At 39.1% G+C, this 72,089-nt stretch overlaps 1 protein-coding gene across 2 annotated transcripts; it reads right to left on the bottom strand.

The window, feature by feature from the left end:
* Positions 1-17,379: 17,379 nt before the first annotated feature.
* Positions 17,380-68,314, bottom strand: Cwc22 (CWC22 spliceosome associated protein homolog). 2 transcript variants are annotated; one of them, XM_045147973.1, is made up of 21 exons: positions 68,280-68,314; positions 56,886-56,989; positions 54,681-54,812; positions 52,191-52,258; positions 50,994-51,104; positions 48,060-48,293; positions 46,425-46,553; positions 44,280-44,448; positions 43,888-43,941; positions 41,261-41,396; positions 40,746-40,952; positions 40,600-40,662; positions 36,785-36,889; positions 35,509-35,590; positions 31,425-31,485; positions 28,837-28,914; positions 27,923-28,075; positions 25,836-25,963; positions 24,387-24,488; positions 24,066-24,289; positions 17,380-18,193 (listed from the first exon to the last, which is right to left on the bottom strand). In XM_045147973.1, the coding sequence occupies exons 3-21, from the start codon at positions 54,705-54,707 to the stop codon at positions 17,607-17,609; spliced, it is 2,718 nt and encodes a 905-aa protein (XP_045003908.1). In that variant the 5' UTR covers positions 54,708-54,812; positions 56,886-56,989; positions 68,280-68,314; the 3' UTR covers positions 17,380-17,606. The 2 variants fall into 2 exon arrangements, with proteins under 2 accessions (XP_045003908.1, XP_045003907.1); XM_045147972.1 differs by lacking the exon at positions 68,280-68,314 and adding an exon at positions 67,660-67,996.
* Between the last annotated feature and the right edge of the window lie 3,775 nt (positions 68,315-72,089).

Genomic DNA, 72,089 nt, shown 5'->3' with positions numbered 1-72,089 from the left:
AGGGCTTTTAATTACCCTTTGGAATTTATACAGATTCTTAAGCTGAATTACTGCAGTTTTTAATTATATTTAATGACAAATTAATTACATATGTTGGACTGGTGAAATATAGTAACACTACTAAGATTTAAGCTTGTTTCAAACAGAGTCTGTGACAAATATAAGATTGATGAAATTTTTGATTTTATGTGTCTGCAGAAAGAGGAAATTAGAGTACAGCTCACTGTTTCAATAACCTCTGAGGCAGGTAGACTTTAGGTGGAGAGCTTTCTTAGGTTTTGAAGCAGTTGTGATAACCAATGATAAACTCTAAAGAAAAAAGAAAATGACATTTTCAAAGTACAAATTTTTATTTATTTATTTATTGTTATTGACAACTTCCACGATTGTAAACAATATCCCATGGTAATTCCCTCCCTCCCCCCACTTCCCCCTTTGAAACTCAACTCTCCATCATATCCCCTCCCCCTCTCAATCAGTCCCTCTTTTATTTTGATGTCATGGTCTTTTGACCTGATAACATATCACAATTGTTAAAATCACTCAAGGGAAACAAAGAGAAAAAGTTTAAAATACTCTTATTTGAATTTGCTTAAGTTTTTGATATAAAAGAATAATGTACATTGTAAAAAGCTGAATAATGTTTTGTTTTTGAAATTTAAAGCTTAGCTGCAAATTTTTAGTTGAACTCTCAAAAAACAAGCTGTCAGAGGCTGGAAAGATGGCTTAGCAGTTAAGGCACTTGCCTGCAATGGCAAAGGACCTCAGTTTGATTCCCCAGAACCCACGTAGGCCAGGTGCACAAGGTAGTGCAAGCATCTGGAGTTCGTTTGCAGTGGCTGGAAGCCCTGGCTTGATTATTCTCTCTCTCTCTCTCTCTCTCTCTCTCTCTCTCTCTCTCTCTTTCGTTCTCTCTCTTTCACTGTCCCGACCCCTCTCTCTCTCTCCCTCTTTCCTTCTCTCAAAATAAATAACTAAATAAGCTGTCATGTGGCATTTTGTTGGTTTTCAGCTATATTTGTTGAGGTATGAATCCACACGTAAAGGTTATGTGCAGATATTCAGCATAAAATATAATCCATCTTGAATAAAGCGCACACATGTGTGTAACCCACACCCACATAGATATACATCACTTCTGTCATTCCAGCAAGTCCCCTTGTGCTGAAATCTCAACCCCATAGGGTTACAATCTTGACTGCTATTCCCATTGATTAGATTTGACTGTTCCAGAAATATAATATTCCCTCACTGTCAGTGTCTGAGTTCTTTCATTGAGCATGCAGTTTAAAAATGCTTTTATTGGCCAGGTGTGGTGGTACACTCCTTTAATCCCAGCACTTTGGAGGCAGAGGTAGGAGGATTGCCATGAGTTCGAGGCCACCCTGAGACTACATAGTGAATTAAAGGTCAGCCTGAGCTATAGTGAAACACTACCTCGAGAAAAAAAAAAAAATGTTTTTGTTCTGTTTATGTGTCTTGTTTACTTTTTTGAAGGATGGTCTCCCTTTGTAGCCGAGGTTGACCTGGAATTTGTGCTTCTGATTCTGTCTCCTGAGTGCTGGAGAAGGTGGAATAATAGTTTTCTATTGTTACTACATTTGTTTACTCATTTTGCCATTGGGATGGCTCCCTTGGGTGGATTCTAATTGTTTTTTGCTTGTTTGTTTGTTTATTTGTTTGCTATAAGACATGGAGCTGCTAAGGACATTTTTGTATAAGGTTTTGGTGAGTAATATGTTTCAATCACTTTTGGATTAAATATCAAGGTATGGAATTGCTAAGCCATAATGTAAGTGTGCATTAAACTGTTCAGTAAAAGTTCCAAAGACTTCTCCAAAGCAGTGGTACCATCTCATCTTTTGCCTGACTGTGGAAGCTTTGGTTGTTCCACTCTTTGCCAGGACTTCATTTAAGCCATTTTAGGGTTGTGTATCTTCCTGAGTGCTCTTGTCTGCTCTCCTAAGGGTCATCTGACCTCGTGCAACACGTTGAGAAGCATTTCTCTTTCCTGTGTTGTAGGAAACTATAGGAAATTTATATTCTGCTATTCATGATAGGTTTGATTGACAAGAATAAAGCTACTGAGATTCTCCATATCCTTATATGCTAGTTTTTATAATTTATGTATAGTCAGAATTTGTCTGTTCACCTAAATTGTAAATTAATGGCATAAATTATGTATATATCTTCTTTGCACTTTTAGTACCTGTAGAATTTGTAATGCTATCTTCTCTATCATGCTGAATATTGGCAATTTTAACCCTATTTGTCCTTATTAGATATTTATCAACCTTTTCAAGAAATTAATTTTTAACTTATTCATTTTTACTTTTGTCAATTTTCTTTTTTATTGATTTCAACGTTACTTACCTTACACTAAGTTATTTTTCTCTGGTTCTTCTGATTGCTACCTTATTCTCTTCCTCCTCCTCTTCCTCTTTTTATTAGTGTTGTGTGTGAAGTCTAGGGCCTTGCTTGTGCTAGAAAAGAGCTCTATCACTGAACTAACTCCTCATGCATATTTTGGACTTTCAGCCTGGAAGAATGTACAGCTTTATATAGCTTTTTGATATTTCACAATACTGTTCATATTTATGATTATTTCCTAGTGTAATGTGCTTATCATGGATATTTAAATATTGTATTTATAAGAGAGGGAGAAATAGGCAGATAAGAGAGGGAATGGGCATGCCAGGGCCTCCAACCTCTGCAAATGAACTTTAGATGCATGCACCACTTTGTGCATCCTGATTTATGTGGGTACTGGGGATTTGAACCTGGGTCCTTTGGCTTTGCTAGCAAGCATCTTAACTGTTAAGCCATCTCTCCAGCCCTCATGGAGGTTTTAAATTTCCTGTTTGCTTTGTGTAATATTACCACCATGTTGGATCTCATTCAAATAACTCCTTCCTTCTTTGGAGATGAGTCACACTGGCTTGCTCCTTTGTCTGTCTCATATTTCTTCAAGGTAAATGCGAACACTATGTCTAAAAGAACAGACAGAGTGGCAAATGCAGCCTGCCTCCAGAGAGGGCTACTCTTTCTCCAGTAGAGCTGGCTGACAGGGCTGAGTCAAGCTGTCTGCAGTTAAGATGAGAAGAAAGTGTTGCTGCTTTAGCTATAGCTCATTGCAAACGCCAAAGGCTTGAGGGTGGAATTAGGATACTCCCTATGGCATAGCTTGAGGTTTGAGTAATTGAAGCTCTTTTCTAAATGCTCCTTCCCTGCCTCCAGCCTTCAGCATGTTTGACGTACCTGCTCTTCACAGTGTGATCTACTGCTCCAAGTCCTTGCCTCAGACCCATGAGGCCTTAAAAACCTGCAGGCTTTCTTGCAGCCTTGTGGTTTACTGTCAGATTCTGCAGGGCCAGCTCCCTCAGGGGAGTGAGGCCATCTGTATCAGCTCACCTACGCTGACCCAGCTACAAAAGTGCCTCTTTCCCAGGCCCATGGTGCGTTGAAGAGTTTATCTACCCCTTCCTTCAAGCTCATGCAAGTTTTAGCCTGCGCTTCTTCAGAATAAATATTTCCATCTTTTCTGCCCTTTCCACAATTTTTCCAGTGATGTTCCTTCATGGATGGGGCCCTGTGGGTTTCCCTGTCATGATGCTGGCCTTTATTTCATCTCTAAAGTGTGCCAAAGAGCATTTTCCTCTTACTTGCTTTTGTAACATCTTCCTCCTCACCCAGCTGTTATTAAAAAAAAAAAAAGTGCTAAGGATTTCTCCTCTCACTTTCTGAACTTCAGTTCATTTGTGCTTTTGTATTCGTGGCTCTCTTTAAAAAAATATTTTATTTCTTTGCAAAGAGAGGGAGAGAGAGAATGGGCATGCAAGGGCCTCTGGTCACTGCAAACGAACTCCGGCCACATGTAGCCCTTGTGCACTGACTTTACGTGGCCCTGCATGCTTGAGCCCATAGCAGCAAGCCTGAGAAGTAAGCATATTTAACTGCTGAGCCTTCTCTCCAGCCCCCAACTCTCTGTTGTTGAACCAAAAGTATGGAAGCTATAGCTTATCCAGCTTATATTTGGTAGGAGATGAACAATGTTTACTTGTGACTCTGTATGCAACACCTTAAGCAGAATAAAGAATCAAAATTTCCATTATAAGACCATTTCTTAAATCCACTCATACTAAGTTCTTTTAAAAATATTGTTGTTTATTTGGGAAAGAGAAAGAGAGAAAGACTGTATGACCTTTCTAGGACCTCTTGCTACCGCACACACACTCCAAATGCATGTGCCATTTTATGCGTCTAGCTTTACGTGGGTAGCAGGGAATTGAAACCTGGAATGGCAAGCTTTACAAGCAAGTGCCTTTAACCTCCGAGCCATCTCTCCGGGTTTTTATATTACACTGTTGAGATAATTTTATGCTACTTCTTCTGTCTCCAGGCAGGAGTGTGGTTTTGTTTAACATGTATGGTTCCAGGGCCTTCAATCTTTTCTTGATGAAGCTACTTTCATTATAGTAAATGCTCCATGATTACCCCAGAGATTATGTCTAGCATAAGAGAACCTTACTCTAAGCAAGTTCTTTACCTGTTATACCTCTCCTCATTGTTCCCTCTTCCCACTCTGCATCCTGGCTCCTCTTTTCCAGTCTACTCCCTAGTTTGCTAAGGGATAATTCTGCCTTATCACATCTTCTTCCAGATACCTCAGCCTCACTTGAACTATAGCTTCTGAATCTGAAATATCAAGCCTTGGCATCTTTGCTCTGTGGTTTGACTAGGTCATCTCCCACAGAGAACAATATGGCCCCCTGTCCACTAACTTAAAAGCAGAAAGATGCACTACATAATGGAAAGTGATGGAGAGGAAGTGAAAGAGAAACGAATCAGTTATATGTCAAAACATCGCTGCATTAACTTATTTTTGCTCTTTTCAGATTCAAGTACTTGGACCAGCAGACAATGCAAGAGCAGAGCTAGCCTTTTCACCACTATTGCTAGAAGCTGTTTACAGATGGTGCTGTTGAATCTCTCTCAGAAGCTCATTTTGCTATTTGGTTTGCCTACTGTGTTAGTCATTCACTGTCTCCCCCTCCCTACACTGCTAGTTAGTAATACGCATCACAGGAACAGTAGCTGAGATAGTAGCTGCCATGGTACAGCTACTGGTAATTGATTTAACAGGATTCTCCTAACATTTCTCCTAAATTATTATAAAACACAAGTGAAGACCAGTATCAAAGTTGACGGCAGTCCTACAACACTGCTAAAGGATGTTGATGACCTTTCCTGGCCTTTCCTCATTAAGCTGCAATTATAGCATAAGACAAAGTCATAGGATCACTAGGTATGAAGGCTGGAAACCGGAGATGCTCTATGTCCTCAAATAGGAAAGAAACTAGTCTTTCAAAGGCTTAGTAGGAATTTTACAACAAGCCTTGGCATCTTTGCTCTGTGGTTTGACTAGGTCATCTCCCACAGAGAACAATATGGCCCCCTGTCCATAATAAATTTGTGTCTCATTGGTAAGAAATATGTTCATTGGGAACAAAAAATATGCACTATCAAAGAGCACATTTGAGTAGGACTTTCTAAACAGATAGAAACATTTTCTACCATGGCTTGTGACAACAACCTTTACATATACATACTATTTGGGGGGCTTTGAAAAGGGATGAAAAGGAATGAAATGAAGCAACTAACAATGGCACCAGCAAGAACACAGGCATTTAAGATAATTTAACAATTTGTGAAGCTAATGCCATAAAACTGAACAGGATAAAAGACTAGAACAAGGGGCTGGAGTTGAGGCACTTGCCTGCAAAGCCAAAAGACCCAAGTTTGATTCTCCAGGACTCATGTATGCCAGATACACATGGTGGCACAAGTGTCTGGAGTTTGTTTGCAGAGGCTGAAGCCCCTGGCATGCCCATTCTCCCTCAAGCGCGTGCACACTCTCTCTCTCAAATAAATAAACAAAAATAAACTTTTTTAAAGGACTAGAACAAGGAGAAACCTGCATCAGCATTAGTACATTTATTACAGTGTAATAGTGAATGACATTTTACTTGGGATTCTCACTGTATCTGTTAGCTAGGGTGTCTTAGTTCTGAGAGTTAGCTAGTGGGTCCTTCTAATCCATGCCAAACAGGTCCAGGTTCACTTGTGTGTCTGGAACTTGAGAGGCTAGCTTGTCTAATATTGGGGGATTCACTTGTGGGCAATTGGTGTAAGACTACTTACAGAGATGGCCACAATCTGTGTTTATTCATAAAAATAGCCAGGTTCATTTTGTTTGTATTATGTGTTACTTTAAGTTTTACTTCTTTAACATTGATGATTATTAGTGTTGCAGTCAATTTCATGGTACTGGACAAACACTGGGCCAAAAGCAGCTTTCGGGAGGAAAGGATTCAAGCTTACAGATTCCAGGGGAACCCCATCAATGATGGAAGAAGCTAGATCACTAACATAGATCTAAGCAGAGAGATGCCATCAACAGCCAGCCTCACAAAAACATCTCCAGTAGATCTATATTTACTCTCACTTGGAGTCAGAAGGATAGAGTGTGGACTAATTATGATTACAAAAGCATAGTAAGTCCAGGATAGCTGTCCTTACCATCCCAGAGACCCCCACCTGGTCATCAATAGTAATCTGAGCCAACACTGATGCCCTTAGAGTATGTGGTACACAGCAGCCCAAGCAGCTTGGTAGAAACAGAGTCAATTGACTCTCTCAATAGGAACTTCATCTTCAGACACGATTCATTAGGACTCACCCATTACTGGGGCTCTCCCCTCCTTCCAGACCTGTCTCCTTCTGGCTTGCAAGATGGTCTTCCACTGTGCACACTAGCTTCTCCATAAGGCCTGTGGTAATGTTCATCCACTCAGCTCCCTTCCTGCTTTGTGAACCTTTAGATAAGACCTCATGTTTCTTGCTCCAAATTGAGCTACTACTGGGGAAAGGATTCTGAATGGCCCAACTTCTTTAGGTCAGCTGCTCACTCCAAAAGGAATTACAGTGGCCAGGGGAACTGGTCCTTGGTGTGCTGTGCCAGGGAGTTTGTCCATGGCCCGGTTTACCAGAACCATTTGCTTGGGAAGAATAATTATCCTTAGACAGAAGGGCAGATGCTCAGTACAGCCATCAAGTTCATGGTGGCTTTTCCTGGGAAGACAAACATCTCTTCACTGCATATAGGCGTTACGGATGTTGTGTGTGTGTGTGTGTCGGGGGTGGGGGGGAGTCTCTTGGGTCTTGTCTTCCTGAAGGAATGAATGCAATCTAGACACATGGGCAGCTTGAGCAGAAGTTTATTTAACAAAGCAGATGAAGCAAAGCTAAACAAAACCAGCATGCCAAAGAGATTGAGTTGGCAACCTCCAAGCCAGGGAGGAGTGAGGAACAGCTTTGTAGATTTAAAGAAGTTATTGTAAATATGTATGAGATAGGTGGCATATGGATGAGGCAAGGTGACCTTTTCTCTGTCCCTTATCATGTTGGACCTGATCTTCCTTTTAGGGTATTTCCTCCGTGATCTCCATAACAGGAGACATGAGGCCTTCTAAGGATGTGAGTCCTTTGTTAGTGCATAGGTGTGGGTAAATGCCCATGTGCTTAGTTTCTCATATAGTGGAAACAATCTCACTGCAGCTTTAAGGGTGTTTAACCACCAAGGGACCTTTTGTTCATCAGCAGTTACCAAGATGCAACTCGTTTTCCATAGTTATATCTAACACCTTGTCTGGAACAGTCTGGGTGGTCTCCTTTCTGGAATAAATGGAGACTTTCTTACAAACCATCTTTACTCTCAGTTGAGCCTGTCCTGATTAGATGTAAGAATGTGTAAAGGGGCAATAGTTTCATGTAGGAAACTTCATGGGATCCAATCAGAGCCTGTTGAGACTGACTTTGTTGTTTTGCTCAGAGCCCTCCTCCCCCTCACCCCTTGGTAGGGTCTCTCTATAAATGAGACTGACCTGAAACTCACTCTTTAATCCCAGGCTGGCCTTAAACTATGGTGCTCCTACCTCAGCCTCCTTAGTAATGAGATTAAAGGTATGTGCCACCACATCCAGCTTGGAATCCTCCTTTTATCTGGTGAGAATAACCATCTCATACCCAGTTGCAAGACCTCTGACTTTTCTTTCCCAGTGTTCTGGACCCTGCTGTTTTTTTTTTTTTAAACTTTAAACAAATTATTTATTTATTTGAAGCAGGGGTAGATACAGTGGGCATGCCAGGACCTCTAACCACTACAAGGACCACACTTCAGGTGCATCTGGCTATACATGGGTGTTAGGGAGCTGAACCATATTCCTTAGGCTTTAACCTCTGAACCATGTCTCCAGTCTGACTCTGCTATTTTTTTTTTAATTTAACTTAATTTTATTTATTTATATTTTGGTTTTTTGAGGTAGGGTTTCACTCTAGCACAGGCTGACCTGGAATTCACTATGCAGTCTCAGGGTAGCCTTGAACTCACAGCAATCCTTCTACCTCTGCCTCCAAAGTGCTAGGATTAAAAGCATACACCACCATGCCCAGTTTAGTTTTTATATTGATTTTCACTTTTTTTATGAGACAAAGAGAAAAAAATTGGCATGCCAGGGCCTCCAGGCACTGACATTGAACCCCAGATGCGTGTGCATATGTGCAACCTTGCACTTGTGTCACCTTGTGAGTCTGATGTAGGTGGGATCTGAAGAAATGAACATGGGCCCTTAAGCCTCACAGGCAAGCACCTTAACCGCTAAACCATCTGGCCAGCCCTGACCCTGCTGTTTTAACATTTGACTTTTCCATAACAGCAGTTAAAAGATGGAATTCCACTCAAGTGTAGCTTGATGAACCAATAAGTTTGCTGGAGTTATTCAAAGGAGCATGGGTGGCTCGAGGTGGCTGCATTACTGAAGAGCCCGCGCCAACATGGGCTATGACTCTGGAAAGCTGCATCCCTGGAGCTTCCTGTTCAACTTGAAGGCAGCTCCACTGAACAGTCTCCTCTTCTCCATTAATTGTTTGCTGCTTGTGTAACCTTTGGGAGGGGCCTTGTGAATATTATAATAGTCTGAGATAACTGAATCTTGAAAGTTTCATGAAATTTATGAGTCAGAGGAGCCTCTGTCTTCTTTCTAGAGGAAATATTACAATTCAGAGGGACTAGCTATCTAACAACATGTATTGGCCACAAAACAGTTTTAGGGAGAGGGGCTCAACCAGCAATACAATTCGTATTAACACCAAAGATAACCCAGCAGTTCTTATCTCCAGGATGGAAGTCCAAGAAGTAGATTAAATTCTTGTTACCCAATCTTTGTCTTATAATGCATGAAATAAGCCTACTCACCATAACAACCATTTAACTGTCACCAAAGTACTTGATCAAAATTAAAGTGTTTTCCAGGTATGCAGACTCTGTTCAGTGTAGACCGTTGACTTTGGGTGGTAATGATGCATCAGTATTAAGTCCCTAATTACAACAAATATGAGAGGCTTCTTGTCTGTGCAAAGTCAGAAGGTACAGGGGAAAAAATTCTCTGTACTTCTGCTCAATGTTGCTGGGAACCTCAAACTACTCTAGAAAGCAGTTTAAGCTGGGTGTGGTGGTGCACACTTGTGATCCCAGCCTTCATAAGGCTGAAGCAGGAAGACTAAGAATTGAGGATAACCTGGGTTACAATTTGAGACTTGTAGAACTTAGCTTCTTGTTGCTGAGACAAATACTATACCAGGAGCAACTTATAGCAGGAAAGGGTTTATTTCAGGCTTATAGTTTCTAGGGGAAGCTTCATCATAGAGGAGGGAGCTGGCTCACTTCTTACACTTTCAGAGCAAAGAACAGCAAGCACAGGTGGTTCTGAACACACCCTAGGCAAGACAAAGCAAGGCCCATCCACAGTGACACATCTCCTCCAGCAGGGCTCCACTGCCTCGGAAGTGGGAAGCTGGAACACAATCACTTGAGACTATGGGGGACATTTGTATTCAAACCACCACGGTCACTTTCAAAGTAAAAATGTCTATCAAGACATTGAAAAATTAGATAAAAACAAGGCGTTTGGGCTTTGGATGACCTACTTTTGTCATGTAGGATAAAAACATAATTTAATAGTCACAGCTATTTTTCCCCACTCGTGAGATAAGTATTATAGTAAATAGCTACAGTGAGAAATCAGACCCTGTAAGGGACAATTATATTAATAGGTTAATCATGCCTCCATTTGCACAAAACCTATTAAAATGTCAAGCAGGCAGTCTTCCCTAGAATGAGATGAGAGTCTTATTGAGCAAAAACAGTTGGGATATTTCTGTCTACTGCTCCAGATTTAAAACAAATCTTGTCCTCCCAATAAGAGGGCAGTGTAAATCAACACAGCTTAGCAGTAATATGAGAACAAGTGTCATCATGGATACTAGTGTCCCCTAGACACTAGATAGCAGGGGCAGTGAACCAGAAAAGCCTTGTCCCCATCCTACCATCCCGGACATATATGGCAAAGTCCACAGACATACTGACACCAGAACTGGGACATCTGTGCTCCTGACTTAGCAGGCAGGCAAGGACAGTGCTCAACATGCTGACAAAACAGAATTTTAACTAATCCAAGATGTCAATAGCACTGAAGCTAGGTCTATACTGTGACACAGAAGAAAAAGGAATGTTTAAAACTTCCACCCCAAGTGAATGGTACAACCTGCTGGAGTAGAAGAGGGATAAGACAAATTAAAACAAGGAATCTGACTGAACACTGTCTAAGTGCCAATCCTAAGACCTTTGCCCAGAGTGTCAGCCCTTTTAGGGAGTGCTAGAAAAGGAAAAGCCATTGCTATGTTCTGTCAGAGAAACAAGGAGTTAAGGTGTTGAGTCTTCAAAACTCACTGAGGAAAATAGAAGGATATTTCAGACAGTGAGGATGAGAGGGGCAGACCTCAGTGGTAGAAGGAGAAGCATCCTTTGGAGGCACTAAATAACCAGCCAGGCCTCAGCAAGGCTGGCATTGCAAGCAATTACAAGGAAAAAGCTCTTTCACCTGTCCAGTGATAATGTGGCCAATGAGTCCAGACTATCCTGTTTTAGCTGGATAGATACCTAAGATATACCTTACCTTCCAGCTGTTCCTATTCAAAGTCAGACATTAAAATGTTTGTCACATAGTCATGCTCAAGGATGACAGAACCAGGAACAAACATCAAAGAGAGACAGGGTGAATTTGAACTCTGTTGAAGTTAAAAAAACAGGCTAGGAACTACTGTGCTCTGATATTCATGGAGTCATTAGACTTCAGTGTGTAAGGAAGTGAGAGGGGTGAAATAATCGCATCTGAATCTAGCTAGGTGATATGAAGTGAGCTCTTTTTACTATTCTAATGTTATTCAAAAAAAGAAATCTTGATCATCTTTTGCTGTCCCTCATAAGCACTTAGGTTCATGTGAGAGCAGGTCCTTGTTTATTCATGGCCACCTCAGCTTCTAGAACATACCCTTAAACTTAGCAACATAGCAGACACCCGTTGAGCAGTCTAAGTTAAAGCCAGGCATGGTGGTGCACACCTTTAATCCCAGCACTTGAGAGACAGAGGGAGGAGGATGGCTGTGAATTTGAGGCCAGCCTGAGACTACATAATGAATTGCGGGTCATCCTGAGCTACAGTGAGATCCTACGTTGAAAATTAAAAAAAAAAAAAAGTGAAAAGGCACAAAACCACATGCATTTGAGAAGAAAGATAGGGACCTTGCTGAACCTTTCCAGAAGCAATATTGATAGACTGTACTTTGGAAGTAAGAGAGTAGCAGTGAAAACTCAAATGTGGTAGATTGGCAGCACAGAAAAGGTGCAGATCTGAGGGAAAAGAAAATTGTTTGTGGGAATCAGGAATTACAGGGCCAATGGAGAAATGATAGGAATTTTAGGACAATGTTGCTGGAAAGGGTTGAAGTTAGCTTCTTAAGAAAGTATGGCATAGTGTGTCTCTCCACAAGAGCAGAAACCTTTGGGTAAGTAATGCCATTCCAAAATTTAAAAAATAGGGGCTGGAAAGGTAGCTTAGTGGTTAGGGCATTTGCCTGTGAAGCCAAAGGACTCTCTGTCTTTCTGAATGCCTCTTCGTCTCTATCTGAAATAAATAAATAAAAATAATATATTTTTTAAAAAATTAAAAATATAAAGCCAGGCATGGTGGCCCATGCCTTTAATCCCAGCACTCGGGAGGCAGAGGTAGGAGGATTGCTGTGAGTTCAAGGCAATCCTGAGACTACATAGTGAATTCCAGGTCAGCCTGGGCTAGAGTGAGACTGTGCCTTGGAAAACCAAAAAAAAAAAAAAAAAATTTAAAAATATAATTAAAAATATAAATCAAATTTAAGGTATATAGTGTGTTCTCAAACTGGCTACACAAAAGCTAGTTTACCTGTGGATAATTTTGTTTGAACTACATAATTTTTACCTATTTTCAACTGTTTTTGAGACAAGGTCTCATGTGTAGCCCAGGCTGGCATAAATCTTTGGATCACTCGGCCTCAACATATTGAATGCTGGGATTATAAGCATATGCCAGCACAGCCAATTATTAGGCCCATTTCAAACTTAAAGTTCATTGTCACATTTTAAAATTAGAAACGAGGGCTGGAGAGATGGCTTAGCGGTTAAGGCGCTTGCATGTGAAGCCTAAGGACTCCTGTCCGAATGTTTCAGATCCCACGTATAGCCAGACATCCAAGTGATTCAAGCACGCAATGTCGCACATGCCCACAAGGGGGCACACGCATCTGGAGTTCGTTCACAGGGGCTGAGAGGCCCTAGCTGCCCATTCTCTCTACCTCTTTCTCCCTCTCTCTGTGTCTAAATAAATATACAACTAATTCACTAAAAAAATAAATAAACATAAAAATTAGAAATGACATAAAAGTTCTGATTGATTCTCATGGGTGCCAGACACAGACAACCTCAAGCTTTCAGTCCTGCAGGCTGGACGGGATGAGTTGAGCAAGCTGCTGCCTGAGGACGGCTGACATTTACCACCCCGAACGAAGCTGGTCTCCTTATCCGTCACTTTCTCTGCTGGGTCAAAATACCTGACCAGAAGCACATTATGGAAGGAAAAGAGTTTAACTTGACTTACAGTTTTGTGGGGAAGTTTTATCATTGGCAGAGAAGTCATGGAAAGCTGGAGCAGGAATTTGACCATACGTCTCCCCAGCATGAAGCAGCAGAGAGAACAGGAAGGGCAGCTGGGTTATAACAGCTCAGGGCCCCCGTGACTCACTTTCTCCAGCAAGGCCCCGCCTCCTAAGGATTCTGCCACCTTCCTGAACAGTACCACTAACTGTAGATTAAGAATTCAATCACGTGAGCCTGTGCGGGCATTTTACAGTCAAACAATCACAATCTCGCTTGTGCCATCTAACCAGCCCCTGTACATAATTGTGTTTATAATTCCTGGTCTGGTGGTACTAGTTAATGGCAATAACATTTTCTTTCTTTCTTTTTCTTTTTTTTTTTTTTTTTTGAGAGAGAGAAAGGGAAAGGGAGAGAGACAGCGCGCGCATGCCAGGGCCTCCAGTTACTGCAAATGAACTCAACACATGAGCCACCTTGTGCATCTGGCTTACATGGGTTCTAGGAAATAGAACCAGGGTCCTTTAGCTTTGCAGACAAGTGCCTTAGCCCTAAGCCATCTCTCCAGCCTGGCAATAACATTTTAAATAACAATAAAAATGGTTGTCGGGCATGGTGGCGCACACCTTGAATCCCAGCACTTGAGATGCAGAAGTAGAAAGACTACACTGAGACAGTGAGACTACATAGTGAATTCCAGGTCAGCCTGGGTAGAGTGAGACCCTACCTCGAAAAACCAAAAAAAAGTAACAGTGGGCTGGAGAGATGGCTCAGCAGTTAAAGGCACTTTCATGCAAAGCTTGAAGGCCTCGGTTCAAGTCCTCAATCCCCACATAAAGCCAGATGCACAAAGCGGTGTATGTGCATATGGACTAGACTGTGGCATGCCCATTTTCATTCTCTCTGTCTGTCTCTACTTGCACATAAATAAGTAAAATTACTTAAAACAATTGAACATAATAATAGCACTTCATTCCAGTATAATAATAATAATATATAATAACAATATATAATAATAGTACTTCATTCCATGTACTATTCTGGGTATGCAACAAAGATCACTCACTAGTTCAAGGATGTATTATTACCGCACCAGTGTTCTGACAGAAAACTTAAGACAGAGGCTAACGCCTGTCCAAATGTCAACAGTTGGCAAGAGGTAAGGTGAGATGAAACCCCAGTGGGACCACAATGTGCAACAGCCAGACAGCGATCAGTTAATGCAAATGACAATGTGGGTGCATATGAAGCTGTTTTCCTCTCAAAGCACCTCTGCTTCAACCATGGGTTTCTGGTCTTTACTTACTTGTGTGGCAGTGGGTAGTTGCACACCTTCCTTCTGCCTGTTCTAAAGTGCACATGACAGTGTAATTCCTCACAACAAGGCACGGACTTGTGTGTAGCCAGGTGGGGAGGGGCCCGGTGGCGGAGCTCATCGTACTTTTCTCTCCAGTCAACAGAAAATGCATAAGCATGAGTAACTTCAACTCAAAGGTTTCAAGACACTTGGGCAGGCTCTTGGGCAGCTATGAAAAGGTTGGGTCATGCAGATCCACTGCTGATGGGACACGAGAGCTGAGTGGCGAGTCTGAGCCAGAATCCTATGGTGCTCAGTCAGTCTGGAATGACAGGAGAATGTGCACATTAAGGGGACGGTTTGCTGAGGTCACAGTGGCCAGGGGAGCTCTCCTGATGTTAACGCTCACTTCACTGCAGGAACACTTTGGAATGTACGCCAAACAGAATGAAAGAATCTAATTTAGAGAAAGTACAAATTCGATTGCAAAGAGGAGTATGAGGGGATAGAAACAACCATGAAACTAGAGGGGACAAAATGTCAGTCAAACCAAAATGAGAACATAATCAACAAAGTATTGTTAAAGTCAAAAATCAAAACTCCACTGAAAGTTTTATGAGATAATCGAGTTTTTCTGGCAATATTTGTTCAATGTGAATTGATTAAGAATCAGGTTGTTTGGGCTAAAACGAAATATACATCTGGAAAATTACTAGGTATGACACAAGAAAGATAATGGAAAATGACTTTCATATCTTCACTCCAAAACACTATTCTGTACAGCTACTTTAACACAATTAAAGAAATTGTAAGTGCCATTATCAGTGATATAAAAACCATCACAGAGTCGGCCAATGAGCCCGCGTGAATTTAGTGTTTCCTTCATGCTGGGAAAAAGGGAAAGAATTGTTGAGAGCTCACTTTGTGCCACTTCATTATTTCATCTAATCACTGTGACCATGTGAAGCAGGCACAGTCACACTAAGAATGTGACAGAGGAATTGGGCTGAAAGGAATTATTAGCCTAGGTTCACACAGATGCTAGGTGGCAGAGCAGAAATGCCAACACTTCCCTCAAGCACTTCACCATCCTTCAGCCTTGCTGATCTGCTATAAAACTTGGTTCTGACACTTGGCAGCTATGAGGCCTGAGCCCGCAGCGCTCTCTACACTTTCCTCTCCTCTTCCAGAACGCAACACCAATTCTCTGAAAGAATTCAAAAGTTTATTTTTTATTTATTTATTCATCCATTCAAAGGACTGGGCCATAGCATACAGTGAGGAAGTGATGGAGAGAGGTGGTAACAAAGCGGAAGGAGTTTTGATGTCATGGAAGAATCTTACGGGTAGCAGTTCAAGTCAGGTGAGCTGGGTAGGGAGTGGGCAAATTACGCTTCAAGGAGATTTTGGAAATGGGATGGCTTTTTTTTTAAGTAAAAAAAAAAGATGACAAGAGATGTAGTCAGGAGTGAAGAGGTAAGGAAGCTGAGAAACTGAAAAGTAAGTAATGTGCAAAATACCTAAAACTCAACTTATAGCCCTTAAGAAATGCTATTTCTAGCTGGTGTGGTGGCACAAACTTTTAATCCCAGGACTCAGCAGACATAGGAGTCACTGAGCTTGAGGCCAGCTTGGGACTAACTACAGAGTGAGTTCCAGGTCAGCATGGGCTAGAGAGAAACCTCATCTGGGGGGAGAGGGGGCAGTGGGAAAGCCCTCCCCATAAAATAAACAAAAAAACCCAGTGAAATGCTAATTCTAAACCCAAGAGATGACGGCATGCCTGTCATCCCAGCAGTCTGGACTGCAGCGTGAAGTGGAGGATAACAAGTTTATCTCTAGTGCCTAGAATGGACTGAGGCATCTGCTCAGTACGAAGATGAAATAAGTAAACTATTAATGATTTCCTTTTTTACAAGCTCCTTAAATCCAATCTGCTCAGCCACAGTTCTGTGTGACAGAACTTCTTATGACAGTACTCACTAAAACATTCGTCTCTTTGAAGGAGTACTGGAGAGGAATTGTTAAAGGAATTCTTCCAAATTAGCCATGCCTGATTAATATTTTTCCAAAAGGTAAGTTTATTTACATGGGTTTTTATCATTAATTATGCTCAAATTTTTAGGAAATGAAAGTAGAAAACACTTTGATTTAGAGTATGCTCAAAAGCTGAACATGAAGACGGTGGTCATGGGGCTGGGAAGATGGCTCCGTGGGAAAGGTTGCTTGCTTGCAAAGCCTGCTGGTCTGGGTGTGAGGCTAAAGATGAATATACACTTAGCTAACAAAGCACAAGAGGAAAACATCGTGTTACTTCATTTGTTTAAGATATAGTAAGTAACTTGTAACAAACCCTCTACTTTAATAAGGTGAGCTAGGCGTGGTGGTGCACGTCTTTAATTCCAGTCCTAGAGAAGCAGAGGTAGGAGGATCAACTTGAGTTTGAGGCTACCCAGAGACTACAAGGTGAATCCCAGGTCAGTATGGGCTACAGTGAGACCCTATCTTCAGGAAAAAAAAAAAAAAAAAAAAAAAAAAACTGAAATGGTCATTTGGGCTGGGGAGATTGCAAAGCCTGCTACCAGGTTTGATGTCTTAGTACTCATGTAAAGCCAGACGCACAAAGTGGTGCATGCTTCTGGAGGTCATTTGCAGCAATAAGTGGTGTTGGCATGGCAATTCTCTCACTTTCTCAGAATGCAAATAAATAAATATTTATTTTTAAAAAGTCACTGATTTGGGCTGGAGAGATGGCTTAGCGGTTAAGTGCTTGCCTGTGAAGCCTAAGGATCCAGGTTCAAGGCTCGGTTCCCCAGGTCCCACGTTAGCCAGATGCACAAGGGGGCGCACATGTCTGGAGTTTGTTTGCAGAGGCTGGAAGCCCTGGCACACCCATTCTCTCTCTCTCTCCCTTTATCTGTCTTTCTCTCTGTGTCTGTCACTCTCAAAAAAAAAAGTCACTGATTTGATGATTATTTAATCATTTTATTCATAAAATATAAACAAGACTTACATTCCTTTTCTGTTCAGAATCTTTTTGTCCCAATAATTTTACATGTAGGACTGTGAGATACATCAATTATAAAATACACTGAAATGAAAACAGTTTTAAAATTTACAAATGCAAACAAGTCTTTTTATACAAGGTTCTCTATAAAGTTCATTAATGTAAAAATACTTCATTTGAACTAAGTATAAGGCATGTCCAATTTATGTTATTTCACAGAATTATTTTTGCCTTGTTGGTGACTTTTCTCTTCTCCGGTCCTGACTTTTCTTTAACTCTCTGGAATGTTCAGAGTATCTGTCAGATCTTTCCCAACGTCTGTCAGCACCATTCTGATACCTATCTTCATCATTGCTATAGCTTGAGTGTTTTTTAGTTCTCTCCCTTGACTTTGATCGATCTTTTCTTCTAAAATGTTCACTGTCCTGATTTCGGGTTCTTTGTTTCTCATTTTCAGAAAATGAATTTCTTCTCTCTCCTCTCTTCTTTCTTGGATCACCATGCTTATTTTCCAAATCTGCATACATTTCCTTGTCTCGGTCATTCCCAACTCTAGAGTAGCTATTTCCTTCAGGAGGGGCACTTCTGTCTGATGTGTATTTTGCTATGGGATCTCTCCACGTTGGATCTCTTGAGTTTTGATCCCTATGTCTTTCTGGCCTTCTTTCTCTCTCAGTCCTTGTCCCCTGGTGCCTTTGTTCTCTTCTTCTTTCTTCTTGTCTCCGATCACTGGCTTGTCTGTCCTGGGTCAATTTGTGTACTTCTTTACTTCTGGCCTTCCCTTGTCTCTTCTTCCTTAAGTCTTTACCTGTATGTACAAAATCAAACATAGTTAACGTATTTTAATCTCCAATCATAATTTAATAATAATATTAATGAATACTCTGTAGGTTCCAAATTTGTGTAAACTGGATAAATGCCAAGCTGAATAGAAAATCTGATGAGTTATTTTATAAGGTGCAATTTTAAAACATACACAATAACTCAGAATTAGCTAATACATACTGTTTCAGATTTGACAGAAAACATCTTGAAGTAAACTATAATAAATGTAATAACATTCCTAAAATGAATAGAAACACTTCCACTTACATAGTATATCCAAAACTAGACATCCTAGTGCATATGCATTGTCATAAACATATTACAAGATGTAATACTAGTCACATTTCTTCTTAAAGGAAGAAGAGGTACAACTGGTTTATTTCACAGGATGAGTATGTTTTCTATGAGAACATTTCTACTTTCTGGTACTGTCAGCCAGCAGCTGAACCAATAAGAGAAGCTGCATACAGTTTATAGTTACAGGCTTTAGAAGTTCCACAAAAGCTTGGTTTCTGAGAAAAAATAACAAAACAAGGGACTTCTGGGCCAGATGACAGCACAGTGGCCACGCCAAAGCAGCCTAGGGAGGGAAATAAGCAGAAAAACAGCAAAATACACTCTTCTTCCTAAAAGGTATGTAAGTTATTATCAACCACATCAGAGAAACAGGAAAGACTGAGATCTTTTAGAAAGGAGGAAACTGGCCATAATTCCACTGAGGCCCCAGCTGCCTGGATCCACACCCCTGCCTTCCCAGCCAGCAGAGCTGAAACTCTGAAGCTGCCAGAGGAACAAGCAGGGGAAAGCCTGACACAGGTAGCGACTCTGGACATAACCCCAGCTGCTCAGGACAAAACCAGAAGAAAAGAGGAGAGGAGAGGAGGGGGGGAGGAGAAGAAAGGGGAAAGGAGAAGAGGGGGGTGGGAGGGGAGAGGAAAGGAGAGGAGGGGAGAAGAGAGGAAAGAAGAGAGGAGAAGAGAGGAAAGGAAAAGGAAAAGGAAAAGGAAAAGGGAAAGGAAAGGAAAAGAAAAGAACTTCTAAGAAACCTTGTGGGCTGGCGAGATGGCATATTGGTTGGGGGGCTTGTCCATGGGGCCTAAGGACCTAAATTCAACTCCCCAAAACCCATGTAAGTTAGATACAAATAGTGGCGCATGTGTCTAGAGTTCGTTTGCAGTGGCTAGTGGCCCAGGCATGCCCATTTTCTCTCTCAAGTAAATAAATAAATAGACCTTGAACAATCACAAATATAGAATATAGGAAAATAACTCACTATTCGTGTGAGTGTGTGTATACAGGTACACATGTGAACCCTTGTGGAAGTCAAAGGACAACTGCAGGTTGGTCCTCACCGTCTACCTTGTTTGAGGCAGTCAGTTTCTCATAGCTCATAACTCACTAGGCTGGCTGGCCCATGAGCTTCTGGGCAATTTCTGACCCTACCTCCCTTCTTGCCCTAAGCATACAGGGTTTCCAGATGCTAGTGCCACATCTGTGGCTTTTCAATGAATTTTGGGGATCCAAACTCAGGTGCTTATGTCATAAGATCTTTAGCCACTGAGCCAACTCCCCAGCTGATAACTCATCATTTTAAGTGAAATTCGGTTCCTTTATTATTTAATATAAGTACATAAACCAAGAGTGCTGAAATGATTAAAAAATTTGCAAATTCACATGATTATAGAAAGAAGAAAACATGGCAGATAATCACCAATTCTTTTCCACATTCTACCCAACTTCTTATTTCTTTTGGCAAATGCCTACCTGTGACACACAATACAGTGAGTTGGTTTACTAGTAAGAACTTTCATTTCATCTCTGGCTCCTATCAAAGAGCTCTACAGAGCTTCAGCCACCCAAACAGAAGCCATCTGGTTCTGTGCTAAGCCCTCACCTCCCTGGCCTCCTCTAGACCCCTCAGGGCTCTGCTGACTCAAACTTAAGCCAGGCAACATGCAAAGTCCTCTGCCATGTCTGCTTTTCAGAGCTCCATTTTGGGGCAGTTTCTACTGTTTTTTTTTTTTTTTTGGGGGGGGGTTTCGAGGTAGGGTTTCACTCTGGCCCAGGCTGACCTGGAATTCACAATGACCCTCCTACCTCTGCCTCCCGAGAGCTGGGATTAAAGGTATGCACCACCACACCTGGCTTACTTTCCACTGTTTTTATGCTATTTAGTATTTTATTAACAGACAGTTCTCTACTAAAATTGGGCAACAAGGCAAATGAACTTTGAATGAGGAGACTTCCTCACTGCAGCAATGCATGCTGTGAGATCATCTGTTCTGAGAATGCAGACCATGAAATACCTTCTGGAGAATTCAAACGGGTAATGTTAAATCAACACTGTTTGGATTATTCAAGTACTAAGGTTTTTGTAGGCAAATGGAATCTTGCCTTATGAGCCACACAATTTTGGATGTCATACATTTTGTTACCATTTAGAAATGTAACCAGAAAGGCAATGAGAGTGTAAATGAGCCTTCCAACATAAGGCTGTATGTTGGGGGAGGCTGCTATCTCTCTGATATATGGCATAATAATTTTAGATAAACAGACTGTCCCTTATCTAGACTAACCAAGATACTACATTGCAAAAATGCACAGAAGACCTTTTCAGGTCCCTTGTCCAGATCAACTATATACTATATAGCAAGACAGCAGAATAGATCGTGGATAAAACAATATAGATCTTTCAATGTAACTGGAAACAAACTTTGAAAAGAAATTTCATGATAGCATTTCCTTTTCAAGTGGGATAAAGATTGAAGAGCTGTGCTCATGCTGAAACCAACTAGAAACATTTGATAAAAATGTTCTGTTTAAGGTTGGAGTGATGGCTCAGTGGTTAATGTGCTCAAAGCCTAACAACCCAAATTTGATTCCTCAGTACCCATGTAAAGCCTGATGCACAAAGTAGCACAGGCATCTGGGGTCCATTTGCAGCTGCTAGAGGCCCTGGCGTGCCCATTCTCTCTGCAGCGGGCATGGTGACACCTTTAATCCCAGCACTCTGGATAGGCAGAGGTAGGAGGACTGCTGTGAATTCAAGGCTGCCCTGAGACTACATAGTGAATTCCAGGTCAGCCTGGGCTACAGCGAGATCCTACCTTGAAACAAACAAACAAACAAACCCACCCAAAATGTTCTGTTTAAAGTGCTGGCCATCTGGAACAAGTCATTGTGTTATAAAAAAGGAGTGCTCAAGGAAGGGATGGGGATTTGTAAAAGGAAGAATGAGTCAACTGGAAGCAGCTTCTAATTGCCAAAGATGAAATAATTTGAACAACAGCATTAAACTTTACTCTGAAGAAAAACATAAATGCCCAGGAATCCATGATATCAAGATAAAACTGATTAAGTGAATGAGGGAAGAGGAACAATGTTCTTTACAGAAGAAATTCAACTATTAAATGTAGAAGAAAATAGATATATAGAAAACTTATCATTGGGTAAACATCACAGTACTAAGGGTTGTAGAGAAAGATTCAGAGATGGCTGCCAAAATTACTGAGAGAGCTTAAAGGGACAGACTTGCACAGTATTAAATTATCTCCCTGCAAGATATTAATTTAATAGAGGAAAACAGCTTCTTTGAAAACATTTAGCAGACACTTTCTCAATCTAGTGATCAAGGTTAACACTGACAGAAACTAATCATGTGAATACGTATGGGCCTTGTAATACAAAGCACTAAACTTTGTGCTATTTCTACAGCATTTCTGTCAAAATTGCCTATGCTCGCTCTATTCCAAAACAACATCAGACAGGTTTCTATATTGAAGGACTATAAAGTAAGTGACCAGAGGACTTCAAAAGTATCAAAGTCATTAAAAGTACATAGTCTGGGAACACCAAAGAGAATTCAACTAAATGCTAATAGATTTCCGAAAGAAAAAGGACACTGGCTTACTGGTTCCTGACGAACTCATTTAATTACTTTTGTGGAAATTCAAGTAAGATCTGTCTGTAGCTCTGTCAGTAATATGGTTCCAGTAGTAATACCAATAATGTAGCTGGTAAGCTAAAAAGTTGAAAGGGGAATCGGATAAAAGTTATATGCAGATTCTCTGAACTGTTTAACTATTCTGTAAGTATAAGATCAGTTCAAATTAAAGTTAAAAAATAAAGGCATTAGGTAACATTAAGGAATGAAGACTACAAGGACCAGAACTTCAAAATAATACAATAGCCCAGAGAAATATGCTGACATTGTACTGCCACTTTCTTCCTGGGAGCACTGCTGAGTCAGGGCTGCTGCTGAGGGACAGACACGACAGCAGAGCTCTGACTCGTTATTTGCAATACACCTCAGCAAATAATATACATGAAAATTACAAACCAGTATCATTAAGTGCTAACCAAAGTAGTTAAAATAAAAAATATGGACAATACATATCCAATAGGAGTGTACTTGGAATAACCATTTTGAAAACTGGAAGTATTCACTAAAATTAAACATAAACATCATACAATAGTGATTCCCTCTGTAGTTATATGCCAAAAGACACATGCATATACATATATGCAAATAGTTGAAAATATTACACAATATTTTCAATACCACAGCCTCCCAACCCACAGCTTAATGTACCTTCCTTAAAACAGCTCAAAATACAACAGCCTACAGTTGGATATTACAAAAAAGGGTTATTAAAGCACATAGTGCTGGCCTGGGTGAAGATCAAAGTTTAAGCTTCTAAATACTGTTTCTATGGAATGTGTTCAGCTTTGTGTAAAGTTGAAACACCAGAGTGAGCTATCTGTACAAATGTATGGCCAGAGATGAATACTATGTGTACAATTAAATGTCCACTGAGTATAAAGGAAAAAAGGATAAAATCATTTATTGGTAGCATTTTCCTATAATAGGAAGTTACTTACCAATGAGATTGAATGAACAATAAATACCATAATGGATAAATCACATTAATATAATGGTGAAAGAAACAAGTTAGACATAAAGGAGTTCATAAGTATAAAGTCAGAACAAACAAACAGACTGGGCATGGTGCACATGCCTGAACCCCAGCACTTGGGAGGTAGAAGCAGGAAGATCCGATGTTCAAGACCAGACTACATCTACATAATGCATTTGAGGCCAGCTTGAGCTACCTAACATTCCATCACCAAAACCAGCCAACATACAACCCCAAAGCAAAACAAAAACGGGGAAAATATCTGGCCATATGGCACAAGTCTAAAATCCTAGCACTTAGGAGGGTTAGACAAGATGACTGGAGTTCAAGGTCAACCTCTGCTACAGAGTGAATTAGAGGTTAGCTTTAGTTATAACGTTGACACCCTGTCTCAACAAAATAAAACAAATGAAATACCAGGCACATCTAACTAGTAGGATTACAAATCAGAAGTGTGGCTGTCATGAGGCTGGGAGGAGGGTAGCAGACAGGAGAGGGAACAGGAGAACATCTAGGGGAGCAGCAGTTCTTGCTCCGATTGCCAGCTATACAGGAGTGTGCTCTACAGAACCCTCAGCACACATCTTACAAGGCTCGCAATCAACTTGATATACATCAACTAGTAACATGAAGTCTAGTAAAAGGCAAGAACCAAAATTTCTTTCAAATGTAAATGTCAGGACGGTATTTGCACACTAGACTATAAACACAAATGGTATCACCAGGCATCACTCAATACCTGTCAATGAATTATCTTCATTTCTATAAACATGTTTCAAAATGTAAGTGCAAGATACCAAAGGCTACAATAGTGATAGGATGATCACTGATACTACAGTGGCTTTTAACAACTAAACTAAAACAATTAAGCAGTAATCAAATGATCTTATTCCCTCATTACAAGTATTGCTAGTAGAACAAATAAATGAGCTTCAATACCTGAGGCAGAGCTCTGGCTACTGGAGGACGAAGAGTTGCTCTCCTCACTGGAGGACCCTGAACTGCTCTCACTGCTGTCAGAATCTGAATCTGAGTCTGAGGACTCCGATGTTGAAGATGATGATGCTGAGGAAGAAGAGGTCGGGGACTTGTTCTGCTCCACATCTGGCTTCTGTGCTATGATGACCTTTGGTGTATTTTTAAGATGCTCACGCAATTCATCCCTAGTTAGAAATATGATGTGTTTGTTAAATTAGGCCTCCCTGGGAACTGTGAGACAACTGTTTAAGTTCAAGATAAAAATGTGAAAAGAATCCTTACGTTAAACCACCAAGGCCTATAGAAGTAAAGAAGTTGATGGCGAACCGAGTGTTTCTTGGGTTGTCTCGGGGTAACAGTCCTTCAAAGAATGGCTGGAGGGTTCTAAGAAGAAAAAAAAAAAAATGAAGAAACGAAAACAGATAAAGAGAAATACACAAAATTAGAGACAGCCATGCTTCAGATTTTGATTACCAAACTTCATTATGCAATAGGTTAAAAAATCTTATTTTATGCTAACACACCTACAGAATACATCAATATATACTCACAAACATATGAATGCAGATATTTTATGTATATTTGAAATTTTTCTGTACACATGAATACAAATATAGCATTGTGCAAAAGCACTGAGGAAAGTGAGAAAGACTGACAGAAGGCAGATGACAAAGATGAATACTGCAACAATTACTGTGTCTATGAGTGGGGACAAGCAGCAAATACAAACAACACAGTGTGGCTACAGACATGGGCTTCTGAGTGCTACACTAAATGACAACCCAATAGAGAGAAGTGTTTCACAGACAAAACAGGTAAAATACAGGAAGACTGGCTAGCAGTTTGCTAGACAGATTAAGATGATGAGCACTGTTAACAGATACAGACTAAAGGAAGCACCTAAGAGCCAGGGATAGGCTTGTTGATACTAGTATGGCAAGGTGCCGCTTGCTGAAGGGGGAAGAGATGAGCATGATAAAGCAGTTAAGTCATATAAACCAAGACATGTGGGACCGCTGAGAGACAGAATACAGGTCCCAGTAAAAGCCTTTGGTGAACCTGAACACTGGAGAGGCTGACTGAGAGGAGAAAGAGAATAAGAAAGAATGCGAAGGAAGTGAGGAGCCTAACTGAGCAACTGGTAAACTATTAAGTGAGGAAGAGAAGTAGAGAGGGTAAAACATAGAAAGACCAGTGGATCAAACCAGCGGTCATGGAGAAATCTGAAAGTACATGGCAGAATGAACTAGAAGCCAACCTACATGACAATGAGCAATCTGAATGAACAGGTAATAAGAAAGGCGAAACAGGGATTGCAAAGAAGGCCTGGAACAGAACTCTATTCCATGCAATAATCTGAATAATTACATGATTTATTTATACTTCCCACTGATACCAGAATATAAATTTCATTCGAAGGTTCAGAATTAGGGAAAATGAAAATAAAAATGCAAATACTCATCCTGGGAAATTTCAGTGAACATGAAAAACAATTTTGTGTTTCCAAACTAAAAGAGGTGTTCATTCTGTATATGTTATCAATAAGCTAAAAATCATTAAAAGCTGCTGCATGCACCCATATGCTCTGTGTCATGAATCTCAGAACAGAATATTTACCCCAAGTCCTGGTGGTCTTCACTCGTCTTTTACAGCCAAGGGTATACCTGTGTCTGCTATAATGAGGGAAAGCTAAGAACAGTGAGACAAAAAGGTGTTTGATGAAGAACTTACTCATCCTTTAGTCTTGCATTGAGCTTAGGAAGACCCATGTATTCACACAGTTCCTGGAAAAATATTTTGACAAAAATTCTACTGGATGATGTAGTGGTTTCTTCACTCAGTTTTATACATTCAAGAACCTGAAAAATAAATAAATTAAAAAAAAAAAGCTACAGTTTCATTTTGATTTTCAAAAGGCAGGACAAAGTAAACAGTAAGTTTAAGTATTTCTTGAAATTATGATTCATTTTCAGCTTGAAGCAGTATCTGAGTCTCCTTATGCTGATATACATGGTTTCCTGGCCAAGTTTAAGACTGCTTCTCTATATTAATTTTCAAATGTTAGGAAGTTACAGAGATATTCATTCTCTTTCTTGAGTAGGGTGCTTATCAAAGCCTTATTTATTTATTTTTTGTTTTTCGAGGTAGGGTCTTACTCTAGCCCAGGCTGACTGGAAATTCACTATGTAGTCTCAGGGTGGCCTCAAACTCACAGCAATCCTCCTACCTCTGCCTCCCAAGTGCTGGGATTTAAGGTGTGTGCCACCATGCTCAGCAAGGAAGGTGCTTTTGATAGCAGAGAATATATCTTGTCTTGAGATAGACACTGCAGTGAAGACTGGTCTCATTTCCACTCACTAAATTGTGGTATACAACTGAGGATTTGGGAGCACAGTGCCACTGAAAGTATTAGGCACATACACACATAATAAAGACAAAAAACCCACAATATATCCTGAAAAGTAAGACTGGCTTACAAAGTAATTCATGGAGATATATTTTGGCAAATAAAAATGAAAGTAATTTCTAGTGTTCATGGGTTACATGCTGCAGGTGCCTGTCACTCAACTGTTTACAGCTTGATTTCATTTTCTAAAACAAGGTCAGCTAACAAATTCTTTTTTTTTTTTAATTAATTAATTTATTTATTTGAGAGCGACAGACACAGAGAGAAAGACAGGTAGAGGGGGAGAGAGAGAATGGGCGCGCCAGGGCTTCCAGCCTCTGCAAACGAACTCCAGACGCGTGCGCCCCCTTGTGCATCTGGCTAACGTGGGACCTGGGGAACCGAGCCTCAAACCGGGATCCTTAGGCTTCACAGGCAAGCGCTTAACCGCTAAGCCATCTCTCCAGCCCAACAAATTCTTATTTAGCATAGCTGGGCATACTTAGCACTGACATTAACCTATATTGTTAAGACCAGTGCTGCTGTTTCATTCTAGCCTTGTAGTATTTCAAAATGTAAACTCTTTTTTCCTGAGTATGATTCCTTTCTTCTTAAAATTTCTAGAAATGTTACTTTTCTTCTATTCTATCCCCCCTTTTCTTAAGGCAAACCCACTGAACTGCTTTTGTTTTTTTCTTTTATGAAAGAGGGGGGGGGGAGGGAGAGGGGGAGGGAGGGAGGGAGGGAGTGAGAAAGAAAGCAAAGGCTGGCCAGGGCCTTCACCACTTCAATCGAACCCCAGACGTGTGTGCCCCACTGTGTGGATGTGCGACCTTGCACACTTGTGTCACTGTGCATCTGGCTTACATGGGACCCAGAGAGTCAAACATGAGTCCTTATACTTCGCAGGCAAGCGCCTTAGCCACTAAGCTCTCTCTCCAGCCCTGATCTACTATTTTCTATGTCATACTACTGACACAGATACCTTTGTTCTTCCCTTACGTGGCAATCTCCCTGATATCCAGGACCACATAATTCATCTTGATTGCCACCCACATTTTCTAGTGGCTGGGAACACAGCTGATAGCTAAAACCTGGTGCTTCAATGTACAACAACTGTATAAGTACTAGTTTAATGTTCAGTCCAGTGCCTCTTTCTTCATCAAGAACAAGATTATAGAATCCCATTATAGTTTGGACTGTTATATGACCCAGGATAGTATTTCTTATACTTGTGTATTATTTAGTTTGCTTCTACACTATAGGAACTCAATATCAGAGATAGCAGTTACAGTTTAAGTACAGTAAAAGTATACTACATGTTTCATTTTAATTCATATTTTTCAATAGGATTAAGAATGGCAAAGTCACAATACATATTTGGGAATAAGGGGGTTAGGAAAGAAGAATAGATATTGACCCAAGTACTTACACTCCATGGAAGTGAATCAGTATATAAAAGGTGAGCAAACATCTTAGCAACATTTCTCAATTTGTTTGTTTCCAAGCGATGGATGGTATCATACTGTTCTTTGAATATACTTTCAAATGATTCCATGTATTCCTTTTTCAGCATGCAAAATCGCTAATAAGTAAAAAGCTGAATGTCAATATCAGCAAAAACTGAACACTGATATAACCAACCTCACTCCTAAATTTACTGAATCAAATAAAATATTTTGTATACCAATCAAAAATATGTTATCACTACATCTTTCTGTGCTATAAAATGTTCAAAAAGAAGTTAGAGTATCCATCTACCAGGATTTACATGCTCAAACAAAATTGTACATGTAGATGTGATCCTAGACATGTATATTTTGTGTGTGTATATACACACACATATATGTACATATATATGTATACACACATATGCCTTGTGAAAAGTTTAGAATAAAAAAAATACACTAGCCGGGCGTGGTGGCATACACATTTAATCCCAGCACTCGGGAGGTAGAGCTAAGAGGATCTCTGTGAGTTCAAGGCCACCCTGAGACTCCATAGTGAATTCCAGGTCAGCCTGGGCTAAAGTGAGACCCTATCTTAAAAAACCAAAAAAAAAAAAAACCACCAAAAAAAACCCCACACTAGATCATGCTTTACTTGTGCTGCTTGAACATGATACTGACTTTAATCCCTGCTCTGAGATTTAAAAAAATATAGTATTCAGTTGTTTACTCGAGGCAGGAGAGAGCATTTTGCTTTTAGAGAGATCTCCTGTTAAGAATCAACCAACCTAGACCACAGAGCAGAATAATTCATTCTCTATATGTATGCTAAGAATCTCTTAAGGCTTGTATTAAATTTTAGTTAAAAAAAAAAACAAAAAACAAGATTGGAACTCACCCCAGCTAGTAAGCCAAAAAACTTCTCATAAGTCCTTTGCTGGGCACAGCAATCAAGTATCATATTACAAAGTTCTTTCTATTTGGGAAAAAAAAAGTACATTAATGTCTCAAAACATGGCACAACTTCAATTTCTATGTAAATGATCTACATACTATGACAATCTACCAATGACAGACTATTTTCAAGTGACAAAAACTTTGTAAAATTCTAAGAAACCTCAACTTATGTCAAGCTTGTAATTTCTGAAAAGCAAACAGTGTGGCTGACAGCATCTGTAGCTATTTATGCTAATCTGATTTAATGTAAAATTCTAAACTCATGTAAGTGTGCATCATTTATAAAGAACCTAGTAGATAAGAGAGATATGTCAGGGACAGCCTGAATATATTATAGCCTAAAAGGATTATATGTCAAATTCCTTTAAAAATAGTCTTACCAACATAGCATTTAACAATTTATACTCCTCCCAAATATACAAATTCAATTGTTAAAGAATGTATTTAGTATGCAAAAGGCAGGATATGATGAGTGTTTACGGAAGCATAATGGGTGAAACTGCATCACATTTACAATAGAGCAGTGAATCATATTGTGAACAGTAAGACACAGTAATATAGCAAGGACACTGCTAAAGGTCAGTACTTCTTACAAAACAGATTACTTCTTCCCTAGACTAAATGCAGCTATGAGTCATTCCCTATGGCTTATAGTTAAGTATTTTAACATTGCAATTACATATTAGAGCAGTTTTGGGAGACCTGGGTATATGAAAATAGATGTAGTAGACCATTGTTAAATATTATCAAAATGTGTTGAGGTTAGTTTCATAACAATTACCATTTTGATTAATATTAATAACATTTATAATAACTTAATTACATTACTCAAATAATGTAACAAAGTTACACAGTAATTTCAATGTCAATTGCTATTTTAAAGGTTAATTTTCTAATTTATTTCCTTTCAAGAATAATATACCAAGTACACACAGAATATAAATAGGAATAGTTATTAACATACCAAACTTTAAAAACAGTTTTTCAAATTTGAAAAAAAAATATATTTTTCAAAACTTCAAACCATGGCATTTCAATAACGGATCCATATAAGAGAACAAAGATTGACTCTTTTTTTTTTTTTTTAACTGTGAAAGGGACAGAAAATATTTTAGAGGTTATAGCCAATGTGCTCTCTGTCACAGCTATTCATTCTGCTGCTGTGATGTGAAAAGTCATTTAAAAGAATAAGTGAACTGGATTTCAAATAAAACTTTATAAATATAGGCAGTGGGTCTGGGTTACAGACTACCAAGCCACTAGCTGATCCTATTTAGAGCCTTAAGTCAAAGAGTTCATGTCTAATAATAAAATAGTTCAGGTAATCAAGAACTTGAAATCTAACATCCTATTGGAGCTACTACATTTACTCTGAATCTGTGCAAGGTCTAGTACCTGTGAAGCAATTTGTAAAAAACAAAATCACCAAATCTTGGCTCAGGTTATAAGAATCTAAAGTATATATAGGCAGAGAGTATTAAATACAAGACAACTGGAAAAGAAATAAGATTATTTATTGAACTTAGTGTTTCCCATCCTTAGCATTAGGGTTCTGATACTTGTAAGTGAGCTAAGTTTAAGACAATGAGTCCCATGGGCTAAGTGAAGATCTTAGAAACTTCAAGGGTACTATATTTCTGACAATTACAGTGTCTGACATGCAGCATATCTCATTACATTTTTGCTGAATGAACTGATCAATTGGACAAATAATGTCAGTCCTAAATCCAATTAGGATAATGTAACAATATGTACTATGATCTTTTTATTTTAATCAAAAGAAAACTGGAGTACATGAAAATAAATGACCAAGTAGTATGTGCATTAAACAACTAAATCTATGACACTATTTGATTCACAGGCAGTCATTTAGAGATTGTACATAGAACATGATGTTGCAGGGACTATTTTTCTAGTGCACCATCCAAGTGAAAGACCCTCTGGATTCCTAAGCCTTGAATTATTACAAAATTACAAAACCCTTCATTTAAAACCAAGTATCACTGAGTTATTGCTTCAATTCCAAAACCTACTAATGACCTTGTAGGTTTTTTAAATATTTATTTATTTGAGAGAGAGGAGGAGAGAATGGACACACCAGGGCCTCTAGCCAGTGCAAATGAACTCCAGATGCATGTGCCCCCTTGTGCATCTTGGCTTACATGGGTCATGGGGAATCCAACTGGGGTCCTTAGGCTTTGCAGGCAAATGCTTTAACCACTAAGCCATTTCCCCAGCCCTGACCTTGTGTTTTTAATTTTTTTTTTTTTCTCAAGCTGAAAGAGAGAGAGAGAGAAAGAGAGAGAATGGGCAAAATGTGCAAGTCATGTCTCTAGCTGCTGCAAATCATCTCCAGATGCATGTGCCACATTGTGCAGCCAGCTTGATGTGGGCACTGAGGAATCAAACCTGGATTGACAGGCTTTGTTAGGCAAGTGCCTTAACTTCTGCGCCACTTTCCTAGCCCCTTAAGTGTTTTTATAAGCAATATTTTATGAGTAACAGAAAAAAACAAAAGTGCTAACGTACTGTTTGGCTCTCAGGAAACTCCATTTTCAGCAATTTGTGAGCACACTCTTCAAAATCTAAACTATGGAGAGAAGGTCACAGAATGTTAAATGCTTATAGCATAAGCTGCAACACTTTTTTATACATAAAACTAATACCACATTATAGTTTGAAATAATCTCTTTGACCAGTACATGCACATTACATGTTTATACATATAAAGCATACAGCAACTCCTACAAAGAATAAAACACTAAGGCTCATAACAAGGTGAGCAAACCTGAATTCTGTTATGTAACAGAGATATAGCTCAAGCTATGCTCTGAAGAGGCAAATTCAGAGAGACGGAAAAACAGAGGGACTAGGCAGTGACTGGTCATGTGTATAGTTTAATTTGGAGAAGTGACAATGTCCTGGAGCTGGTAATGGTTAGAAGTTTGTGAATATAATAAACCAACTAGTTCCATACTTGAAATGATGAATTTTGATATGGGAATAAAACCTCAATTTTAAAAGGCAAATAAATATAAATATAGAGAGAAGTAGGGAGAGATCATGCAGTTATAATGGCAACTACATTCCTCAAATATATCAATCGGAAGTTCTTTATGTTAATGTGAAGAAATAATAAATACATGGTATACAAAGTTCTCACTGATGCGATCATGTTATTTTTGTCTGCTCTAATCAGGTCACAACAGAACCTTCTTAAATGTTTGCACCATCTTTACCTTTAAACACTAGATGATAGCAGGCATGGTAGCTCATGCCTTGAATCCCAGCACTCTGAAAGACTGAGGCAGGGCTAACATGAGACTGAGGCCAAACACCTGGGTTATTCAGTGAGTTCCACATCAGTCTAGGCTACCATGAGACCCGATCTCAAAAACACAAAGCCACAAAACAACCACTGATAATTGTAGGAAGAAATGTATGAACTGGCTTGATTTGATAATCTATTAAAGGATAAACCTAAGCACTCTAAAAAACCAGGTCCCAGGTGGCAAGGAGTAATTTCTAATGCTCAAGGTTTTACTGAAAACCAGCTGAAAAGTATCAGTAACTACATTGAAAGAATTAGAAAAACAGGAAGGATGCTTAACAATGAGGGCAAAGAAAACTAAAGCTGTAAAATGTGAAAATGTGGCCACCTGTTCTGTTTTTTGAGATACCATCTCATGCAGTCCAGCTGACCTTAAACTCACCATATACCAGAGGATGACCTTGAGTTTCTGACCTTCCTGACTTTTCCAACCCAGTGCTGGGACTGCAAGCATGTGCCACTATACCTTCTTCATGTTTTCATATGTCCTTATTATAACAAACTCAACTTTTAAGACACGTACTTTCATGTACCAGTATAAATACACACTTCAATTAATAACAGATATCTTGGGTTGCTGGTGGTATATCATCCTGACTTGGGTTCATACATACTTAGCATTTCAGAAAGATTTTAAGATAGCTCATTCAATCCTCTTGTTTTAGAAAGAAAACACAGGACACAGAGGTGTCTGAGACTCACTCCTAGACCAAGTGCCTGAAGTAACATGCATGGGAATGCTTATGCTGCCCACCCAATGGAAAAGCTAGAACCAAGAATGAATTTGAAAATTAATTCTCAAATTTATTTAGAGAAACCAGGATAAATCCTTCTCCAACTAGGAGTAAACACATTAAAATCTCATCATGAGACAGTAAATGGTGTTCTATCACACCAAACCCCACCTACTTCTCCATGTTTCTGTCGTACCATGAGATTAGTCAATGAAAAGAAATTAGAAACTTCAAGCACCATACAGTTCTGTTGTCAAGCTTACTTCCTGCTTGCAAGATTTCCAAAAGCGTTTGACTTGCATACATAAGGCCATAGGTTCAATCCCCAACAATGAATCCCACCTCCCATTTCCCAAAGTGAACCATTTACATTTACATTTACATTTACCATTTACATAAAGTCCTCAGAACCATTTGACTTGGCCACTTCACCCCATCAAGCCTGGGTGCCATAAAGACAGATAAAATGCAAAACACTAGGACAAAAAAGACAATAAAACACCTGTGATCCAATCTCCCTTCAAAATAAGCACTGCTGACATACAATGCATTATTTCTGGAGTACGATTGCCTATGTCTTAGTTAAGACACTACAAGTCCAGTACCACAAAGTATGTATACTTCCCTCAGCTAACATTATATTAGATGATATGCCCACATTTTTAAAAACTCAGGATTACTCTTCAAGGACATAAATTATACATTTTGACCAACTCTTCAAAATGCTAACATATAAGGTTGTAATTACAGCAACTACTAGTGCTACCACAGATAATGGTAGTTGTTACTTTTTTCTTTTTTCCTGGGTTTTTTTTTTTTTTTTTTTTTTTTTTTTTTCAAGGTAGGGTCTCTCTCTAGCCCAGGCTGACCTGGAATTCACATGCAGTCTCAGAGTGACTTGGAACTCAGGACGTCCTCCTACCTCTACCACCCAAGTGTTGGGATTAAAGGCATGCACCACCATGCCTGGCTTGTCACTTGTTTCTTGATACTTTAATTTGTTGTCATTTTTGTGACTTAAGAGATTACAAGGTTAATTAAGGTTAATTAAAAGGGGGGGCTGTCACTAGGGATGGTGGTGCATCCACTCCTCAGGAGGCAGAGGTGACAGGACTGCTATGAGTTTGAGGCCACCCTGTGACTACATAGTGAATTCCAGGTCAGCCTTGGCTAGAGTAAGACCCTACCTCAAAAAGAAATAAAACTGAAAATAAAAAAGTTTAAAAAGGTTTCTTTAAAACATTTTTAAAAAGTAACGCTTCAATGTTAATGCTGATAGAAACATACAACTGAACCACCTTCTATATCTGATCAGTGTTCAATTTGTAAAACCAGACAAATGAAAAGCCAAACTCTAGGAATATTTACCTATAACAAAGTTTCTCATCTTCAAGTTTATAGGAAAAATACTTAAGGGCTGGGGAGAAGGATTAGTGGTTAAAAGTCCTTCTTGCAAACCTGCCAGCCAGAGCTCCATTCCTCAGCACCCACGTAAAGCTGGGCAAAAGGTGTTGTATGTGTCTGTGAGCCCAATGCATTTACTGCAATGGGAAGTGGAATCAGCAGCAGTTAACAGCTAGCAGGCCAGCCAAACTGGCACTCATGCAGCCACAAAACAAGAGATCTTTCTTTCAAAAAAGAAGATGGGAGGAGAGGACAAATATCCATAGGTTGCCCTCAGAAGTCCACACATGTAGCACATACATGTCTATAGATAAATTTAAAACAATACTTTTTATGTGATGGGCAAAGAAATAGGTGAAAATTAAACCAAGTTTTAACCCATGTTCTGCTGTTTAATATTCCTGTATTTGAAGATGAATCTTAAAGCCAAAGTTTGTAGACAGAAAGAAAACAAGGTGACTCCTACTTATGAATCATTATTGCTATTACATCATACTAAATGGAAAGATACAAAACCTAGGAACAAAACAAACCTGAAGAAACAGCTCTCTTTCAGTGTGAAATGTAAATAGTGTTCCCACTACTTCAACAGGTTGATTTGCATACAAAATAACAGATGAACTAAGCATTTGACATTTCCAAGTATTTCTCTTCAAAACTAAACTCAGCCTTCAGGAATCCTAGTACTTCTACTTTCTATTACTTTAAATTAAAGTACCCTCAAATCCATCCTAACTGAAATTCCTAATTTCATTTATAATCATTTGCATTTGCATAATAAATTAGTGTCCAATAGTTATCACAACAGTACTTAGACTCACAATTAGAAGACAAATGAGAAAAGAAATGTCAAACTTCCATTAATAATTAAATACAGTGTTAGCTTTTAATATTTTCAAGTTTTTATTAAGATATTTAACTATGTCACAGCTAAAAGGAAAAATTAGGTAAAGACAACTCGCTTTCAAAGAAAGGAACTCTGAGCTAGGATCTACAATGTTGGGCATGAAGCAGGGTAAAGAGTAAGGATGAGAATGATGAAATGGTGTCTAGTTTCCTTTTATCAGATTTTAAATTGACTCCCTTCACCCATCCCTTACCCAAAGACAAAAACAAAACATCAATAAAGCTGTAAGTATCCTACCTTGATTGAATAGCAAGATATATTGTACGACGAAATGAGACTAGATTAATTTCTGTTTTATCATGAATAGTCACTTTTTGTCCTGTAAGAAATTAAACATAATAGTTATGAAGCTACAAAAACAAGCACAATGAAAATACTTCCCTATACAACGTTTTTCTATAAATTCAATTAGAACAACTCTGCATTTAATAAGCCACCTAGCCTGCTGTGTATCAGTCAATATTCACAGAATTAAGGCAGTGATTCTTATTTCTTTTGCCAGATCGTTTTGTCAGCCTTAAGCCCAGTTTTGTTTCTGTGCCACCAGCACAACTGGACACAAGACACAATGTCCCGTGCTGTAGCTTGATAGAATATTATTTTCAGAGTTATAAAAACATCTTTGGATAATGCAAACAAACTGAAATTTACAGGCTGAAACTCCATTTAGGACAACACTGGAACAACAGGTTGGATGCATCCACTACAAATATATACTGTCAAAAATTTTTCATCTAACATAAGAAAATTTTCCTTATACATAACTGTTTTTATTTGAACCATGTTTCCATATAAAAAAAGAAATTCTAATATAAATTTAAATATGTGGATATTTGGTTGATTTAAAGAAGAAACTGGGGGAAAACATTATTTTATAAAATGTTATGTAAGAATCTGATTGTAAGATCTAGCTAAAGTATGCTAACCCAAAAGAGAAGGACAACTTTAAGTATTTTTCACTTAAGCAATTCATGTAAATAATGACCCGTTTATTCATACTCTGATATAGTCACTGATATTTAACCAAAGTAAAGTTGTGTTTATTTTCCTGTGAAATGATGTAATCCAAGGTGAAGAGGAAGAACATCATGCCTGTTTCTGTACAAACATAGCTGTTGGTCTCCCCACTGAGTTTGCCAGAATGAATAGCAAATATCTAATTATTCACATCTGTCACATTCTTGCCAGGGTTTCATAAATTATACACACTCAGCATGAAAGTACCTTTTCTTTTTTAAAAAAATAATGAAATCAAAGGTTTATTCTACCTAACTAAAATTACACTGATATTGTGAAGTGAATTTTCTGATTTAGTAATTTTCAGAACTGATGATATTTTATTGTGAGGAGGGCAGTCTTGTGCCTTGTAGTTTCCCTGGTCTTCACCCACAGATACCAGTTATGTATCTCACAGTTCCTTCCCAAGGGACAGAGAAATACTGTCTGGGGTATTGCTTCAGAAGTAATTGAATTTTGGGAGTGTTCAGAGCCTCTGAATAAGCTACAGCTATACCTTCTTCATCATCTTCTCCTTCTTCCTCCTCCTCTTCTTCCTCATCTTCACTACTTCCAGCATCTTGATCTGTGTTTGAATCACTGTCTCCTTCATCAAGAATTTCTACAAGGCCAAGTTCAAAGAAATGATGATGAGCAAGACACATTACTACATTCTAACAACAGACAATTCTCAGTTCACTGACACTGGTATGGAAGTTTATTGTCAACAATGGCAATACCAGCAAGCCAGAGTTATTGCCTAGGTGGCAAGAAAGCACAGCAACTGATTTACTATAGTTGTATGGATCACTTTTCTGCCAGTTTAAAAGAAGCCAAGAAATAAGAAAGGAATGAAAAGAACAACAACAACAAAGGATAGGAGCAAGGAAAAGGAAATGAGCAAATACACTGAGCAAAATATAGAACCCAAACCTATCATATAAAAGTCCACATACTATGAGAAAGAACAAGTTTGACCTAGCTGAAGCTGGATATAGAAAAGAAGACTAGAGGGCTGGGGAAATGGCTTAACAGTTAAAGCATTTGCCTGCAAAGCCCAAGTATCCTGGTCCACTTGCCCAGGACCCACATAAGCCAGATGCACAAGGGGTTGCATGCATCTGGAGTTTGGTTACAGTGGCTAGAGTGCCTGGAGAACCCATTCTCTTTCTCTCTGCCTCTTCCTCTTTTTCAAAATAAATTAATAAATAAAATTTTTTTTAAAGATTAGCAGACAACAAATAAATTTGCAATGACAAAATGTGGGGAAAAAATCCCAAAATTTGGTGTTCACATTGAATTTTAAAAATGAGGGCTGGAGAGATGGCTTAGCAGTTAAGGTGTTTGCCTGCAAAACCAAAGGATCCTGGTTCAATTCTCCAGGACCCACATAAGCCAGATGCACAAGGGGGCACATGTGTCTGGAGTTTGTTTGTAGTAGCTGGATGCCCTGTGTGACCATTCTCTCTCCCCCTCTCACCTCTTTCTCAAATAAATAAATTAAATATTTAAAAAATAAAATTTTTCATTGAAATGCTCACCTGCTTGATTGACCACTATAATAAATCTAAATATCCTTATAAATAAAATTAAAACAAAAGCTTAAAATTCTTTAAGAAAGCTGGTAAGATAATCACATTATTGGATGATCAATTCTTAAAATACAGGTTGAATTCAGAACTAAACGAATGTATGTGAGAGACAACACAAGACCAGCTATTATATTAATAAACAAATGATAAACACTAAGATTATATTTTTCCAATGGTGTTCTGTTAGTCTGATAAAAAATTGGCTAACAACTCACTTTTGCAACTATAATCATTGAGCTTTTAATACAATGTTTTAGAAGCAAATTACTTTTAGGAAAATTCTAATTTACTCACATTTACCACAGCATTACAAATAGGCAGCCATGTAATGATGTCAGCAAACAACTTTATACAAGGAACTAATAATTGTACTAAATTGTGTGCTTGTCACTGACCCCCTTATCTGATATATTCATCTCTAGAATCTTGCTAACAATGTGACTTGAAGAAGTAACTCCAAAAATGTCTAGTTCATTGTGCAACAAAGCTCAGACTTTGAAAAGAATAAACTACTTAGTATTCAACAGTAAGAAGACAGGCACTCCTGCTGTTTTCCCAAATGCTGTGAAACCCAAAACACAAGTACACCTGGGTCACTCCAAGGCGCTAATTACTAAAGCTGTGCTCACTTCCTGCTGTGGCCATTTTTAATGCCACTTCCAGAGAAACATTTTACTAAAGAAGGAAGGTCAAATGAATTGTCTAAGAGTTGACGTCATCCTCTTTTCCTCTTTCTTCTTGAGGATCTACTTATTGAAATCACTTAGGCAATGACAACTGGACCTCCTTAGGTGAACAAAGCAGTACTTTCAAAGAGTGGTCTATAAGCCCCTAGGGGAACCTGAAACCTGTCAAGTGGTCTATAAGGTCAAAACAACCATATTACCTGCCTTACCATGTGCTGATATCTACAATAATAAACACCAGCAATGAGAGTTAAGACTGCTATAAGCCCAGCACAAATTAAGCATCAAAATGCACTGGGAATCAATGCTTCTTTATGGCCGCATTGACAGTGTATGGGGGCGGGGGGCATCACTTAATGTCCTTGATGAGCATGCAATACACTAATTGTATTAACTATCAGTCCCAGAGAGGCAGTTGTGAGTCCACGTGACACTTCGGCTATTGATAGCAGAACTGATGGTCATTATCTGGTGGTAGCAACCTTTTTCGTGTTTATTAAAAAATAAATGGTCAACTTTATCCATAGATATTGTTAGGTATTTGGCAGTCATTTTCACAAATGAAAATAAGGATTGTTAATTGAAGGACAATTAACAATACTTGCCACCATAAGATTCAAGTTTTCAAAAGAAAGTATGATTTTTCAGAATCTTTGCTCATCTCTGTGAGCCTGAGAGCTTCTCAGTATTTGGGCAGACTCTTCTGAGGAGAGAAGAGGTTACACTAATAAACACAACTACCGTCACATTGCACTGACATCCTAACAGATTCTGAGATGTCCATGTCTGTGTGTACATGGACCCAGGTCAGTGAGTTAGTATGGTCCAAATGACCAATGCAACATGTTACAAAATAATGCATGGCTTGCTGATCTACTGGAAATGACTTACTAACAGATTTTAATGTAATATATTATGAAAGTTCATTGATACTATTTCAGATTTCAAGCTAAAATTAATTTTTAAAAACTACAAACTTACATTGTCATAGTACCAGGTAGTAGTATATATCTATATGACAAAGCTATCCAAATATTCCTTCTTTTTTTAATTGTATTGTATGAAACTAGACAGTGAATTTTAACAGACTGAGTGTGGAAAAGTATATCTAGGCCTTCTCTATTAGGCTAGATATTAAAAAATAGGTTTACGGAGTTCTCCATGTTTGGAAACATAAGTACAACAGGAAAAGAAACCTGCCTAATACTAATAAAAATCTCCCAAGAAATTTTGAAAGGAGAGAAACCTGTTTCATGTTCCAGACTTTTAGAATACTGTACAGAAGACTTCTTAAACTGTTGTATTTTCCACTTTCAAATACAACTAAAGCACAGAATCAGACAATGACCACTAGTTCAACGACTGAGCTCTTTTCACTTAGCAGCTTCAAGAACAATCAGTACTTCTACAGTAAAAAATGAAAGGGAATAAACCTTTAACACTATTACATAATTAGGCCAGGATGCACCTTGGAGAAAAATGAAAATGAATAGGAAAACAATAATAGCAATTGTCTGCGGTAATACAAAGCATTTATTCTTCCACAAATGGCTAACTTCTACTCTTCTATCAATCAAGTACTTGTCCTGATCACTTACCTACAATGTCAAAGACAAACCACATTCAAAAATCTGCCAAAGTTACTACGTAGGCAGTAATGCTATGGTTAATGTTACCAGGACAGAAATCTCCCCTCAAGGAAGCTGAAGCGTAGTACTTTACAGTAAAGTACATTACTTAACTGAGCATCAACTGGGTGATGCTGACTGTAAGTGGAAAACAAAAAGGCCAGTATAACTTTATCTAAGATGGGTGAAACTTAAGGGCTGCAAACAATACAGAAGAAAAGGAGGGACAGAGGTAAACAATTCATAAACCAATACCACAGGCCAGCACTACAAAGAAAAATAATACATGGGCAAGCAGTGAGGAGAAAAGGCTTCCAGAACAGAGAAAAAACTCAGTGGCCTATCAGTATTTCTATAACTACAATATAACTTCCTAGACTGGTTCTACTAATCCAAAAATAGATGAATCTCTAAAATTTTACATACCCTTCTTAATAGCTTTGTACTTCTCTTCATTCTCCATAAAATTAGGATCCATCTTGAAGACATCTTGAGAAATAAATGAAAAGCTAAGTGTTATTTTTTTATTGATGTGTGGAGGCCCCATTTCCAACCCCCACACCCAAGCTTACTAAGAACATCTTCTGGATTATAGTCATCCTCCAAAGGGAGCATATGGGTAAACTGATCATCTTCTTCCACCAAGTCAAGTCCTTCCAGGATAACTGGATGGTCCTTGAACCCATCTTTCCGTACTGCAAACATCACCTCAATCATGTACTGGACTCTTTTGTCGATTTCAGACTCATGCAGGATGTTTCGAAGGCGCTCAAAGATAGCTGAAGTTAAACAGACAATAAAATAATGAATGTCAAGGCTCGGGAGATAGCTCAGCAGTTAAAGATGCTTATTTGTAAAGCCTTCCAGCCCAAGTTCAACTCCCCACTACACATATAAAAGCCAGAAGACAAAAAAAGTCATGCATTTGTCTGGAGCTTGTTTGCAGCTGGAGCTTGTTTGCAGCAGCAAGAAGTCCTGGTGCACCCATACACAAACACGTATACATTCAAATAAATAATTTTTTAAAAATAATAAATACTATTAATACTCAAAATATGTAATATACAAACCAATTATATACACTTACCATTGATCCCTCGTGGTGACACTTGTGTTAATTTGAGGCCACATTCTTTAAGAAAACCAATAGCTACTTCAACACTATCATCTGTTGGTCTTTCCAATAGCAAAGTCAGCATCTCTAAGCATAAAACTTCATGTGCCTTCAACAGAATGCACACACACACACAGAAGAGAGAAAATACCATTATATATCATATACCAATCTGGTATTGATAATTTAAAAAAATAGTAATTTGATACTCTACAATGATATTGCACAATATAACTTTTCTATTATTTCATCATGTACATGTTAAAATTTATAGGTGACTGTTATAAACTCTTGACTCATTATCTTGAATAAAAATACATATTTTCAAAAGAAATATTCCTAGACATTATTTATAGGAAATACCACATAAACTCAATCTTTAGGTTAAAAATACCATGTTATGGAGCCAGGCATGGTGGTGCCTGCCTTTAATCCCAGAACTTGGGAAGCAGAGGTAGGAGGATCACTGTGAGTTCAAGGCCACCCTGAGACTACATAGTTAATTCCAGGTTTAACCTGGTCCAGATGAGACCTATCCCTCAAAAACCAAAAATAAAAATAAAAATAAATCATGAGCTAACTTCGATGAGATAATTATTTTCAAACCACTATGTAAAGAATAATTAAAAATTTTTATTAAAACCCTTCTCTACAGCTACAACTTCTGATATTCATTTCCCAATTCATTTCTATAGGCAATTCCATTAAACAGCAAATATTTCTTAACCTCTACTACAAATACTAATTTTATCATAGACATTCTTATGTATTTCCCATACAAAATAATACCTGTGAATATTTTAAAAATTAGTATTTATTTTAAAAAGGTCTGCATTGAGCATGGTGGTTCACACCTTTAATACCAGCACTCAGGAGGCAGAGGTAGGAGGATCACTGTCAGATCAAGGCTAGGGTGAGACTACATAGTGAATTCCAGGTCAGCCTGGGCTACAGTGAGGCCCTGTTTCCAAAAAACAAAACAAAAAAAACAATAAAGAATCTGGTAGAATGAGACTAAAATTATACTGAGAGGACTGGAAAGATGGCTTAGCAGTTGAGGCACTTGCCTGCAAAGCAGACAAAGACCCAGTTTCGATTCCTCAGTACCCACATAAGCCAGAGGCACATGGTGGTACATGCATCTGGAGTTCGTTTGCAGTTGCTAGAGACCCTGGTGCACCCATTCTCTCCCTCTCTCTCTATCTGCCTCTTTTCTCTGACTCTAATAAATAAATAAAACACTTGAAAAGACTTATACTGAGAAACTCTGCTGTGAGAATGTAACTAGAAAGAAGACTCAAAATGCCACCCATCTACCTTTATAGGCCAAAGACTGAATTCAAGTGGGGCAAGAAGTATTCTAAATCTCCAATCAGAACTCTTCTTCGCACTATGCCATGGAAATACACTTTTATTTTTGGCGGCAGGGGGACAGGGGGTGGGCGTCTTGATTATATTACACTTTTGAGGAACAGGGTGAGAGAGGACTAGTATTTCCTTACAGCTTTCTGAGAAGGTGAAAGACATTTAACACTTTAATTATTTTGAGGCAATACCAAAAATCTCTAATATAAGTGCAATACAATTTCACAACCAAAATATCTATCTGCTGTTGCAGACATGCAAAGGACTTAAGTAACAAATTATCAGTCTTTAGCGACTCATAGTTAAAACCCTAAAGATTTCTAAGAGTGGATACTGAAAGTATTTCAGAAAGGAAAGTACTGAAATATTATTCAATGCTACAGAAATAGGATTAGGTGTAAGTACAAAATTCTTCCTATACAAGCATGACATTAACAATTCTAACATATAATATAAAGATGAGCAATACTTTTTTTTCTTGTTTTTTGTTTTTCAAGGTAGGTTCTCACTCTAGCCCAGGCTGACCTGGAATTTACTATGGAGTCTCAGAGTGGCCTTGAACTCACAGCAATCCTCCTACCTCTGCCTCCCAAGTGCTAGGATTAAAGGCGTGCACTACCACGCCCAGCACTTTTTTCTTTTTTACATTTTCCTTGTGTACTTGTGTGAGTGTGAGTTGTATGGATGCATACCACAGTACATGTGTGGAAGTCAGAGGACAACTTTGCTGAATGTTGTCTGTACTGCACTGAACATTGTATTTTGTGTCATGTAACAGGACACATGCCCATGGAAGAAACTAATAACATTTTTAATAAGTGATGAAAATGCTGAAATACTAATACATTATTTAAAATAAAAATGCATGACATTAATAAAAATGTAAGCTATAAATACCAAGTGCTTATTAGATTGTAATGAACATCAGGCATAGAGAAAGAAGTAGAGATATAGACTTTAATGTTTTAGAAAAGAATTACTTTGCATTGTCAAAGACAACTTAAATAAGCAGGTACAGTATGTAGATCATTTTGATAAAATACCCAATATTCTGATTTCTCTTTATACTGAGGAGTAAGAGATACATTTAATACAGCTACAAAATTAAAATATCACCTAAAGAGATTATCAAGGGCTGCAAGTGAAAACAAAAACAAGGGCTGTATTACTCAAGTCCTTCAAGCCCAAGGTCTCATGCCACTGAATCTGACCAAGTTTCAAGGATAATTACTCACGACATTTTGGTTAATAAGATGTGCCACAAATTTCGAAGCTGTCAGACAAAGTTGCTGAAAGTGAAAGTAGACACAGAGTTAATCCATAAACTAAAAACAATTTCCAGGTATCAATAGTGCACAGCAGTGGTAGCCAGCCCTCTGACTTCTCTGTGGAGCACACTAGACAAGGAACTGACCTGGCCCACACATCATTTTGTAGTGTAACTTGCTCTTAAAATATGTAACACATGGGACTATTTTTTATGAAAGTAATTCATGTAAAACACTGGGTCAGTAATTATATGTGTTCCATTACAGCCACCCTATCAGTGCCAGGGATATTTAACAGAACCAAAACAATTCTTATGAAGTGTGGTTCTTAAAAAGAATTGCTATGTAGCTATGCATACCTTATCATTCCTTCGATACCCTTTCCGAAAATTAAGAATTAACCTCTTGAGGATTAATTCTCCAATTTGTGGAAATTTTGAGTTGATAATTGCCACCAAAGCTGCATAAACATGAGTGAAGATGGGAGAAGCACTCTGGGCTTGCAAAACTGATCTAGACAGCAGTCCTCTGTATAGAAACAACAACCGCCAGTCAGGTAAAATCCAGGAACATTAGAGTCATAAAAGCTCACCATGTTTAAGTTTCTTATTGCTTTATTTGGGAAAAAAGCTCATGTCAATAATAAATAATAAAGGTGTTAATGAAAAATACTCAAGGACTGATGAGATGGCTTAGCAGTTAAGGCACTTGCCTGCAAAGCCAAAAGACCCAGGTTCAACTCCCCAGGGCCTACATTAGCCAGATGCACAAGGTGGCACATGCATTTGAAGTTTATTTGCAGCAGCTAGAGGCCTTGGCATGCCCATTCTCTCTCTCTCAAATAATAAGAAACCACTCAAAATATAGATATTTGGAAACTTTATTTAGGGGGAAAGAAAGAGGCAAGTAGAGACAGAATTGACTCCCTAAGGCCTCTAGCCGCTGCAAATAAACTCCAGATGCATGTGCTACCACATAAACCTGGCTTACGTGGGTAGTGGAGAATCAAACCTAGGTCCCTAGGCTTTGTAGGAAAGCACTTTAACCACTAAGACATCTCTCCAGCCCTGGGGTGGGTGGGTGGGTGTGGGTGTGTGTGGGTGTGTGTGTGTGTGTGTGTGTGTGTATTTTTTTTTTTTTTTTTTTTGAGGTAAGGTCTCATTCTAGCCCTGGATGACCTGAATTCACTACCCTAGTCTTAGGGTAGCCTCGAACTCACAGTAATCCTCCTACCTCTGCCTCCCGAGTATGGGATTAAAGGCATGCACCACCACGCCCAGCTCCTGGTAATATTTTAAATTAAGTTTTCTTAAAAAATATTTAATTATTTAATTCAGACATAAGGGACTGGAGAGATGGCTTAGCAATTAAGTGCTTGCCTATGAAGCCTAAGGGCCCAGTTTGAGTCTCAATTCCCCAGGACCTACATTAGCCTGATGCACAAGGGGGTGCACGTGTCTGGAGTTTGTTTGCAGTGGCTGGAGGCACTGGAGCGCCCATTCTCTCTCCCTTTCTCTCTCTGTCTGTCACTCTCAAATAAATAAATAAAAATAAACAAAAAAAACTTTTTTAAGACATAATGGACTACCGGTCAACCTTAAAAATGAATGTCTGTCATTTCTGACATCAAATATGATTTTGTGTCAAAATAACACATTCATAAAATCTATAAAACAATGTGTGTGTGTGTGTGTGTGTGTGTGTGTGTGTGTACACACACATGCAGGGCACAATGTTGGTGTTGTCCTCTACCCTTCATCTACAGGTTTCTTTTAACTTAAGTCTCTCCCTGTGCCCAGAGCTGGCATTTTGATCACACTGGCTGACCAGTGAGCCCCAGTGATTCTCCATTCTCTGCTCCCCACAGAACTGGGGCTACAAGTGTGCATGGCCTTACCCAACTGCTTATGGAAGTGCTAAGGCATTGAACTCAGGGTGAACCAGGACCTCCCAGGTCATCATACTTCTATGGTAAGCATCCTCAATCAATAAGCCATGTCCCTAGTTCCAAATCTAAAAAATTTTTAATGTCAACTAAAAAGATAAATGTAAACAAATGAACTGATTTGAGGTACCATACTTAAATATCTGCTATTCCTTGAGAATTTAAATTAGACATTCAATAAATGTGCAAAATTGTATGTTATCAAATCTCAAAAGCACTAACTCTTTAAAATATTTAATAAGGTACAAGTTACTTTGTAGCCTACATCTGTATAAGAATAGCACTGTTTTATTATTCTTATTAATTTCAGAGTGATTGTGTCAGGGCCTCTTGCCCCTGCAAACTCCAGATGCACGCACCACTTTGTGCATCTGCTCCTATGTGAGTACTGGTCCTGGCTAGTAGGCTTTGCAAGCAAGCACTTTTAACCACTGAGACATTTCCCCTAAGAATTGAATTTTCAATAAACATTCTCAAAGAAATAATAATTACTGTTTAAGTACATTTTACTTCTTTAAAAAAAATTACAAAATACACAAATAAAATGGCCAATACTTACCTTCCTCGAACAATATTTTCTTGAAGTAGCTCTTGAATGATAATACTTATATTGGAAATGTTGACTTTGTTGATAAGACCATTGATCGATTTCTTTAGGGCCTCCCAGCTCATCCTCTGGTATGCTAAGCTAAAGAGATTTGATTTTAGTAATGATTAAAACTTTGTCAACAATTACAATAACAAGATGCTATACTAAAACATAAAAATAATTTAGTTTTACTTTTTTCTTAGTGGAACTTTCACAAAATTACCCCAAAGTGAAACATCATGGTTACAGAGGAAAAAGGGGGAATTTTTATTATGACTTTTCTCATGAAAGCTTGACAAAGATAGCAAAATTAAATGCCTTAAACTATAAGGAGGGGCTGGGAAGATGGCTCAGCATTTAAAAGCACTTGCTTACACAGCCTGCTGATCCAGGTTATGCAGTAGCAAGAGATCACAGTGTACCCATTCTCCCTTTCATGTAAATAAAAATATTTTAAAAATAAATAAACTATAAGGAAATGGTAATTACAAAAAGAGGAGAGTCACATGGCATCTTGCAGCTGAAATACTAAGTGTTTGAGACCCTCGACCTCTGTTTATGCAGCAGACCAACATCCGAATGCTCAATGATTGTACAAGTTACACTTTGGGTATTACCTGCGTTTCTTTGTTTAACTTCATAATGTCTATGGTCTTTCAATGCTCTAAAGATCAATGGTTTTTAGGACCGTATGTCTGTAAAGTTGATGTGAGGTCTCAACTCCCCGCACCCACTTGCTTTTCTTATGCCCAGTGTAGATACTGACCTTCGAGAGGCATGCAGTACATAGGGTTACCACAGATGTTAATATAGTCTTCTTCATAACCAGCAATAGATTTGAGACTATATGACACAAGCTGCTTTACATATTAAACAACAACAAATGGTGGTAGGACTGGTATCAATTTTAATTTTCAAGTAGCAAGGCCATAAACAGTATTATATACTATCTACAATAAACTGTGACAATACTCTGGGATCACATTCCCAAGAGGAAAAAAAAGAAAAGGCTGAATTTTAGCTACAGAAATGATGTGCACTTTCCTCATCCAGATTCACGGGCAGACTGTAAATTCTACCCACAGCCCTTCTGAACTTCTCGGCGTGAAGAAGCCTTGTTGAGTTGTTTAACAAGTTGGAGGAGTAAGAGCAGCGCTCGGTGGGATTATGTCACTGACGTGCTTTACAACTGCCAGTACTCAGTGAGGACAAAAGCACAGAGTTGAAGTTATTTATTTATTTTTCTAAATCCTCTATAAGTCATCCACTTAGCTCTTCTTCTTCTTTAAGTATTTATGTTTTTATTTGCAAACAGAGGGGGGTTGGAGAGAGTGAGCAAACAAGAATGAGGGAGAAGGAATGAATGTGCCAGGGCATCCTGCCACTCCTAACAAACTCCAGATGCATGAGCTACTCTGTACATCTGGCTCTACGTAGGCACTGGGGAATTGAACCTGAGCTGTCAGGCTTTGCAAGCAAGCACCTTTAACCACTGAACTATCTCTCCTGTCCCACCAGGCTATTTTTTACAACCAATGTTAATCAGATTATTGTAAATTTACTTTTCCATTAGGCTATCACAGCTGCATAGACTATGCAACATGCCTGTTTTTGTCTGTAATCTGTTCTTGCATCATCCTGAGCTTTGCAGGAGGAATGTATGCCCCGCCTGTGCGAGTGAGGAGAGGATCCAGCTCCTCTTTCTTCTTCTTGGTAGAAGGCTCATCCTGGGCAGAACTCTGGCTCATTGGTGGTTCTGGGCTTCTTCCAGGAGATGGAGATTTCCGGGACCGTTTCCGATCCATATCTCTTTCTCTGCGTTTTTCTCGGTCCCTGCTTCTATAAAATGATGAAAGAGAAAGAGAGAGAAGACACTATTAAATCATTCTTATAATGAACTGCACATCAAGTGAGTGAAAATGTTAGTGATAAAAATAGTTTGGGCAGGGAGGGTATGGTGGAGCATGCCTTTAATCCCAGCACTCTGAAGGTATTGGAAGGAGGATCATCATAAGTTCCAGGCCAACCTGAGAATACATAGTGAACTCCAGGTTAGCCTGGGATAGAATGAAACCCAAGCTCAGGGGAAAAAAGAAGGTTTGGGATAGAAAGATAGTGATTCACAAAGAAAAGACAATGTATACCAAGGCTCAAAGGCTTGATAGGATGTAGTCTGGGAGAAGACAGGGGAGGAAAGCAGGGACAAGGGTGACAGTGCTCAACTAGTGGAAAAGAAATGAAAACCTGAGCATAAACAGAAGGCCAGAATGACCTCATCAGGAAACAATAAAGAATCAAGTATGACAGAAGTTGACTCAAGATGAGTTTAAGTCAGACTGTGAAATCTTAAAAGTGACATGTGGTATATAATTGTATACAGAATAAATCAGAGTTTATTTCCAAAGTCAAATTTAGATACATGAGTACTATATAAGAGTAAAATTAAATTTATAATAGAATTGATATTTTTATTAAAAATCTCAGAAGTCTCTGGTTATTAGCAATAAGGAAAGAGTCATTTTCTAGCCACATTCTTACCTTTAATGTATAACAATAACATCCTTTCATTAACAAATTTTAACCATGTGGAGTTTTGTTCTCTGAAACCACCAGGTTGCAAGGAGAATACCATCACTGCTATCTTTCTTCAGAGAACTATCTGTCCACTTAGCAATTGTTTAACCTATTGTCTTGGAAGATCTGGTCATTTTGTTCATGCTTGGTAGAACAAGGAATCATGTAAACACAATAAGCTTCATTTCAGCACTGGAACTACAGACTCTAGCATCTTCTACAGGGTATGGCTGAAAAGATCTGTTCTAAAATATAGTAATTCAACTTACATAAATAAAGGAAAGCAGAAACCTACCCAGGCAGCCAACAGATATCAGGAACCTACCTAAGTGCATGCCAATGAGGGCAGAGATGTGAAGGGAGGAAAATGGTTCCAAACATAAAGCTCACTTAGCCACCAAGGCAGAGACTCCAAATTACCCTGATATGCAACGGTGCTGCTGCTTTCTGTGACTATAATAAATTCCAGACAGTAGCGGCAGGGAAAAGTTACTTACAGTCTTCTGGTGAACACCAGGAGAGATAGCCAGGTAACTTAAAATTCTGACTACAGTAACCTTTTACAACTAAGATTTGAACTCTTATTTGTATGAATATGATCTCTGCTCCTTTCTATGTAACATTGCCTCATTACAAACTCAGCCTTCAAAGCCAACCTGTAATAACAGGAAACTGTTTGTATCACGACTACACTGGAAAGTGTGAATACATGCAAGCTAAGAGTACTCCCATAAGGTGACCTCTGCTTTATGCACTTGAGTATGTCTGCTGGCACAGAATGCCCGCAGTCTTGTCTCCTACATGAACACCTTATTTTCTTTGAGGGTATCATTAGTTCTACCTCTCTCCAGATGTGTCAAGAAATACTTTTTGTATTAAGTAACTTTTTTCTACATTAGGTTTCCTCCTGGGCAAAATAAAGAGGCCTTTTAGTAAGGTTTTAAGTGATAATTCTAAAATGCTGATTTCAATTTATGAATCTTTTAATAAAAAATGATTAGCAATTTCTCAAAGGTAGAAAAAGAAAAGTGAAAGTTCAAATCACAGAAACAATGGATTATAATACTCTGCTTAGTTTTGAATTATGTACAAATGTAATTTATATCTGACTTTCTTAAGTACTGACCACTGAATATGTCCAAACACTCTTATTCCAATGGTTTAAACTTTACAGTGGTGGCAGCATGTTCTCAAAATTCCCCTACCTTTCTCTCAAGATAAACCTTCAGGTGAGTAGCCAAGATCCTCAAGATACAAATAAAATTCATATTTAGCACAAAAAGACCCTCAAAAGGAATAGCTTTATCCTCAGTATTTATCTACCACAACACAGAGAACTAAATTTAGATCACTTGGGCTGGAGAGATGGCTTAGCGGTCAAGCGCTTGCCTGTGAAGTCTAATGACCCCAGTTCAAGGCTCAATTCCCCAGGACCCACGTTAACCAGATGCACAAGGGGGCACATGCATCTGGAGTTTGTTTGCAGTGGCTAGAAGCCCTGGCACGCCCACTCTCCTTTCTCTCTGTCTCTTTCTCTCTCTGTCTGTGACTCTCAACTAAATAAATAAAAATAAACAAAAAAATAAAAAAATACGTAATTTTAGATCACTTTATCATCATTTTTCATTTAATGCATCTCCAAAAATAAAACCACATAATGCACCCCACACCCACTGCAGTGCAATATAATGAATAAAAGCTTGGGTTCTAGGTCAGAAAGACTTGGCCTTGCCACTTCAGGTTTCAAAAATACAAACAGGCTCTTCCAAGCCTCAGTTAACTTCAGCTATAAAAAGGACAGTATCTCCCTTACAATTTAGTGCAATGAATTAATTCAATGAAGTCCTTATTACACAGTTTGACACTTAGAAGCATCCAATTATTGCCAGCTGCTTACTTTTATTATAAGATGTAAAGACAATGTAAAGAAATGTAGCTTTTCTTAGTTACAGCTTGCATGCTCACCGTGATTCCATACTGTCGTCGTAAGAATGCGCTCTTCTTGAGCGTTCATAGTCTGACCTGCTGTGATCAGAGTGATCTCTGCCTCGGGGGGACCTTTCTTGTTCTGTGTATCTAACACATTGGAAAACCACAGTTATAAATTGAAAATCACTTCTATGAAAACATAGGAAAGTCACTGACAGTACTAATACTACGGTAGGATGGAACATCTTGGCAGGGGTCATAACTTTTGGAGCACCCACTCCTTTGGTCTGAATCATAAAAGCTGCCAGTGTATGGACAACCAGAGCTCCTGGAGTTCCCTGACCAAAACTTGTTCTTCCCAATTCACTGTCCTCAGTGGGAGAATGTGTCTGGAGGGTATGTATCTGACAACTTCCTCTTTTGGTTTAGCTGGCTTGTTTTCACAGCACTGAGTGTCACTGGTGTCCTCACTGTACTCCAAAAGACTACTCACTAGCTGGTATTCTGGAAACTCCATTTCTGAATAACATTGACAACAGACAAATTGATTAGCATACAAGGATGGGTAAGATCCATGAATCTTAGAAGTCAATAAAACCAGAAAACTACAAAATTAGGTACATGGCCTACAAAGTAGTTCATGTTTTACATACACTACTACAATTAATTATATGTATCTGAGAGAAATATTACATATAGGGAGTAAGTGAAAGGTGAAGACAGTAAGTAGTGCCAACTAGGGCAGTTAACTTGTTATTAACAAAGCAAAGAACAGCTGGGTGTGGTGGCACATGCCTTTAATCCCAGTACTTGGTAGGTAGAGAGGCAGGGAGAGCAGTGTTGAGTTTGAGGCCTGGGTTATAGCAAGACACTACCTAAAACCTAAATAAACAATCAAACAAATAAAGCAATGGTCCTAGATGATGCTTAGTTGAATGGCGTAAGAATAAAGTGCATTGGGGGGAAGGATATCTCTCCTTTTAAAACTTATGTCCATAGTCCTGTAATTCTCATATGAATGTATAATGTATATTAGTGGTGTTCCTGTTAAGCTGTTGATTTTAATATACTTATGATTATTTAATGTGATGTTTAAACTATCAAGAACGATGTAAATGTAAAAGCAACAATAGCAAAAGCAGCACTTCAATGGCTACCTCAAACTTAGAGCTATATTATTACATAAACCTTAACAAGATAGAAATCATATGTGGAACATATAACATTACTTACCTGTCTTCTGGAGAGGAGGTTCTCTCATAGGAACTATAGTTTTCTCTTCTGTCATGGCCAGAAGAATACTTTCAAGGGGGAAAGGAAAGGAGGAAGGAAACCTTCAAATTATTTATGTTAAAAAACATGCTGATTATAAAATATGTATTTCAGAAAATTGGAATTACCTTAGAAATTATTTCAAAATATTTATCAATCGTGGGAATAATTCATATTATCTGAATAATTTATGAATAAAACTAAATTTTCAGGCCATTCCAGATAAATACATTTTGTTTTAACATGAATTAAATACTTCATTTTAACTACAAAACAGCAACAAAAAAATGAAGATAGGATAAGTCTAAAATTTTTTATGATGCTGAGTTCGTACTTTATTCCTATGTGATGAGTTATAATTCAAAGAACATTCTTTTCACCAAGGCTCCTCTTGAAGCAGAGGAGAAGCAAGACAAAGACCAGAAGCTAGTCTTACACATTTTTCTGTACAAAACACAAATTACCAAAACTGTACTGTTCACTTTTTCCTGTACAAGGCAAGGCAATTATTATGACTGCTTTAGGAAGGAGGCCATAATTCTGTGCTAATGATTTTTAAAAATATTTTTTATTTATTTATTTGAAAGTGACAGAGAAAGAGGCAGAGAAAGAGGGAGGAAGGGAGGGAGGGAGGGGGAGAGAGAGAGAGAGAGAGAGAGAGAGAGAGAGAGAATTGGCGAGCCAGGGCCTCCAGCCACTGCAACAAACTCCAGACACATGAACCCCCTTGTGCATCTGGCTAAGGTGGGTCCTGGGGAATCGAGCCTTGAACCAGGGTACTTAGGCTTCACAGGCAAGCACTTAACCACTAAGCCATCTCTCCAGCCCTGTGCTAATGATTTTTTTTTTGTTCATTTTTTATTTATTTATTTGAGAGCAACAGACGTATAGAGAAAGACAGATAGAGGGAGAGAGAGAGAATGGGCGCGCCAGGGCTTCCAGCCTCTGCAAACGAACTCCAGACGCGTGCGCCCCCTTGTGCATCTGGCTAACGTGGGACCTGGGGAACCGAGCCTCGAACCGGGGTCCTTAGGCTTCACAGGCAAGCGCTTAACCACTAAGCCATCTCTCCAGCCCATGTGCTAATGATTTTTAACACTTCTCCGTGACATCTGCCATGAACAACAGGGAAAAAGTAAAAACAATAAAGTCATGAATCAGGAAAATTTTGTAAATATGATCACGTAACAAATGACTGGCAGATGCTGTAAGTGCTAATAATCTTGAGTTGAGAACAGTTGCTATAGCAACTACACTGAAAAAATGACAGGACCCTTGAATTCAACTTTGGTGGTGACAGGATTTCACTAAGGTAAAATCATTTGGGTGTATAATCCAAATATGAAGAACTTGAATTTCTATTTCCCTTATCACAGGGATTAGATAATCAGTCAACACAATAGCTAAAAAACAATCTACAGTTACCTCTAAAAACCCTCAAGCAAAACAAAATCTGGTACCATTCAAGGTTAGGAAGACAGCACATGAAGGTGAGTGGTTGAAAACCCACCAAGGCTCAGAGACTCTGAGGTCTTCAGGAAGGGAGAGAAGGGCTACTTGCTTATGCTAAAGTTTCATGAAAAACAGGAAACTTGACTGAGCCCTTATAAAGCCTCAGGACACAGAGGATACATCTGAGTTTCACTGCATGAAATGGCTCCTGCCAAACAAGCGGAATAATGCAGAGAAAAGATGGAGGAGCACTGAATAGGCCATTTCCTTACTGCAGTAAGGCTACAGAAAACCCAGCAGGACCTCGGGAGGCAGTGGGAAGAAGCTTCTGAGGACTATATGTTTCTCCCTCTGTACAAGGCTATCCTCACACTAGAATGTGAAGTCAATGAGAATAAGGATTCCTGTTTTGTTCACTATTTTGCTCACAATTCTTGGAACAGTCACTTCAGCATAGTTAAGAATTCAATATGACCTTCTGAATAAATAAAAGTCTAACATACAGTGCAGAATAAAGAGCCTGTGTACGCGGTGAAGTAAGTAGCAAAAGGCTCACACTGTAGACAGACATGTGGGAACCGAGGCCCACAGAAGGAAGGTAATACTTGCTCTCCATGTCACACTCAGGAAAACATTATTTGAAGAAAATGTTCCTGTAATCTCCTGAACCACTTTCTTTTCTTTTACATGTGCATATTCACATGATCTGTGTAGCCACTGATATGTTATATATGTAACCATGCACATACGTGTATGTTATATGCATACAGGCACACATAGAGAATACACATCTTCTATGCTTTCTCACCTATCCCTAAACACATGACTATTCCTAACTGGTCTAGTATTTGTCTTTGAAATTGTGTGAAGTTAGAAGCACATTATGATGCCACTTGGTCTGGTTCTAATATCCTAATTCTACAAGTGCATTTTCTTTAAAGGCCAGATAATTAATTGACTGTAAGCCTACCTCTTCCATCTTAAGTCTCGAGTACTTACTTTTATGTGTGCCACACTACTTTTCATGTTCTGGTATCAGCTGACTCAATGAATCAGAGTCCTCAAGGTGGTCCAAGCAACTCAATGATCTGAATTCCCTGGATGCTTACTATTTCCGTCTCCAAACATCACCTACAAAATACAACCATGCAAGGTGTACAAAACGTTTCTCCCACGTAAGGGCACTTGATCCACTCACTTTTAAGTTAAGAGCAATGAAAAACAGGAAACTTTACTGAGCCCTTATACATCTTCAGGACATGAAGGACAGATCTGAGCTTTTAAAGCCATATACACCATTTTTTTTGCATTAAAGCCATCTGCAAAAAGTGGTACATGTGTCTGGAGTGCGTTTGTAGTGGCAAGAAGCCTTGCACACCCATGCATAGGCACACGTGCAAATGCATATTTTTACACTCAAATAGTCCAATGATGTATACCTAATATGTATTATTAAAAGCAGATTCCATAAGCAAATAGAAGGCTTTATTCTAACAATTGACAAGAACAGAAGAGTTAATTTAAAAACAGGTCTTATAACAGTATTAATGAAAATGTTTTCTGCGAGGGAAACATACTTACATCATAAAGTAGTAGTATAATATTATAATCAATAAACTAAGAAAGGAACCCTAGAGAAACTATACAAACCATACTAAAGTTTCTATATAAAATATTTGTACTGCATATATAAAGTTGTTTCTCTATAACTACAAATACAGAAAGAGTCAGGATTTGGGCAATGACAGTCACTTAGAAATAAGTGACTTCACATGCAAATGTAAGATGCTAAGCTAAAACATGGCTTGATGTGCACAACTAAAGATAGAAAATTTCAGATGCAGATGCCATGTAAGTATTTGGTTCTAAGTAAAACTACTCATCATTATTAAATGCTAAGTGTCACTTAATATCCTTCTGTTGAATACATTTAGAATTTCTGCAAATTGCTGAACTAGTAGTTACATTCATATACAACTGCCAATCAATCATTTTATTAGAATTATATATCATCTGGTTAATGATGTAAAGTAATGAAACTACAACTATAAAATGAAATATAAGACAAAAAAACAATTAAAGGATGCAAAAAATACTAAGATGACTAAATATAACTAGGAAAAAGCTTTGTAACTCTGAGTGCTAGGAACTGTATTACAGACCATCTATCTATCTCCTTTACAAGCATGAGGGCAGTGAAAGTCAGTCATTTCAGCCATCTTCGTTCTAACACCAGTTATGCTTCACCTAAAACCTGACGCCTAAGTTGACACCTACTGAAGTACTTGTTTCACTAGAGCACCTACACAGATAGTTTTCACAGCTACCATTTGTGGGATGCACACAAATCACTAAGAAAAACTTATGACAGCAGTCACCCTGATGCCAGGCTTAGTCATAGCAACACACACAAGATTCTTTCACAAACGTATCTAGCTGCAGTTTAAGAGGCCACCAATGCATCTAACTACACAGCAAGGCTGGCTGGTAAGAACACACTTTCTCTCCCTTCTTTTCTCTTCTCTCTTGTTATTTTTCTCTTCTGAACTACTCTGACCCTAAAATGTAACAACCAGTCTTCTAAGACTTTATTATATTCATGTTATCATCTGAATTTTAAGTAACTTTTCCTAGGAATTCTATACCTCAGATAAACAGAAAATCTTGGGAGATATAAAACATTACATAAAACCAGACTTGATGGTGGAAGTAGGGAGAGAAGAGAAATTCTCCTTTCTTAAATAGCTTATTCTGATACAATGCAAGAGTTTACCAACCTAATAGATCTATGCTTACAAAAGTCAATTACTAGTTTTTGCATGGAAAGGAGTTTCAAAGGCTAGAAAGTTGCAGGCACAATAACTACATTATTTTCTTATAAAAATCTAAAGAATAATTTTAATTTCCAAGGCTACTGGATAGCCTGTGTAGCCCATTTGTGAAAACTTTTATAAAGAGTACTTGGGGGCTAGAGAGATGGCTTAGTGGTTAAGGTGCTTGCCTGCAAAGCCTAAGAACCCATGTTCAATTGCCCAGTACCCACATAAGCCAGATGCACAAAGTGGCACATGTGTCCAGAGTTTGTTTACAGAGGCTAGAGACCCTGGCTCACCCATTCTCTGTATATATCTGCTTTTATTCCCTCTCAGTCTCTCTCACTTTCAAATAAATAAATAAAAACTTAAAGAAAAATAACAGGCATACCTGGACTTCCACTTGAGAAGTGGCTATGCAGCTCCTAGTACACCCAATCCTTTCACAGATAAGAACCACAGACGCTCAATGAAACACACGGCGACCTGAAGACACTGGAGAAAGAACAAAACTCCACTTATTCTAGAGAGGAGAATCTGGGAAAAAGAGCAGGAGGAAATTATTCTCAATAACACAGGCTTGTTGAAGGCAAATGAGGACTGTCTCAGGCAAGGCCACTAAAACTCTTACTGAAAAACTGCAGCCATTCTCATTCGAAGAGCAGGGAACACTCTTCAACTAGAAGACTGCACCCCCCACAAAATGTTTCAAGTTTCCAGAGTCCTGTTCTGTGGCTTCAAAAGTATAAACAGAGCCATAAAATTAACTAACTTAACTACTTTGTGCTCAAAGATGATGCATGTTTTCACACCTCTCCCAGCACACTATCATTTTTACCTGCTTCACCTTTACCATTCAATTTGTTTAGACCTCTACTTGTTCAACAACATTTATGCACTTCTAGTATCTGCCATGCTTCTCTCCAGGTCATGGTGACAATGAGCAGGAGTATCAAAATCTGTCCACGACAGCTTATGCTCTGGGTACAAGAAGTAGACCCATAAACACTACACCATCACTCCAAATAGCTGCTGGACTTTTCCCTACCTTACTACTGCTAGGTAATACTGTTTAACTAGATCACTAAGTTATGATGGTAAAACTGATTTAAATGATACTTCACTGACAGGAGAATTACTTATAGGTATATCAGGGTATACCTGATTTACTAAACCCAAAGATGGATGTTTTATAAAAACATTGAGAAAATAATTCTAATATCTAATATTCAACTTTTCAGAAATCTCCTCAGCTTGTTCTCAATGTTTCTTAAACCACTAGCTCTGGAGCTGTAAGACAGGGCCCTCTGCCTACCTGCTTTATAGTGAAGAACTTAGTCACAGGTCAATTGGAAAGGAACACATAAACTCAAAATATATTCATCTGTAATAACTCAGGGGTAAGAAATTTATAATACATGTAAAGAGTTATCTACTAGCAACTGTTTACACTTGAGAAATTGTGTACACAATTTATAATCATTTATGTAATTTTATTTAGACTTCAAAAGTACTCTACTTTGGTAAACTTCTTAATCCTATTTTCCAACAGAACAAAGAGTTGAAAAAATTTTTCCAAGAAAACTACAGCTAGTAAAAGGCATAGCTAAAAATCAAAGCTAGATTTATCTGATGTCCAAAGCATCTAATATTGCATTAAAATGAAAATGCCAACATCAGTAAGCTGATACCAAACTGGTAAACTGTCAAATGTAAAATTCAGAAAATTTTCTAATCCTAAAACTGACCATTCTTTCAAAGTTCCAGACAACAGAGACTGTGATGTTAATTTAATGCATGTCTTTGAACACCAACAAGGGATTGGTTAACATACCTAGAATTCACTGTGTCCAGATACAATATGAGCAAATAACTCTCTGGTGCAAATGTGTGTTAACATTTTCCTTTCTGATTCTAGTGAGCCCTTAAATCCAGTTTTTCTTCCTAGTCATCTATGCTCATTTTCAAAAGAAATCTCTAAGTATGTTCTTTCAAATTGCCTTATGTATTTCAATTTAATGGGTTTTCTTTCTGATTGGTGTTATCGTTTCCCTTTCTATCGTCCAACTTCCCCAACAAATAATTTTTGGCAAGCAAGCATAATTTTTTACATATCCATGTCTCATAATGTAAAAAACAAAACTGACAACACAGGAAAGTAGATGGAGCCATGATTATTGTCCAGATGTACACAGTGTGCCTGTAGAGAAATCCTGAGAGCTCAACATGTACCTGCTTCTTCCTCACACTAGTTGTAAATTCCTGCAACGGGAGCAATTCATCTTGAGTTTACAGCTCTCCCTGCTCTTCTTAGCACAATGTGCATTTTATGATGAATTATTAAATTTCCCTGTCACAAGTAAGCAACTTAGCCAAACCCCACCTGCTTTCCAGAACCAAGCAAGGAGGATATTTCACAATAGGAGATGTGGCACTCCTGAGAGCAACAGTTTAAAACAATGAAGATTTTCCTGTTTCAACAAGCAAAATACCTGGTAACACTTATAGGAAGTATTTCAGACTATTAACTAGAGGCTATGAAATTGTACATCCACAATTATCTAAAAAACTCAGAACATTAGAAAACAGCCAATCCATAGCTGAAATGCATGGCTTTCCATACAATGTCAACAGCTGAACATGGTTAGCGAGGTTTGTTAGGTGTCTTCAACCCCGGTTAGAGGAACTCACTGCAATCACGTCCATCAAGTTGCCAAAAGGGAATTAAAATGGAGTCCCTTAGTTTGTGCTTCTGCACTCTACAGGCTAACACCAGGCTTGAAAAACTTTAATCACTATAACAGAGCTTTAAAAAAATCTTGGGGGACTGGGGCGTTCGCTCAGTGGGTAAAGTGCATGTTGTGCCAGGACGAAGACTTGAGTTGGGATCCCCAGCAAGCATAAAAAAACACAAATGTGACAGCACACACCTGTCATCCCAGCACTGGGGAGGTGGAGACAGGAGGCTACTTGGGGCTTGCTGGTTTGCGTGTAGCCACACTGGTGAGCTCCAGGTTCAGTGAGAGACCCTGTCTCAAAAGACAGATGTAGAGTAACAGACGACACTTCAACTTTGACTTCTAGACTTCTAGCTTCCACACACACTCCCACACGTACACATGTGCGCCTCCATACACAAGTCTACACAAATAGGACATTCATACTGACAGCCAAGCACATCACACACTCACACAAAAAAAGAAATCAGGGCTGGAGAGATGGCTCAGTGGTTATGACGCTTGCCTACAAAGCCTAAGGACCCAGGTTCGATTCCCCAGTACCCAAGTAAAGCCAGTGGTGCATGTGTCTAGAGTTCACTTGCAATGGGTAGAGCCTCTGGAACAGCCATTCTCTCTATCTGCCTCTTTCTCTCTCTGTCAAATAAATAAAAAAGTAAGTTTTCTTTTAAGTTTTAGGGCTGGAGAGATGGTTTAGTGGTTAAAGCACTTGCCTATGAAGCCTAAGGTTCCAGGTTCAATTCCCCAGTACCCACATAGCACAAGGTGGCAAATGTATCTGGAGTTCCCTTGCAGTGGCTACAGGCCCTGGCACACCCATTTTCTTTCTCTTTCTCTTTTCTTTACCTCTATAAATTAAAGAAAAAAAATCATTGTCTGGTAGGAAAAACTAATATTAAACAATATTCAAAAAATGGGTTTAACTTGATTCTAAATGCTAAAACAGAAGGGGCATGATGGGATTCTCAGGAAAATTATGTAAGAGAAATCATACCTCCTCCCTTCCTAATGTTTTTTCAGTCTCAGGAAACAATGAAGAATAACAGACTGAGCAATCTTTTGGTTTCTCTCTCTCCCCCTCTCTCCTTTCCTTCTGTCCCTCTTATTCTCTCAAGCATGCCTTGTTCACCTCCTCTCTCTATTTCTTCCTTCCCTCCCTTCCATCTCTCTTATGCTCTTTCTCCCCGTTCCTCCTACTTTCCCTTGCACTAAAATAAAGTCTTACAAATGCAATAAAAGAAACAGGTAATGGGTTGTAGAAACAGCTTAGTGGTTAAGGCACTTGCCTGAGAAGCCTAAGAACCCAGGTTCCATTCCTTGGTACCCACACAAAGCCAAATGCACAAGTTGGTGCATGCGTCTAGAGTTTGTTTGCAGTGGGTAGAGGCCCTGGTGTAACTGTCTCCCTCTATCTGCTTTTCTCTCTGTCAAATAAGCAAATAAATAAAATATTAAAAAACAAGTAACAAGGTGGGCATGGCAGTGCACACATTTAATCCCAGCATTTGGAAGTCAGAGGTAGGAGGATCCCCATGAGTTCGATGCCACCGAGAATACATAGTGAATTCCAGGTCAGCCTGGGCTAGAGCAAGACCCTACCTCAAAAAAAAAAAAAAAAGTAACAGATTGAGCACAGTTCTAAAGCAATGTCTAGAAGACTTGCCACATTTTGTCCATAGCTGTACTGAAGAAAAAATGATTTGAAATGACTGCATCATACATTCATAATTCCAAGCAAAAAAGGAGGTCATCAGTACTTCTGGTGCTTTTGGGATGAGTCATCAGGTACAGACTGACAATCTTGTACTCATAATACTAAACATGAAAATAAAATATTTCTGGTTTTTGGCAACTCATTTGGTACATGCACCTACATGCACCAACTTGACACTATGTGATTCCTGAAACAATGCAGAAATATCAATGTGTTCTATTGGGGAACGGCTTAATAAATATTTCATTGCTGCAGTTCTTTTCTAACGAGTCCAAGAACTAGAATTAAAGACTTAAAGACCTATGCTCCCCAGTTTGCTGCCTAGTCAGGGGGCGCAGTAGGTGTGCTCTCTGACACATACAGTTAGAAAGATCAGAGTCCCACATTCATGGGGAAGCTGTGCAGGTAATTCTGATAGTCTGTTTCATTATTAAACGATAGGAATAAATGTACCAATATAAAAACATTTGACTGGTTTTGTGCGAAGGAGATAGCTTCAATTTTAAAAATTTGAGCCCCTTATTTCAAACAGTAATATTCAGAAAAGTGAGTAATAACAATAAACATAAATAAACATGGAGCTGGGGAGATAGCTCAGTTGATAGTGTTTTGCCTTGCAAGTATGAGGACCTGAGTTCGAGCCCCAGAACCCATGCAAAAAAGCCAGGCATTGTGGTACACATGCTTGAAAAACCAAAAGTGGAGAAATGGAGACAGACAGAGCCTGGGGAACTCACTGACCAACTAATCTAATCTACTTGGCCACTGAGAGAACCTGTCTCAAAAAAGGTTAACAGTGTCTGGGGAGTAACACTCAAGGTCACCATGGACGGTGTCTGGTCTCTACCTGTATTCATACAAACATACAAATAAGTGAAAATAAAATAGTTTAATGAAACCAGTGAAAATTATGCATTAATAATGGAAAGTACTATCTTCCATTCATTTCCTATATCATGAATTAAGACACCACTCATAGGATGATCCCCTAATGTGCTTCTCTTTACCAGAACACAAGACCTATGACAGCAGCAATTTCACTGTTGTTTCCAAATCCCGATCATGTATCTATCTATCTCAAATTACATTTTAGTTGCTTTGCAAAATTATTCATTTGCACATGTGCAGGTGGGCGTGCAATGGCAGCTAGCTACTGTAAATGACCCAGACACTTGCACCACTTTTTGGGCCAGGCTTTACTAGGGTGGCTGTGGCACTGAAACCAGGCAGGCTGGCTGTGCAAATAAGTGCTTTTAACTACTGAGCCATCTCCAAGCCCCTAAAATTAGTTTTAAATTTAAAAACCTGAATGTTGAACTTCTTTACTTTTTATTTAAAGGTAAAATGACATTTTGGGGCCAATTCCTTAGACTTCATCCCCTTTTAAGTTCTTTCTTTCCCTAGGCAGCAGAAGAAGTTGCTAGGTCCACATGTTATCTCACTAAACCCTCTTCACCACTGTAGTTGGGCTACCACAGCACTTGACAGTAACACAACAACCTTTTTGATGCTAAATCCAGAGCCAATTCCCATTTTCACCAGATACTGTTCAAGTGTCTGGTAATACAGACCCCATTTTCCTTCAGGTTTTCATTTCTCAACCAATGTATCACCTTTGCTTTTCCACATCTCTTCCTCTGTCCTCTCCTCTGCCTTTATTATTTGTTATGTTTAAGAGTCAATCTTAGGCCGGGCGTGGTGGCGCACGCCTTTAATCCCAGCACTCGGGAGGCAGAGGTAGGAGGATTACCGTGAGTTCGAGGCCACCCTGAGACTCCATAGTGAATTCCAGGTCAGCCTGGGCTAGAGTGAGACCCTATCTCGAAAAACAAAAAACAAACAAACAAACAAACAAAAAAAAGAGTCAATCTTTGCTCACAGATTTTTGTTTGTTCTGTCCATTACTATAATTTCAACCTGGAGGTTCTCTATACATGTACATCCAGAACAGTCTTGATCTTCCCCTCTCCATATTCCTTTTAAAAGACCATGTCCATCCCCACCACTTTAACTACTATGTTCACGTGGGCCCAATCTTTCTTAAGGAACTCTAAATCTTATGTTCATTTAGCAAGAAGAACCCTCAATGCGATGTCCTAAAAGGTACACTCCCTTCTCCCCAGCTCAAACCAGCTATTCCTTTTAGGGTATACTTCCCAAAGTGCTCCCAAGTGGCAATTTCCTTTTCTTCCATCCTAGTCAGTCAGCAAATCCTGCAAGAATTTCATTAACTTGTAAAAATACAAGTTCCTTATATAAAACCTGGCATTCCACTTTATATAAGGCAAAGGGTCCTTTTAAGTATCTGGAAAGCTGCATGCAGGGATAATGGGTTTTCAAATCAAATGCATATTCCACTAGAACACAGAACTAGTTCATACTTCCAAAGCAAATGCATATTCCACTAGGACACAGTATTACCCTCTACTCTTAAATGCCCCCTTTAAAAGTCTTAAAAGGAAAATTTAGTCTCTGTGTCTGCGTACTATATTTCTCTGTATACGATTTTTTAACAGAAAACAATTATCTTAGTATCAGTCTTTCTGTGACTGAATAAAACAAATCCTAAAGGGCATCTTTCCTGCTACCCTAAATTGCTGTTACTACAATCTTCTCAGCCTGCCTCATTCTGCCTTAGTGTCCCTGATAGCGTCCATGGCTTAAGTGCCTGGCAGCAGGATCTGATGTTATTCATTAGCCTCACCATCTTTTCCAGTGTGCAATATCTTTTGGTCTAAAAACTTATTTCCACTTTCATTGTATCAAAGACCAAGCAAAACCTTAAATTTTAAACCTGTATCATATACTCTGCCTTTCTCATGAATATGTTTTACAGTTAAGTACTTTTAGTGCTTCTAATCACATACTGAATGCTTTCTTCTTCATTTGTTAGTCATTTGCACATAAGTCTCTTTGAAGTTATGAAAACTGAGAATTATACAAGACAAAAAGGACCAAAAATGATGAGGCTGGAATCATAGTTGACATTTATATTAAGCAGTAGCTGAGAAAAGTACTTAAGAGAGAAAATGAGGAAGTATAAAGCCAAAGGAAAGTGTGATATGGCTATGGACTTTCTGGTAAAGTCATCACCTACACTGAGGTGATATTTATGTTAAGCCAGATGTCACAAGGTGAATGTTCCCATCCCTCAGGGTAGAGAAGTAATGTCAAAGTGCTATGTTACAAATATAGCCCTGCAAAGTGTGCCTGTAAGGAAGAAGGTGGTCTTGAAGCTGAGTCCTGAAGATCATGGAGGAATTACCCACACAGAAAGGGGAGTCATTCAGGAAATGAGATCAGCACGAGTAAAGGCTCAGAGACAGAAAAGATGTTGACCAACTCCAGTTTGCTTGAATAAAAGGTGCAAATAGAAACTAACACAATGATGGAGCATGAGTGACATATGAGGGTGAAATTTTGAAATTCTAAGCCACTGCTATATACTGAGGAAACAAGGACAGTGGCTGACACTTAATAGGTCCCAATCTAAAATTAAATTTTAAACTAGGAGGGGCTTTGTGATGATTATTCTTACTTCTACACAGGACTTTGTGACTGACAACTTGCTTCTCAAGGAATCTCAGGACAGCCATGCCCACCTATTAACTCCCTCTTGGAATTAAAAGCTGTTTCTCATCAGCTGCATGAAGGCTGTACTATCAGGGCCATCCCCACGTTAATCCAGAGAGCAGCATGACTAAACCTCGTATTGAGATGAAAAATTCCCAGTCATTACAAGAGGAAATATGACCTTGAGGACACAGTTCAACTTACAAAAACATACTAATGACTGATTGTGTCAAAAGCCTTCATACCTTCCCCTTCCCATGAATCTGTTCCTCAGCTGGGCTAATTAAGGATAACTGGTCAACTGACTCAACAGCTTTGAAAAGGGCCTTTCTGATCACTAGTCACTTTACTAAGCACATTTTAAAGAAAGCGAGGGAGTTTTTATTGCCCACCCCCCAGGGAAATATTTGAGGTAGCCTCTACCAAGAGTCCCCAACCTTCTGACACTGCAACATGACACTGACATCTGCAAAGCTGGTGCTTGAGGACTATGCAATCAAGTTTTCCACCCCCCAAAAAATCATACACACAAAATCGCATATGTTAAGCAATTTACAATTTTGTGTTGGGTCACATTCAGTTATCCTTGGCTGCATATGGCCTATGGGTCATGAGCCAGTTATACCTACTGGAGTCTAGACACAACGCTCCATCTCTCAACAAAGGCTCTAGTCATCAAGTCTAGAATGAAAGTAGCCTAACACATTAAGGGAATAACTCATGCAATACCTCTTCAGGTATAAGTAATGAGCTTTGTCTAACTGAATCCATGTAGAAGTTAGGTTCAAAGCCAGGGAAGACCACTGTAGGCCACTCAGCAATGTACAATCATCAGGGTTAAGTGTTAACCTCCAATAACTCAGTAATTGGGAAATATAACAAAGCTACCAAACTTGTTTAGAAAAACTGGTTAAGTGCCAAAACTCCAAAAGTGACTGGAGGGGAACTGTCCAAAGCATCAAAGGATGTGGTGGCATAGTGGGGAAAAGCTGATCGTTTGTGGAATAAATACTTTGAGGCAAAGAGGACAGCAAACGTGACTGGAAAGCAGGGAGGATCATGTGACTTCCTAAAGGATGGGCTAGGACAATAGTTCCCAAACCGACATGAGGACCAGTTGGATGGTTTGGTAAAAAGCAGAATGATGGATTCCCCTCAATTTCTAACTAGCAATATTATAGAAAAGTCGAATAAATAATTTACACTGCCAGCAAGGTCCAAGGAAAAACTGATCATGTTGACCAAAGAAATCACGGTTTTGGAAACACCAGACCTGGGTATTTGATCAAGGAATTTGGCCTCTTAAGTCATGAGCAAGATGTCATGAAGTCTCACTCAAACTAACTGGAAAAGGCTACATACAAGTGGCATGAACACTTAAAAGTCAAAGACTAGCAGCATTCAGATAGTTTAAAAAAAAAAAAAAAGGCTAGAGAGAAGACTCAGCAGTTAAGGTGCTTGCCTGCAAAGCCTAATGACCCAGGTTCAATTCCCCAGTACCCACGTAGAGACAAATGCACAAAGTAGCACGTGCATCTGGAATTTATTTGCAGCAGATAGGGGTCCTGGCATGCCCATTCTCTCTCTCTGAAATAAAATAAATATATTTTTAAAAAGAAAGAAAAAAAGTAAGAAAATTTGAAGCAGAGTGTGCTAATGTAAAGATGGCTCAATAGTTAAAGGAGCTTGCTTGCAATAATCTGCCAGCCTGAGTTTGATACCTCATTACCCATGTAAAGCCAGACACACCAAGTGTACATGTCTGGAGTTGTCTACAGTGGCAAGAAGCCCTAGCTAGCCATAATCTCTCTTGGCTTGCAAATAATATTAAACAACTGGTCAAAAAACTAAAGCAGAAAGAACTAATCAACTGCATCACAGCAGTAAAAAGTGACAGCTATCAGTACCAATGGGTACTACATGCATTATTTTTCCTCATACTTAAAACAACCCACTGAGACAGTTAGTATTATTATTATTATTATCATCAGCAGCATTTTAACAAACGAGGAAGTTTACAAAAGAGATGCTAGGTAGCATCCCCAAATGACAAGCTAACAAGTGTTGGTTAAACCAAGACAGAAACAAAGTCCATCACAGAGTACCAACATAAGCGGGTTTCCTCCTGCTACAGACTCTTCCTATAGCATGCTTCTCCTGATTAAAAAGAACTTCTCTTGCCGGGCGTGGTGGCACACGCCATTAATCCCAGCACTCAGGAGGCAGAGGTAGGAGGATTGCCCTGAGTTCAAGGCCACCATGAGACTCCACAGTGAATTCCAAATCAGGTTGGGCTAAAGTGAGACCCTACCTTGAAAAACCAAAAATAAATAAATAATTAATTAATTTTAAAAAAAAACTTCTCTAACATCATTTATTTTTAATTTTATTTTTGAGAACAAGACAGAGAGAAAGAGGCAAAGAGAGAGCGAGGGAGGGAGAGAAAATGGGCAGGCCAGGACTTGCAGCGGCTGAGAATGAACTCCAGACAGGTGTGCTCCCTTGTGTGTGCACACTTGCATCACTGCATCTGGCTACGTGGGACCTAGAGATTCCAACATGTTTTCTCAGGCTCTGCAGGCAAGCGCCTTAACTGCTAAGCCATCTCTCCACTCTTTAACACCAATTTTAAATTTACTTTTCCATATTGGTGTTACATATGGTGTTCCAGCGATCTAAAAATAAGTATATACATGCACACACACAGTACAAAAAAGACAAGGTGACTGATCTACCACAAGTCTATGGACACCTAAAAATGTAAAACACAAAATGGCCTGGATATTCAGGATCTCCCCGGCACTGCCTACAAAAGAGCAGTATAATAGGAGGAAAGGATGAAGACAACAAATAAAAAAGAGACTGAGAGAAGAAGGGGATATGATGGAGAGTGGAGCTGTGAAGGGGAAAGTGACGCGGGCGGGAATTATCATGGCTTATTGTCTATAATTATGGAAGTTGTCAATAATAAAATAATTAAAAAGTAAAATAAACTTGTCACACTTGAAATAACTTAATTCTTGCACCAATACCTTTTCATCAAATTCTTCTACATCAACCTCAAAGAACTGTGAAGATTACATGGGAATATGTATAAAGGGGTTATTACAAGTTAGGCTCGGTGAAAATAGCTAGTATACCGTGGATCTGCAGCTTGGTGGAGAGTGCAGATCTAGGAGTTACGGGGTAGAGGCAGTTCAAGTTATGAAGGATAACTGATGAGAACACACACGACGAGAAACAAAGACTGCTCGGGACTATCAACAAAGACTCAGTATTTACTGGTCTTGTAAATGAAAAAGGAGACTCGTGAAATGTCCACCATGCCAACTACTGAGGTCCTGCTTTGGGAAATAGGGCAGCTCATTAATCCCACCCCCAAGTCCTGGGACTCCGGTCCGGCGGGGAGGAAAGGGACTTTAGCAAGCCCGATGAGTTCGTGGCTCCAAGGGATCCGCGCCTGGATCGCGCTGCCCAGGGCTGGAGAGGGGACCGGCCGCGCTGGGACTGGACATCCGCGCGGAGACGGCGAGGACGCGGGCCGGGGTCCTCCCTCCCGGGAAGGTAGGCCGGCCGGCCGGTCAGGCGGAGTCGAGGTGTGCGCCGCTCGTTCCCGCTCGGCCCAGCCTGTCTCCCCGGCCACGCGGGGCCTCGGGCGCGACGTGGAGCCCCTTCCCGGGCCACGCGGCCTGGAAAGCTGCCCGCCCTCCCCCCCAACGCTGGTTCCTGGTCCGCCGCGAGCCCACGGTTCCGTAATTACCTTAAGCTCCACCGCGCCGCCATGACACCGGAAGCTCGTCACTTCCCCTGGCGGGTACTGGAAATAGGAAGAAGGCGGAGCGTGAAGTACATGAAAACCTGGTAATAAGTAAGATTTCGGTAGTTATACCATTACATTGATTGTAATACCGTATCTTGACACCAGTCTCAAAGCAGCTAATCCAGCCATAACGATTTTTTTTTTTTACAAAGACCGCGACCTAAGGAAAGGCCACGCGAACTACAAAGTCCAGCATCCACCGGCTGCGCGGGCGGAAATGATAGTTTTCGAACGGGCGGGACAACCGCAGTGTATGATGGGAATTGTAGTTCGAATGAAAAGGCGTTAGAAACCACATCAGGAACTTAATTGTGACTAAGGTTTAGAAGATCATATAGTATTCTAAAACTACATATCATCCGTCTCCATGAAAAGTAGTGTTTAGTAGTCACATCCATTTGTTTTTTCAGTCCTGTGGCTGAAACCCAAGACCTTGCACATCGAACTTAGTCAAGCCCTCTGCCACTTAACCTTACCACCATCTATTCCCTGAAGATCTTAAGAGTAGCGATCATTTTAGGACTTTGAAAAATAGTTTTACCAAAGGTCTATGAAGCAAAATTCTTACTAAATGTTTAGTAACTATCAAATTCCAAGATTTTTAAGACCAAGTGAATGAGAGACAGACTATAAATGACATGAAATAAAGAAAAGCTTATTCTATAGAGATTATCTTTCTATTTTAAGTAACAGCACAGCTAGCAATGAGATTATGATGTTGCATAGTTGTAAAGAGCAGTCTGTAGAAAGTTCATAGCAAGGGCATCATAGTGTTTCTTTGAACTTTACTTTTAAGTAGTTTTAAAATATTCTCGGGCTGGAGAGATGGCTTAGCGGTTAAGCGCTTGCCTGTGAAGCCTAAGGACCCCGGTTCGAGGCTCGGTTCCCCAGATCCCACGTTAGCCAGATGCACAAGGGGGCGCACGCGTTTGGAGTTCGTTTGCAGAGGCTGGAAGTCCTGGCGCGCCCATTCTCTCTCTCTCTCCCTCTATCTGTCTTTCTCTCTGTGTCTGTCGCTCTCAAATAAATAAATAAATAATTAAAAAAAAAACAAACATAAAATATTCTCAAAAGTTGGGCTGGGGAAATGGTTTAGCGGTTAAGCACTTGCCTGTGAAGCTTAAAGGACCTGGGTTCGAGGCTCGGTTCCCCAGGATCCACGTTAGCCAGATCCACAAGGGGACGCATGCGTCTGGGGTTCGTTTGCAGTGGCTGGATGCCCTGGCGCACCCATTATCTCTTTCTCTCTCTGTCTGCCTCTTTCTCTCTGTCACTCAAATAAATAAATAAGAATGAACAAAAAAAAATTTTTTTAATTCCCAAAAGTTAAACCACTTGTAAATGTGATAGGAAAACTCTTCCTAATCAAAGACATCTTTCTGTTCCCCAGCTTTTTGTAAATTAGGCCTAGCTTCTCCAAACTTTTCTCTTTTACAATTGTAAAGTCTGAGTGCTTTCATCCATTTCCTAGAGACAGAGTATAATGTTAAGAATAAAAACCCTGGAGCTGGAACTGCACTACTGTGTTTGAATTATGGATCCTATGACTGATTCACAGGCTGGTGACCCAGCCAATTTACCTTGCATTCTGTAACTATTTCCTAGTCTTGTACTATAGCTTCGAGCATTGAAAGACAGGATGAGTTCAAGATGATACTAGTATATGAGTGTCACCAATTATTTTTCATACTCAAGATATTTGGCTATTGTTAAAGATCATTTGCTGTTACTTAAAAAAAAAATTTTTTTTTTGAATTAGAGTCTCACTAGCTCAGGATGACCTGGAAGTCACTATGTAGTCTCAGGTGGCCTAGAACTCATGGCAATCCTCCTACCTCTGCCTCCTGAGTGCTGGGATTAAAGGCGTTCACCACCATGCCCGGCACTTAAAATATTTTAAGTGAGCAAATTTTAGTTGTACTAATACAGGTGAGACAGATAAAGGAGAACCTGGAGGACTGGGCAGATGCTAATCATTGTTTAAGCACAACTAGAATCCGTTAAAATTGTTATTGTTAATAATAAATTATTTAGGTCTTATTGTAAGTAGCCCTCCTGGTGTTAATTTTCCTGTAATAAAGCAAAGATAGAGAGACTGGTAAATTTAACTAATTGGCAGTGGTTATATTCTCCATTGTTTCTTGGCTTCCTTGAGCACAAGAACTCTCAAACAACTAACTAACTTTATACCAAGGTGTTTTTATGCCAAGACTTCTTAAACTGTCCACTTGCGAACCCTTTTCACCCAAGAATTTTTTATGACCCTAAGATATATGCATAAATGAAATAGGTATAAAATTTCTAATTCTACATCTTATGTGTTTTTTTAAATTCCAAATTACTCTGTGATTGTTTTCATTGCTACCATCTATCTATAATTTATTGTTAGAGAAATTGAATTTCTATGTCTTTATGAATCTCATGTTTCATTTAAATATCAGTTTTAGTTTATTCATCTGAGAGTTCTCTAATACTGGCCATTATCTGGTTGGTTTCTGGCACGTATTTTGACCCTTAGGCAAGGCTAAGTGTCCTAAAATCTCTTGATACATATTGGTATGTGATATCATCTGGTATTGAAAAGTTGGGCAGTTAATCCATTCTTCATAATCTGACATTGTGCCGATATTTTCCCAAACTGAAGCATCCTGTTTATTTTCTTTGACCATTTACTGAAATCCACTCTTTCATCACTAGGCCAGATTTGTCAGGGGCATGGGATGGTTTTTTGTTTCAAAGGGAGAGCCATCAGAGTCAAAGTTTGGTCCCAATCTGCACCTATGGATGGTATTTGTGAAAAGTGAACTTGTGGGAAAGAATAGTCCATTTTTACAAGCCTCTCCTCAGGAAAAGTGTAGGCCCAGGTACCTCATCCACTGTCATTGTCCCATGGTCAGTTAATGGAAGCTTCTGCCCTATTGAGCACATGACTTTAATGTTCATTATCAGTCTAGCTAGAGTCATCTAGGAGACACACTTCTGTGCATGTATTTAAATGGACTTCCAGAAAGCTTGACTAAGAAGAGAAGACTCACCCTGAATGTAGGTGGCATCATATCTTAGGCTGGGATCACGGACTGAACAAAAAGAGAAATAGTAGAAAGCCACATGAGTACTCATACCCTTTCTGTGCCTCATTGTTCACACCACAGACCAAGCCACTTCTGGTGACTGCCTTCCCCACCATGATGGGTTGGATTCTTTTGAACTGTGAGCCAGAATAAATCCTTCTTTCCTTAAATTGCTTTCAGTCCAGTGTCTATTTGGCCACAGCAATAAGAAAAATAGCTAAGGGCTGGAGAGATGGCTTAGCGGTTAAGCGCTCGCCTATGAAGCCTATGGACCCTGGTTCGAGGCTCGGTTCCCCAGGTCCCACATTAGCCAGATGCACAAGGGGGCGCACGCGTCTGGAGTTCGTTTGCAGTGGCTGGAAGCCCTGGCGCGCCCATTCTCTCTCTCCCTCTATCTGTCTTTCTCTCTGTGTCTGTTGCTCTCAAATAAATAAATAAAAAATGAACAAAAAAATTTAAAAAAAAAGAAAGAAAAATAGCTAATACTGGGTATAGTCACTGTGGACAGATTAACCTCAGGCTTCTAAACCATCCATGACTCCGGCCACCAATACTACCAAACTGTGTCAAGTGTTTGAGTCCACAGCACACCAAGACCAGCACAGTGCTGTGTGCCACCTGCTGCTGAGCTGAACATGTGGCCCACAACTTATGCAACCTGCCATAGGTGATGTCAACT

The sequence above is a fragment of the Jaculus jaculus genome, chromosome 4 (assembly GCF_020740685.1).
Source record: "Jaculus jaculus isolate mJacJac1 chromosome 4, mJacJac1.mat.Y.cur, whole genome shotgun sequence".
NCBI lineage: Eukaryota > Metazoa > Chordata > Mammalia > Rodentia > Dipodidae > Jaculus > Jaculus jaculus.
Note: the sequence above shows the minus strand (reverse complement) of the source record. Positions and strands in the feature narration are given on the sequence as shown.

Bases quoted from the DNA above. Each gene is read 5' to 3' on its own strand.
- Cwc22 (XM_045147973.1), bottom strand. From the start codon at position 54,707: ATGAAAAGTAGTGTGGCACACATAAAA. The intron at 52,259-54,680 runs GTAAGTACTCGA...CCCCCTTGAAAG, and splicing joins GTAGTGTGGCACACATAAAA to TATTCTTCTGGCCATGACAG. The intron at 18,194-24,065 runs GTATTGAAGCTC...TTGTACATACAG, and splicing joins TAGCCAGAGCTCTGCCTCAG to GTAAAGACTTAAGGAAGAAG.